The 59,828-nt window shown below is 33.0% G+C and overlaps 1 protein-coding gene across 3 annotated transcripts; it reads left to right on the plus strand.

Annotated features, from left to right (window-relative positions):
* The first annotated feature begins 228 nt into the window (after nt 1–228).
* On the plus strand, nt 229–58,399 carry LOC114327126 (protein spaetzle 4). Of its 3 annotated transcripts, none has more exons than XM_050647811.1 (4): nt 229–353; nt 50,292–50,590; nt 52,541–53,011; nt 54,742–58,399. In XM_050647811.1, the coding sequence occupies exons 2-4, from the start codon at nt 50,376–50,378 to the stop codon at nt 55,085–55,087; spliced, it is 1,032 nt and encodes a 343-aa protein (XP_050503768.1). In that variant the 5' UTR covers nt 229–353; nt 50,292–50,375; the 3' UTR covers nt 55,088–58,399. The 3 variants fall into 3 exon arrangements, with proteins under 3 accessions (XP_050503768.1, XP_028131433.2, XP_028131436.2); XM_028275632.2 differs by lacking the exon at nt 229–353 and adding an exon at nt 588–914; XM_028275635.2 differs by lacking the exon at nt 229–353 and adding an exon at nt 24,831–24,945.
* The last annotated feature ends 1,429 nt before the right edge of the window (nt 58,400–59,828 follow it).

Raw genomic sequence — 59,828 nt, forward strand, 5'->3', positions numbered from 1 at the left:
AAACGTCGTCTAAGTTAAAACGTGCTTAGATAACAATCGAAAATTATGGTGCAACGTAAGGGAGACTTAAGGCGGCCCTATCTATAAGCTGAGCTGGAGCTTAAGATTTGTTGGTGCAACCAGACATTAACTAACAGGATATATTGAATAGAAGAATTGATTTATAGTTGTAATATAACAATATAACAATATAATAAGAATTTAATAAATTCATCTTTAATTCAAAAGGAAATCGGACCAAAAGGATACCCATATTTGGATGACATAAATGAAGACCTACAAGATCTTGGAGAGATCCTGAAGGTTGCAGAATGGAACGATAGAGATAAAGGAAAAAGGTTGAGCGAAGAAAGGTAACGAAAACTAATATTTTTGATTATATTATGTAACTTAATTGACAGGGTGTATAGAATAGAAGAATTGATTTATTGTTGTAACAATATAATAAGATTTTAATAAATTCATCGTTAATTCAAAAGGAAATTGGACCAAATGAAACAGGTTCAATTATCCTCTCCTACGCGCTCTTAACTGTACCCTGTCCACTTCCCAGACAGAGACCGATCGCTTAATCGCTCGTGTGTGTGGTCCCTCGATCGTACAACCATTCACCAAGTCTTCCAACTAACTCTTCAGTCTTTGAAGACTTCCAGTGTACGCCGACATCGACAATTTTACAATTTAGTTCTTCATTGGCACTGGTGACTGACTGGCCTCCAACGAGTGTGTGAACCAGTGTGAACGCTGCTAGTAGGTCGCGCTTTCAACTTTTTTCTTCTTCGCTGTCGGTCTTCGATTTTTTGTGGTGTGCCTCCTTGGATCTTTACCGACTCGAAAATGAAGAGATTTAGGGGGAAATTGTGGATGGGACGTGCGTGAGATGCAAGATGATATTTTGTTGTTTTGTTCTGCTAGTAAGTATTTTTTATATATGGGTCAAAATTGACGAACCTTTATTTGTGTAAAACAATAATTACTATTTCGCTAAAATCCATTGATGAAGCTACGTTTATATTAAGTTTTTAATGTTCTTTTATTATAATGAAATAGTAGTACCTTTCTTAAGAAGTTTATAAAATATTGCCTTTTTTATAAACACAGTAATTAGTACAAGAGGGTTTAAAGAAAGTACTTTCCTCAAAGTACTTTTCTCTGTAATTGTTCTAGCGAGATCTTCTTGACTTCTTCTGATCCGTTTTTCGGTGGATCACTTCGCGTTTTCTGCGTTTTTCATTGTTCCGTTGTCTTTCTTCGCAGGTTGTTTTGTGATTTCGCCCGATTGGTGGTTCTCCAGTTAGGTACCTTGATTCTGTTGATATCTTCTCTGGCCTGATCTTCCCATCTGCTCTTTGGTCTACCTCCAAGTCTTGTATTTGTAGGTCTCCACTTTAATATTTTCTTTATTAATGTATCTTCTTCTCTTCTTAGTACATGCCTTAACCATTTCAATCTTAGAGCCTTTATGTGTATAACTATATCTTCTTCATTTATCTGGTTATTTATCTCATTAAATAATGGTCTAAACTTTCCGTCTTGGATTGTTTTGGACCAAGAATTATTCTAAGTTATAACTTCTTCTTCGTCTCTACTACTCAAACACTTTGTCTCTGCCCGTAGGTTATGACAGGTCTGATTGCTGATTTATATATTTTCGTTTTGGTGTTTTTGCTGATATGTCGGTCTTTTAGTAGTTTTTGGTATTTCCAAAATACTCTATTGCCTGCTTTTATTCTTCTAGTTATCTCTGCGCTCCTATGGTTTGAGCTGCCTATTTCAACGCCTAGATACTTAAATCTCTCTTTAAAGAATGTGCATTGTTTAATTTTTATGTTGTCTATGTTAGAATTTTTCCTTAAGATTAGCAATATACTTCGTATTTTCTTCATTTTCTTCTTCATTAGCATATACTTCAGAGTCCTCAGTGAATATTCTAAACTTTTTTATTTACCTCTCGTGGCTATTACCATGTTGTTGGCGTATCCTATAATTTGTTTAGAGCTTTGTATGATCATCTTGTTGATTCCAGTTTTTTTAATCACTCCATGCAGTGTTACGTTAAAAAGTGTTGTAGAGAGGCTTGTCGAACCTTGTCGAACTCCTACTTATATATTGATAGTTTCTGTATTTCCCTCATCTGTTATTGTTTCTGGTATAGAGTTGTCCTTGTCCACTGCCATTTTCGCTAATTTAATCAATTTTACTGGTATAATTGAAGATTATTAAGCTATTTTCGTCAATGTTTATCCCTTTCATACACCGGATACATGCTTATTTTAGAATTTTTAGGAAGGACGGATAGTCTACATTATTAGTCTACAATTCAAACTCTTTGCTTGATCACTTTTCATGCAGCTGCATATTTACCGTGTATTTTTGGTATACTTGTTGTATATTTCTCTTCTTCTGCTTTTTATGTAGCCATGACTCTATCTGTTGTTCAATGTGCCTCCAGTAAATTGTCGTTGAATCTTTTTCGTGGTGTCTCCAGTGCTCGTCTTCTTATTGCAGGGAACTGTTTCTTGTCGTCTTTACTCCTCTGTTCGTTGTCAATCTGCTTATGTAATCGTTCCATTCTATTCTTCTCTTTCTTACTCAGTCCTTGATGGTCACAACTTTGCATCTCCGTCGTGGGTATGTATCGTGAGTATGACATCTTGATTAAAAAACTAAATTTCTATGGAATTCGAGGTATTTCTTTGAATTGGTTCCAATTTTCCAATCCTACTTGAATAATAGGAAACAACTAGTTAGAGCAAATGATACTGACTCTAGTCTCAAAAACATTGTATGTGGAGTACCACAAGGTTCAGTATTGGGTCCTATTATGTTCCTTATCTTTATAAATGACATCACTAATTTAAAAATCGATGGGAAATTATTTCTTTTTGCTGATGATACCAGTATCACTTGGAGCAACTCAACTATTGAAACTATAACTTCTGATCTACTGTTGATAAAGACCTGGTCTGACTCTAATTTACTCTCTTTTAACGTAGATAAAACAGTAGCCTTATCCTATAAGAAAGCTATTCACCTTTGCCTCTTAATAACAACCAGATCAGTACCGTTGATTCTGTAAAATTTCTTGGTATTTTTTAGACAGCAACCTCAAATGGTCCCTTCATATCGATTCGTTAAGTAAGAAACTCGCCTCAGCTTGCTATGCAATAAGATCTGTCTCAAGGGAACTCAATTTAGCATCTTCTAAAATAACATATTTTTCGTTGTTCGAGTCTCATCTTCGACATGGTTTTCCATTTTGTGGTTCTAGTACAGCTGCCCAATTTGATGTTATTTTCAAATTGCAAAAAAGAGCAATAAGATATCTATTTGGCCTCAGAAGATCTACACATTGCAGAAGTTACTTCACGGAAGATCACGGAATTTTAACACTTCCATCTTTATATATTCTAGAAACGGTTTGTTTAATTCGTAAACACCTTCATGTCTTTCCAGCAAGGCCCAATCATCTTTACTCCACCAGAAATTCAATCTTTGATATTTATTTACCGATCCCATCCACTGAGTTAGTAAAGAAATCTATACTATATTCCGCAAAAAAAACTTTACAACCATCTCCCTTTACAACTTAAATCTGTAACATATTTCCCAAAGTTCCGTAAAATGACAAAAGCCTATCAATCTAAAAGACCATACTATTCAATAGAAGAATTTCTTAATGAATAACTAAGAAAATTGGGTTTCATACACAGTAGCTTAAACTTGTCAGTTCCTAATGTTGTATTTTATTTATTTATTTATTTATTTATTTATTTATTTGTTGTAAGTATATTCAAATTGGAATTTATATAAATTTTGCAATAAATTGTTTTTGCCTTTGCTTTTATATCTTATATACTGTATATTGACGATTTATCTAATTTTAGGAAATTGTAGTTGTTATTTGTTATTGATATTATTTTTCTTTTGACTGTATGTAAGCTTTGTCCATAAAGTTGTAAAAATTTTCAGTGACAATGAAGCATATTTCTATTCTATTCTATTCTATATCTGTACTTCTCGCTCTGATCCATAAAGCCTTACCATCAATTTTACTAAGAGTTTTTATTTCGCAGTTTCTAGCATTCTTTTTGTCCTCTCTATATCGGGTCGTGTTCTGCCGCATATATCATCATTGGTCTGACGATCGTTATGTAAATTTTGCCTTTCATTTTTTGATCGATATTTTTATTCTTCCATATTGTTTCATTCAACCTCTGTTTGCTCTATTCACTTAATATTCTATTTCCGTTTTGAGCTTTTCGTAGCCAGATCTATGTGTGGCATAGATATTTAAAATTCATCACTTGTTATATTATCTGATTCATCTTCAATTTATATCATGGTAGATTTGCTGTATAACCATGCATTTTGTCTTTTTTGGTGGGTGAAATTAAACAGACGTTGTAAATCATCTTCAATTTAAAAAATTATCTAGTATTTCATTGTCTGCATAGCAGATTATTTTAAGTTGTTTTCTTCTCATTTGGTACTTATCCATTTTTCGTTATTTTTTTTATTATTTCATCCATGTTCAGGTTAGATATAGGGCTCAGAGAATCTCCCTGCCTTATCCCACTGCCAAACCGTCTCTCAATTGGGCCCTTTAATTTGACCCTGTCAAATGACCTCTTCAGGTCCACGAAACATATTATATGCCCGTTTGTTGTATTCTAATGACTGCTCTTGCACTTGCTTGATTACAAATATAGCGTCGGTGTATGATATTTCCGATCAAAAACCTTGTTGTGCTTCTACATATTGGTATTATAATTTCATTCAGTTTATTTGTTATCACTTTGGTTGTTAGTTTTAGCTTTAGCGTTGCGTTTAATAGATTGATTCGTCTGTAGTTCTCCGGGTCTAATTTATCTTCCTTATTGAAGGTAGGTATTAGGATACTTAATGTCCATTATTGTGGTATTCTATTTTGTTCTATTATTTTGTGGATTAGTTTTGATAGTTGTTTGATCTTCCTCTAGTCCTCCGTACTTTAGGAATTCGTTCGGCATTCTGTCCTCTCTTGATGATCTTCTATTTTTTAATTTCCTCAATACAACCTTCACCACTCATTCATCAATATTTAGTTCTTATTTCTGAAGTTTGTCCGTTTTTCATTGTCACTAGGACTTTCTTTACTCCAGTTGGTGTTATTGAGATTTCTTCTATAAAAAAAATCGGACTGAAAAGTCTGATTATTACCTTCAGTGAGAAATTTTAGACGATCTGCAGTCAATAGATGTTGATAATAATCTTCTCAATCTGTTAGCGGTATTAGGCTGATAATATAAACTTTTTCCTTTCTATCCGTTCTTAGGGATTTCATTGTTCTACATGCTTCGCATGCTCTGCTAACACCTCGGCTCTGGTCTATTTGTTCACACTTATTACCCCATGTGTCATTTCTTGACTTTAGCACTTCTTTTTTGACTCCTTTACTGCATCTTGTTTAGTTCTTCCGACCTTCAGTGTCTTTTGTCATTAACCATAGTTATGTGCCCGTTTATTCTCTATATCTTTACTCTAATATCTTCATTCCGTTATTTATTTGCATTCCTTTGAATTTATTCTCCTAACACAACACTTCTACGAGTATAGCCCCTTCATCTATTATATCCATCATTCTATTATATTTCGACACTACATTAGTAGCCCAATAAATGACCGTTTTGGAGTGTAATTTTCAGGGGCAACTCCGAATTGCATGAAAATTTGGATTTAGGTTCTACTTACACTCCACTTCAAAGTTGAATTTGTGCCGTTGGGTGCTTTTACTTGGGGGGTGACAGTCACCCCTTCTCGGGGGCTGAAAAACGCGTGTTTAATATAAGCCCCGAAATGGATAAATTGACAGATTATAAGCAACTTTCGTTATATAAAGTTTTTTACGTAAGTCAATACTTTTTGAGTTATTCGCGATTGAAAATATTGATTTTTCAACAAAAAAACTATGTTTTCAGATCGTTTTTCGCCAATAACTCAAAAAGTAAATATTTTATCGAAAAAAATATTCTTAACAAAAGTGTAGCTTATAAAAAAAACGAAAAAAATTGTATATCAGTAAAGTTTATAAATTAAATAAAAGCAAAGTTGTAGCTCATGAAAAATACGTTCTTATTCGTCTAATTCCAAATCGAATAATTCAACGCGAAATGACCGAAAAATTAAGCACTTTCCGGGAAAAGCTTATTTACATTTTTAAAGTATCTTAAAAAAGCTTTATAATTGTTTTTTACAAAAATTTCTAGCATCAAAAATAACAAAAATAAACGAGTTACACTAAAAAAAAAGTTGCACCCCTTTTTTTGGTAAAAAAAATCGTGAAGACCTCCTTCTATTTAGCACCCTAAATAAAATTAATCGTTACCGCTTTACCATTTATTTAACTATATGTGTATTGTTTATATGATCTGTAATTTTGATTGGTTTAAAGTGCTTATTTTTGAAAAAATTTGGTTTTATAATAAAAAAAATTTCTAAAATTTTTTTAAAAATTTCCTTTTGTCAAAATAACTTAAAAAGTATGAGTGATAAGAAAAATCTTAAAGAGTAAAAAAATATAGGTTTTGCTATTATAAATATGCTAGTTTTATTTTGTTTTTCTGTGAGAAAAAAATTGGTTAAGATATGGCTGTTCAAAATTTGCATACACTCGTGGATAGTGACCCGTTCAAGCTTTTTCAAGTATAACCCTTTCAAAAATAAGCACTTTAAACCGGCGAGACTGACAGACCATATAAAAGATAAATAAGAAAGTAAATTGTTTGTAAAACGGTAGCGATTAATTTCATTTTGGGAGCTAAACACAAGGAGATTTTCATGACTTTCTTTACAAAAAAAAGAGGGCCAACTTTATTTTGAGTGTAACTCGCTTATTTTAATGTAAGAAACTTCTATGAACAATTAAAATAAAGCTTCTTTCTTTCAAAAAGTTTAAATGGTTTTTCCCGAAAAGTGCTTAATTTTTCGGTGATTTCATCTTGAAATATTCGATTTGGAATTAGAATAATAAGAACGTATTTTTCATGAGCTACAACTTTGTTTTTGCTCGATTGATAGACTTTACTGATACACCATTTTTTTTTTTGGTTTTTTATAAGCAACACTTTTGCTAAGGATATTTTTTCGATAAAATATTTACTTTTCGAGTTATTTGCGAAAAACCGTCTGAAAAAGTAGTTTTTTTGTCGAAAAATAAACATTTTCAATCGCAAATAACTCGAAAAGTATTGATTAACATAAAAAACTCTATAGAACAAAAAATGCTTAAAACCAGTCAATTTCTCCATTTCCGGTCTTATCTTGAACGTATGTTTTTTCACCCCCGAGAAGGGGTGACTGTCACCCCCCAAGTAAAAGCAACCAACGGCACAATTCCAACTTTGAAGTGGAGTGTAAGTTGAACCTAAATCCAAATTTTCATGCAATTAGGAGTTGCCCCTGAAAATTACACGGTATCGCCGTATTTCCCGTTCATTTACTGGGCTATAGTTCTAATTTTTTTTGAAAGATCGGAATGGATTAAAGATCGGAAAGCCCCGATATGAAATTTTACGTTACTCAGATAGACCAGGGCGCATCTATTACTACATTTGGATGTTGAGAGGTGACTTATATGTATGTTTTTGCAGAAATTGCTTGAAAATAACTCATATAATAATATTTGAGTTATCCTCCCACTGAAAAAAGTCCGGACCATTGTTTAAATAATCAAAATGTCAAAAAATGAAGGAAAGTTGCGATTTTTTTCTTCGTTTTTTGATTATAACTTTAAAAGTATTCATTTCCGAGAAAAGTTGCATTGACATAAAAGTTGCGTAATTAAATTTCCTACAATATAGGATTAGTTAAAAATTTTAAAATTGTCACCCTTGTTGCAAAATAGCAATAACCCGTCGTCCTAGGTGAACGACAAACGCGACAACGCGACGCGACGCGAAAATATCAAGTAATGGTTGTATTTGTGTATGGTCTACGTTTTCGGGTTAATCAGTGTACGACAAGACGCGACGAAGTGCGAACTTGATTTGTTCGCGACGAAACACGACACAGTGTGACGCCCCATTGCTTTTTTCAATTCAAATTATGCTACGCAATAGTTTATTAAATATATAAAACTAATAATAACTATATAGTACCAGTGTTTTTTTATTAACATACCTTAAAGTCAGTAACAACCTCTCCTCAAGAGAATTTGGTTTTTGAAAATTACTTATTGATAGTTATTGAGAGCTCAATATTATTAATACTGAGTTTAACAGCTGCAATGATATAATCGAAAATGAATAAGCCTCAATACTCTTTAAACCAACGTGGATTAGTTCATTAATTTCGGATATAAATGATTAAACTCTCCAAATTTACTCGTTCTAAATATATGACATTTGTTGTCTTTTTTTTCGTTTATGGAATTTTTGAGCTAAGTATTTAAAATATGAATTTTCTAGTAACACTGCCGTATACTTCCCCACACTTAAGAATAGGAATGAATAATTGACATCGTCACGTTTGTCCTGGTTTGAGTGATGGAAAGCGACGCGATGCGACGCTACATAAGCCACACGTCGCGTGAATTACTGGTCGCATCGCATCGCATCGCAACGCATCGCATCGCGTCGCGTCGTTTTCCGTCGCTCACCTAGGACAACGGGTAATTGCTAATACACCATAAAAAACAAGTATTCGCATTTTACGTTTTTCAACCATTTATGCTAACTTAGGACCTTCATATCTTATCCAGAAAAACTTTGTAATATAGTAAAACAATACTGTAAATTTCATTAAGATCGGTTTTATAGATTTTGCAAAATAACTTTTGCAAACCAGCTTTCGCAAAAGAAATTTCATTTTTTCAAAATGTTGCAGGACTGGAAATAAAGCAGACATCAAGTTGATTTTTTTTTACATATAGAAGAGTACAGTACCTTTCATTTGCAGTTTGCAAAATTGAAATCGGTTAACTACCACGGCGTCAGGATTTTTTTTAAATAAACATTAATTTTTGCTGCTACGCGCAGGACAGCGGATACTTTTGACTGCTTGGGCATTTTAATGACCTTTGATAATGATTAATAAATTTTAATTTTTGGTAGAATTTCGATATAAATAAATAAATTTGTTTATTGCAAAATAAAAACACATACTCTGTCCTTTGAAGTTACACTTTTTTTAGCAAAAACATTCTTTGTTCATATATCTTAACTTATAATAATAAAAACAGAAAATAAAAGTTTATTATTTTTAAACATATGCAATTTTTTAAACAATATTTCACAATTAATAATCAAATTAGTTTGATTTTTGTTGAATTAAATTTTTAAAATACAACAAAATAGAAGATTTGAAGAAATTTTGATGGAAATCTACTTGTGTGAATCGAACACCGCTGTCCTGCGCGTAGCACCAAAAATTAATGCATATTTAAGAAAATTTCTGACGCCTTGGTAGTTAACCGATTTTAAATTTGCAAATTTCAAATGAAAGGTATAGTATTCTTCTATATGCAAAAAAATTTCAACTTGTTATCTGCTTTATCTTCATTCCTGCAACATTTTCAAAAAATGAATTTTTTTGCGAAGGTTGGATTGCAAAATTTATTCTGCAAAATTTGTTGAACCGATCTTAATAAAATTTATGCTATTGTTTTACTATATTATAAAGTTTTTCTGGGTAACATAAGAAGGTCCTAAGTGTAGCATAAATGGTTGAAAAACGTAAAATGCAAATACTTGTTTTTTTATGGTTTTTTTCGCAATTATTGCTATTTTGCAACAAGGGTGACAATTTGTAAAATTTTCAACTAATCTTGTATTGTAGGAAATTTAATTACGCAACTTTTAGTTTAGTGCAACTTTTCTCGGAAGTGAATACTTTTAAAGTTATAATCAAAAAACGAAGAACAAAATCGATTTTTTCCTTCATTTTTTGACATTTTGATTATTTAATAGTATATTACTTTATGAGGCGGAGAAGCATGACTTTTCTTGACGCTGACGCGCCCGATATTACGCGCCGAACGAAGTGAGGCGCGTAATAGAGGGCAAGTCAAGAAAAGTCGCTTCTTTGCCGAATAAAGTATACTATTTTTTCTTCAAACGTAGCAATTTTCAACCATAAATAGTACAATTCATAATAAGTATGCATCACTGCGGCCTGAAAATTTCACAGAAAAATGATTTTTTATCAAGTACCAAAATGGAAAGTGTTACCGAAGCGTCATGGGAATACATTCGATCAGCGCAGTAACCCAAAAAGTAGCTAGTTATTTAAATTTAAACGATGCAAGTGCATACACGGGTCTTTCGTCTTTACGACGAACTTCAGCAACACTTTTAATTGATGGAGGCGGAAATCTAGAATGCCTCAAACGACATGGGGGCTGGAAATCAAGCACGGTTGCCGAAGGATATATAGAGGATTCAATAAGAAATAAGAACGATAATGCTCAAAAAATTTTAAACCCTCATGATTCGCCAACATCGGGAATGATTGCTGAAAGTTGTGCTCGACCATCAGTATCATCAACAATTACCAATGCGTATCAAGAGTCGGGAACATTTTTGCACGGTTTCAATTTTGAAAATGCCTCATTAACTAATTGTACTTTTAATATTACTATAAATAAAAATGATGTTTAATTGTTGTTAATGACATTTGTATTGTTGCTTTGTGACATGTTTCATATTGTTGCCATGACAACATTTTTCCCTCCGCCGTAAAGAAATGGGAAAAAAAACTGCTGCCGGCGGAGGCATCAAACTTTGACAGGATCAAGTTAGATAAGTAATGTCATCATTATTTGACGTTTGAAGAAAAACAATGTTCCGGACCTTTTTGAGAGGGAGGATAACTCAAATATTATTTGAATTATTTTCAAGCAATTTCTGCAAAAAAATATGAGTCACCTCTCAACGTCCATCACAAAACAGATGTGCCCTGAACTAAGAGTACAACTGAAATTTGTGTTGGTACCTAACGACAAGCGAAAAACCCTCTTAAATGTAGAATTAGTAATTAAATGTAGAAATTTCTTAAATGTATTCCGTATAATACGCGTATAATAAAATTTAAGAATTAGAGTTCCATTTCGTAGATTGATTAACGATGATAATTCTGTACCTGTTACTCATCAGAGTCGAAAATATTATTCCTTCGTATCAACAAGATAATGTACTTATGCCCGCATCGGACATCGCATGTGTGTTAATAAGCGCCATTAACAGAAATGTAAATCAATTAAATATTTTAATTTGCTTCCATTCGGCACAAACTATACCGTAACGTCAAAATATAGGCCAACGGTAATCGTTTAAATACGATTTAATACAGGGTACGGTTCTTCTTTATTCAAGTGATTTTGGTGAAATACATGTTTTACCTTATCCATTGACATGACGAATAGTCCATTGTTTATGTCTATCAAGTTAGCCCCCGAAAATTAAAAAACATTGTTTTGCTTATGTTTTTAAATTGTGCTAATGTTGTGCTAATTTGTGCAGATATTATTTTAATTTGTGCTGATACGAAAACTCAATTACACTATGATTAACATTCGGGGGCCAACTTGACTCTCAGCCCCCGGGTTTTTTTAAGAATATAAATTTATTTTAATGGTACGCAATTGTGCTCGATGTATCTTGAATTGTGCCGTTGGAATTTTTGAAAATGCTTCAACGTTACGCATTTTATTTAACATTTAAAGCTCGGGGGCCAACTTGACCCTCAGCCCCCGGGTTTTTTTAAGAATATAAATTTATTTTAATGGTACGCAATTGTGCTCGATGTATCTTGAATTGTGCCGTTGGAATTTTTGAAAATGCTTCAACGTTACGCATTTTATTTAACATTTAAATCTCGGGGGCCAACTTGACTCTCAGCCCCCGGTTTTTTTTTTAAATGTGAACTTATTTTTGTGTTACCCCATTGTGCTCGATGTATGTTAAATTGTGCCATTGGAATTTTTGAAAATGCTTCAACGTTACGCATTTTATTTAACATTTAAAGCTCGGGGGCCAACTTGACCCTCAGCCCCCGGGTTTTTTTAAGAATATAAATTTATTTTAATGGTACGCAATTTTGCTCGATGTATCTTGAATTGTGCCGTTGGAATTTTTGAAAATGCTTTAACGTTACGCATTTTATTTAACATTTAAAGCTCGGGGGACAACTTGACTCTCAGCCCCCGGGTTTTTTTAAATGTGAATTTATTTTTGTGTTACCCAATTGTGCTCGATGTATGTTAAATTGTGCCATTGGAATTTTTGAAAATGCTTCAACGTTACGCATTTTATTTAACATTTAAAACTCGGGGGCCAACTTGACCCTCAGCCTCTGGGTTTTTTTTTAAGAATATGAATTTATTTTCATGTTACGCAATTGTGCTCGATGTATCTTGAATTATGCCGTTGGAATTTTGAATTGTAGCTGTTACGGCAATTTTTATTGTAAAATAAATTGCGTAACGTTGAAGCATTTTCAAAACCTCCAACGGCACAATTCAACATACATCGAGCACAATTGTGTAACACAAAAGTGGATTCACATTCTTAAAAAAACCCGGGGGCTGAGAGTCAAGTTACCCCCGAGCTTTAAATGTTAAATAAAATACGTAACATTGAAGCATTTTCAAAAATTTCAATGGCACAATTTAACATACATCGAGCACAATTGTGTAACATGAAAATAAATTGATATTTAAAAAAAAAACCCGGGGGCTGAGAGTCAAGTTGGCCCCCGAGCTTTAAATGTTAAATAAAATGCGTAACGTTGAAGCATTTTCAAAACTTCCCACGGCACAATTCAACATACATCGAGCACAATTGTGTAACACAAAAGTGGATTCACATTCTTAAAAAAACCCGGGGGCTGAGAGTCAAGTTAGCCCCCGAGCTTTAAATGTTAAATAAAATACGTAACATTGAAGCGTTTTCAAAAATTCCAATGGCACAATTTAACATACATCGAGCACAATTGCGTAACATGAAAATAAATTCATATTAAAAAAAAACCGAGGGCTGAGTGAGAGTCAAGTTGGCCCCCGAGCTTTAAATGTTAAATAAAATGCTTAACGTTGAAGCATTTTCAAAAATTCCAACGGCACAATTTAAGATACGTCGAGCACAATTGCGTATCATGAAAATAAATTCATATTCTTAAAAAAACCCGGGGGCTGAGAGTCAAGTTGGCCCCCGAGCTTTAAATGTTAAATAAAATGCGTAACATTGAAGCATTTTCAAAAATTCCAACGGCACAATTTAAGATACATCGAGCACAATTGCGTAACATGAAAATAAATTCATATTCTTAAAAAAAAACCGGGGGCTGAGAGTCAAGTTGGCCCCCGAATTTTAATCATAGTGTAACTGAGTTTTCGTATCAGCACAAATTAAAATAATATCGGCACAAATTAGCACAACATTAGCACAATTTAAAAACATAAGCAAAACAATGTTTTTTAATTTTCGGGGGCTAACTTGATAGACATCCATTGTTTTCTTGGACAATATGGTTTATATCAAGTTTTTCTTTCTTCTTCTATTTTCTGCATGATCTGACGACAAAAAGTTTATTTAAGATCAGTATTATGTAATGAAATGAGGGATAATGAGAGAGATCTGAAATTTCAGAAAGCTATACAAATAATGCCAATACAGACACACATAAACTCTGCTTGGAAAAATATAAAATTAACTTTGACAAGCGTAGCAGATGAAATACTGGGACACAAAAAGAAAACAATAAAAAGTATTTGGATGACGATTGACAAGAATAGAGACAAGAAAACTAATAAAAAGGAAAAAGGAGTACCAGGAACAAAAAATTAGAGATATAGGAAAAAATCGGTAGAACTACCAAGTAAGACAATTATTTAAAGGAGTTTCGAAGGTCGAGGCAACAGGAACAGAAATCTTAAAAAAATCCTAAAATCCTGGAAGGAATACTTATCAACTGTTAAACGACAAATCTAGCAGAAGTTCATCAAAAATAAAAGTGCATACAGCTGAAATAGAAGATTAATATCTGACATACGAAAAAGTCTTCTTCTTCTTCTTCGTCTAGCCATTCACGTCCACATCTGAACATAAGCCTCTTCAAGTCCTCCTTTCCATTGTTTTTTGTTGTACGCTACTTGTAGCCAATTTTTCCCGGCAGTCCGTTTCAGATCATTTGTCCATCTCATAGGAGGTCTGCCTCTGGGTCTTTTGTGTTGGTGTGGTCTCCAGGTTAGAATGGTTCTGTGCCATTTGTTTAGATCGCTCCTAGCTACATGTCCAGCCTATTCCCATTTCAATTTTAATGATTTTTGTACCACATGGGTGACTTTGGTTTTCTGTCTTATCCATGTGTTTGTTTTCCTGTCCTTAAGTGATACGCCAAGCACTGCTCTTTCCATCGCATGTTGAGTGACTCTGAGTATGTTCATATTTTTTTTTGTGATTGTCCATGTTTGTGCCCCATATGTTAATATCGGAATAATGCATGCATCAAAATCTTTAGATCTAAAACGTAGTTGAATTTGCTGATTTCTGAGTATATAGTTTAGTTTGCCGAATGCTGCCCATGCTAACTTTCTTCGTCTTTTTATTTCTTCCGTTTGAATTTCCCTATTTAGTATTATTTTTTATCCTAAGTATATATATTCTTCAACTTTTTCTATAACTTTGTCGTTTTTATTATTGTCACGGTTTCTTCGGAGTGCATAACTTTTGTTATGTTTAAATTCATTTTCAGTCCTATTTTAGAAGATTCGGTGTGTAGTTCTGAAAGCATGGTTTGCAGTTCTTCTAGGTCAGTGGCTAGCAGGATTATGTCATCCGCAAATCGTCGATTACTGAGGTAGCGGCCATTAATGTTCATTCCCTTATATTTCCAATTTAGGTTCTGAAAAACGTCCTCTAAAACTAAGGTGAACAGTTTGGGTGATAGAGTGTCTCCCTGTTTGACTTCCCTCTTTAATGGTACAGGGTTAGTATATTCATTTTCATTTAGGTAGTATGTAGCTGAAGCTTGGTTCATAGTTTCTTTTATTTAGTTAATATATCTGCTGTCTATTCTACAATTTTGCATTGCGTTTGTTACGACCGTGTGTTCTATAGTGTCAAAAGCTTTTTCGTAGTCTACAAATGCTATAAAAACTGGAAACTTGTATTCGTTACATTTTTCTATTAATATTTTTGTGGTTAACAGGTGATCGGAAGTTCAATAGTCTTTCCTAAAACCTGCCTGTTCATATGGTTGGTATTCATCTAATTTCCTTGTTAGTCGGGTAGTTATGACTGTGGTGAGTATTTTAAACAGGTGTGATAGTAGACTGATGGGCCTATAGTTTTCCAACTTCCGATTATCACCTTTCTTGTGTAATAAGATTACTTTAGAGTTGTTCCAGCTCTTAGGGACTTTGCCCTGGTGTAAACAACTGTCTATAAGCTTAGATACAATTGCAATTAGTTCCTTACCTCCTTCTAATATCATATATGTGGTAATCCTATCTTCTCCTGCAGCTTTATTTCTCTTTATGTTTTCCAATGCGATATTATATCCGATACAACATATTAATATCCGTGCTGGTCTCATTTCATCGTCTTGTTGATGTGTTCTGTAGAGTTACGTGTAAAATTCTTCTATTCGTTTCAGTATGCTTTCTCTAGTTGTGATTTCATTTTCGTCTTTTCCCATTAATGATATTATCTGACGTCGTCCTAGTGTCGGTCTGAGGCATTTCATACTCTTATTTTTTTCAATATATTTTGTTATTAATTTTTCTTCTACGAAGAAGTAATCCAGGCAATTAAAAAACTTTAAAAAATAATAAGGCACCAAGCAGCGATGGTATACGCGCATGTAAGCGATGCTTAAATCACGGAGGGGAAGGCATTCATTCATCGAGGGAGATGAAACAATGCCAGATGAATGGAAAGAAGGGGTTATTATACTAATCCACAAAAAAGGAAACAAAAGAAAATGTGTTAAATCATCATCATTCTCTTTGCCTTATCCCTATGCGGGGTCGGCTTCCCTAATTGCATTTCTCCACACAATTCTATCTTGGGCCATATCAATGTTAATCCCCTTTACCAACATGTCCTGCCTTATCGTCTCCCCCCAGCTCTTCTTTGGTCTTCCTCTCCTACTCCTTCCAGGAATCTGCACTTCAGCTATTCTTCGTATTGGGTGGTTAACGTCTCGACGTTGAACATGACCAAACCATCTTAACCTATGCTCTCTCATTTTGGCATCAATTGGTGCCACACCTAGACTTCCCCTAATATACTCATTTCTAATTTTATCCTTCTTTGTCACTCCACTCATCCATCTAAGCATTCTCATTTCCGCCACATGCATTCGCTGTTCCTCTTTCTTTTTCACTGCCCAACATTCAGTTCCGTACATCATAGCTGGTCTTATGGCTGTTTTATAGAATTTTCCCTTCAGCTTCATTGGAATTTTTCTGTCACACAACACACCACTCGCTTCTTTCCACTTCATCCATCCAGCCCTAATTCTACTGCATGCATCTCCATCTATTTCTCCATTACTCTGTAATACCGATCCTAGGTACTTAAAACTATTGCTTTTTACAATCATTTCACCATCCAAAGATACCATTTTATTTGTAGTAGCTCCATCTTTAAATGAACATTCCAAATACTCTGTTTTTGTCCTACTAAGTTTTAAACCTTTTTCCTCCAGAGCTTGTCTCCACTGTTCCAGTTTTTGTTCTAAGTCTCTTTCACTATTTCCTACTAACACGACATCATCAGCATACATTAAGCACCATGGAATGTTCCCCTGTATTTTCGCTGTTATCTGGTCCAAAACTAATGAGAATAAATACGGACTAAGCACAGAACCTTGATGCAATCCTACTTTCACATGAAATTTATCAGTCTCTCCCACACCTGTCCTAACACTAGTCGTTACTCCCTCATACATATCCCTCACAATCTTTACATATTCACCAGGGACTCCTTTCTTATTGAGTGCCCACCACAGAATCTCTCGAGGAACTCTATCATATGCTTTCTCAAGATCAATGAATACCATATGAGCGTTTGTTTCTTTACTCCTGTATTTTTCCATCAACTGCCTTATAATGAAAATTGCATCTGTTGTTGATCTACCCTGCATAAAGCCAAATTGATTCTCGGATATTTCGGTTTCTTCACGTATCCGTCTATCAATTACTCTTTCCCATATTTTCATGGTGTGGCTAAGCAGTTTTATAGCCCTGTAGTTTGTACATTGTTGTATATCTCCCTTGTTTTTGTAAACAGGTACCAGTATACTGCTTCTCCATTCGTCTGGCATTTGTCCAACTTCCATAATTCTATTAAATAGACCTGCTAGCCACCTTGTTCCTGTCTCTCCCAATGCTATCCATACTTCCCCAGGAATATCATCTGGTCCTACCGCTTTTCCTTTCTTTATTTTTTGAAGCGCTTGAGCCACTTCCTCGTTGGTTATTTTGGTGACCATTGCTGCTACTGTATCCGTTGACTCTACAGGCTGTCTGTCAAATTCTTCATTTAATAAGCTGTCAAAGTACTTTCTCCATCTCTTTTTGACATCCCTTTCGTGAACTAGTATTTTATTATTTTCATCTCGGATACATCTAATCTGATTAAAATCTTTTGCTTTCTTTGCTCTCTGTTTGGCTATTTTATATATCTTCGTTTCGCCTTCCCTGGTATCAAGTTGATCGTATAGGTTTGAATACGCTTCTGCTTTAGCTTTTGCTACTGCTACTTTCGCTTCCTTTTTGGCGACCATATAGTTTTGAAGATCTATGTCCGATCTGGTTTCTTGCCACTTTTTATATAATTTTCTCTTCTCTTTTATGTTTCCTTGTACTTCATTTGACCACCACCAAGTCTCTTTATCTTCAAACTTCTTTCCTGACGTTTTCCCAAGTATTTCAATAGCCGTCTCTCTAATAATATTGGCCATTTTTCTCCAAATTGTGTTAGGGCTTCCTTTCATGTTCCAACATATTTTTTCTACTATTCTTTCCCTGAATAGACCTTCCTTCTCATCTTTTAGCATCCACCACTTGATTTTTTGTGGTCCTCTCCGATATTTTTGTTTAGTTTCGCTTTTTACTTCGATGTCCAGAACAAGCAGCTTATGTTGTTGGCTTACTGTCTCACTAACTATTACCTTGCAGTCCTTGCATTCACGTATGTCTTCTTTCCTTATCATGAAGTAGTCTATTTGGGATTGATGTTGTCCACTTTTGTAGGTAATAAGTTGAGTTTCTCTCTTTTTAAAGAATGTGTTAACAATCGCCATATCCAATGCTGTTGCTAATTCTAGCATGTCATCTCCAGCTTCATTTCTAGTTCCAAAGCCTAATCCCCCATGTATTGTTTCATATCCTGTCTTGGCTTGGCCCACATGTGCATTGAAATCACCTCCTATTATAACTTTCTCCTCCGCTGGAATATCACTCAGTATGTCTCCCAATTGATCATAGAAAGCTCTTCTTTCATTCTCACCCAGACCTGTTTGAGGAGCATACACACACACAACATTCAATACCTCTTTATCAATTACAAATTTCACTGACATCATTCTATCACTCGTTCTTACAACATCTACTACGTTATCTTTCATTTCACTATCAGCAATTATACCAACTCCATTTCTAGTGTTACTACTCCCTACATACCACAATTTATATCCATCACCTAGTTCTTTCGCCCTTTGTCCTTTCCACCTAGTTTCTTGAATACAAGCAATTTGAACTCTTCTTCGTTTGAGCGCATCCACTAACTCCAGACTCTTACCTGTAAGACTACCAAGATTCTTACCGTGTTAAATACCGGGGATTAATGCTCCTTAATACCACCTACAAAGTCCTTGTAAACATCCTGCGAGAAAGGATCAAAATATACACGGAAAAAATCGTTGGGGATTATCAATGCGGATCGCTGCTATTGATCCGATACCAGGGGCGGTTTCTCCATTGGTTCATTTGTGCAGTGAACACCCAATCAAATTTCATTAAAATACATATTTTTAAAAATATTATAAATATCATTAAAATATTTTTTCTTAAATCTCATAAATATCATAGTATCATTAAAATATTTTATCACATAATTTGTATTTATTAATCACATAATTTGTTTGCACAACACCGCTACGCTAGATGCTCGTGGTAAGTGCAGAATTCAAATTGAACCCAGCCACTATACAGTAACCCTATAGAAGACCGAGAGCTCTTAAATCCGTGAACCAGGGATTCTCCTATCTTAAAACTTTGACCATTTGTGCACTGCACACAGAGACCGGGGCGAAGCGTTTCGATTCACAGTTTGGCATTTTCTGTTGTGGGATTTTATTAAATACAATATTGGTAGGTAGTTTTTTTTAGCAAGGTGGAGCCTTATTCAGTAAAGTTTATAAAAGAAAATGCAAATAGTTTTGAAAATCGACTTCTTATAAAAAGAATGGACTAACTTGGCCGGAGATAAACTTGGTACAAGAATGTGCAATAAGAAACAAAAAGTTTAAAAATTGTTTTAAAGTTGAACAATATGGAAAAACTTAGTGATTATGTGGGTGTGATAAACTACATTCTTTATTTTGTTTTCCATGTTTAGTATTTTCAAAGAATAAAACTATAATTTCATTCTCGGTCTTTGGATGCGGTTAAAATAAACGGATTTTTAAACAGTTTTGACAAAGCCATTTCATTATTCGTAACTTCTGCCTCCACCTTCACCACCGAAGAAGCGCCATCATTCAGTAGGTATCATATTCTGCACAAAACAAAAAAAGTGTGTGACATCCTGACAAATCAGGTCAAAGATAAGTTTCATTTTGCAGAACATCTTTTGGCGAGGCCCCAAAAATTTTTCACCTGCGGCGCGTATTCACCGTTCGTATAATTACATTCTTTAATTGAACACCCTCCTTAAATTACCACGAGCCGCCATTGTCCGATACCCAATAACTGTTATAAACAACTAACAAGACATACAAAAATACAACTATATAAAACAATCATACGACCCGTAGTGATATGTGATAGCAAAACAAAGCAAACAAAGAGCAACTAGCTTTTTGGGAAAGAAAAGAAGATATTTGGGCCCTCGCTCGATGGACTAGCAGGCAATTTACACTCAAAAAAATTTAGTTCGTAACATAGATTAACAGTGATTATTGAATAGTATTTCGTTGTAACAATTTAATTTGCTGTTTCAACGAACTTTTAGACATTGACGAATGTATTTGGTTATTGTCACAATGATTGAATAATAATTGTGAAAATAACTAGAGTACATTAATCAATAACACTCAATTTATTCAGCCAATAACTTAGTTTCGTATATTTAATAAATAATGTTAATTGTGACAGCAACCCACTTTCTTGATTTCGTACATGACAAGCAATTACCTTGGTTTATCGTGACAACGTACAGATTTCATTAAACAATGTACAAATGTTGTTAATAAGTATAGAGTAATATATGATTATTGTATGGATGTACACTGATTGTTGTGACAACAAATGCATTAATCAATCTACTACTGCGTTTAACACCCACAATCAATGCGTACATTGTGACAATAATCGTAGTTGTTGAGACAATAAATGTTTTCTTTACCATTTGAAATGTAACGGCTTTTCCATATCGTGATAGCCCTAGCTTCTCTGTGTTTAAAAAGTTTGATTCTTTGTTAAACAATGCTGTTACCTCTACCGAAGTGCCGAATAATAATTTCATTTCGTTTCCAAGTGTAGTCCTTAGTAGAAGGAAGTTTTCGTGTGTCTCTTATCGCGAAATATTTTGAAAATTTAAACGCAGAATAAAATATTACAGTATTATCGAGGGTCTGAAGTCCTTGAGAACTTCTATAATGATTATTTTAATAAGTGACAGGGGTGAAAAGGAGAAAGAGAAAGAGAAAGAACGTTAATATAGACTATCTTGTACAAAACAATGAGAATACACAAAACTGTAAAAGAAAAGTTAGAAGAAACTATTCCCCGTAGAAAAAATATTTCCAATCGAAAGAGTTGTCTGCATAGTTTTTATGAATGAATGAACATAATCTTCGCTAATGTAAATAGAAACCAGATGCGTAAATAACATTCCTGTCTTGTCCAATCGTTGTACTAGACACTAGACACAATAGGAATAGAAACGCAATTTCAACACAGCTCTGGCTATTAATAATTTGATTCGTCATCGCCACTGTTCACTTTCATTTCTAATACACCCAATATTAAAGTTGTTAATCATTTTCACGACAATGACCAGACAGAAACTTCCTCAAACCGTAGAAGTTATATTATACCAAACGGCATAGCCGCTCCGGTATTCCATTCCAAGGACCATTAAACGAGATGACTTCCGCCATTTTCTTAATCATTTGATACGTTTATGTTAATAATTATGAATTATAACGTTTCTTTTTTGAGAGGGAAATCAAAATTGAGTGTCTTGATGCTGCTCAGGTGAAAGCAATAGTGTGTTTCTTGAATAAATAAAAACATAAAAGTAACCCAGTAACCCACATCGCGTGGTTAATTCTGCCTGAGTACCGCGGTACCGCCGATGGACAGATATATCGGCGAGTCGGCGATTTGTTGGTGTTGGTTCGGTGCAGTAACGGACTGGTTTTCCACACCTTGGATACCATAAAATGAAGAAATTGAAGATAAAAATACAACAACTGTTATTATAAGGAAAAAATCATTACCAGAACACTCCTTCAAGTACATAGTTGTTAGCCATCTTTATTGGTACATTGTTTGTATAATAATCATTTATTTATCGTATAGCTACATAACACAGTTGAGTTTTTGTGTATACGTAAAGAGGAAAATACTTAATTTTTACAAACAAAAATTTCTTTTACTTCTTCTTCCTTTCTATAAGCAATTCTGCTTGTTCATTGGCGGATTGATACCTCTATGGAAGGTTGTCACTCCATCTATTACGCGGTCGGCCGATACTTCTTTTACCGATTGATGATTTATCTCTTGCTATTTTGACCACACGTGTCTCCCCCATTCTGGTTATGTTGTTATTCCATTATTTTTTCTATTTAGTGTCCATTCGTTTATACACTGTACGTTACATTGTCTTAATGTCTTCACTCCTCTTTCGATCTCTCAACGCAATTCCTGCCATTCTTCTCAGCACACTCATCTCTGCTCATAGACGTAACCAGGATATCCTAAGGGGGGGCGGGTTACAACTACTGGAAGGTCTCCGAGGGGTATGGTGTTAAGCGTATAGAGCTCAAAGTACATCCCAATGGGGGGGTATAACCCCAAACCCCCCCTGGTTACGCCTATGTCTCTGCTCATTCCAGTATAGACCGGGCAGTATCGTCGCCCCCGCTAGCGCAATTATTCCGATTCGATTTTTTTGCACAAACTTACTCAAAAAGAGGTCCTTATAACGTATCCACAGGGTGCCGGGCGGTGCCGTGGTCGAAAATTTTTTTAAATAATTTTTTTAAACAAATTCACAAAAATAATTTTTTTATTTCCAACAATTTCTTTTAGATAATTTGGGTCATTCTAAGCAAAAAAGGTCTCCTGTCATTTTTCTCTAAAATTCACTGTTGTCGAGTTATACGCGATTAAAAATTTGAAAAATGCGAAAATGGCCATTTTCAAGGCTTCATAACTCGATCAAAAATGATTATTATGAAATTCAAAAAGTGACAAAATCAAGATTCAAATACCTTCTTCAACGTCTTGAAGAGATTTTTGGCATTATTTCATTACAAAGCTGTTACTTTTAGTTATTAACAATTAGCGCTGTAGTCTAACTGTATCGTCGCCCCCGGTAGCGGAACAATTTCGATCAGATTTTTTTGCACAAACTTACTCAAAAATGGGTCCTCATAACATATCCACAGGGTGCCTTGCGGTGCCGTGGTCGAAAAATTTTTTAAACAATTGTTTTTAAACAAATTCACAAAAATAATTTTTTCATTTCCAACAATTTTATTAGATAACTTGGGTCATTCTGAGCAAAAAAGGTCTCTTGAAATTTTTCTCTAAAATTGATTGTTGTCGAGTTATATGCGAGTAAAAATTTGAAAAATGCGAAAATGGCCATTTCAAGTCTTCATAACTCGATTAAAAATTATTATTATGAAATTCAAAAAGTGACAAAATCAAGATTGAAATACCTTCTTCAGCGTCCTGAAGAGATTTTTGTCATTATTTTATTACAAAGCTGTTATTTTTAGTTATTAACAATTAGCGGTATAGTCCAACTGTATCGTCGCCCCCGTTAGCGGAACTATTTCGATTAGATTTTTTTGCACAAACTTACTCAAAAATAGGTCCTTATAACATATCTACAGAGTGCCGGCCGGTGGCCGAAAAATTGTTTAAACAATTTTTAGACCACGGCACCGGCCGGCACTCTGTGAATATGTTATAAGGACCTATTTTTGAGTAAGTTTGTGCAAAAAAAAATCTAATCGAAATAGTTCCGCTTACGGGGGTGACGATACAGTTGGACTATAGCGCTAATTGTTAATAACTAAAAGTAACAGCTTTGTAATAAAATAATGCCAAAAATCTCTTCAAGACGTTGAAGAAGATATTTGAATCTTGATTTTGTCGCTTTTTGAATTTCATAATAATAATTTTTAATCGAGTTATGAAGACTTAAAAAACGCCATTTTCGCATTTTTCAAAATTTTAAATCGCGTATAACTCGACAATAATCAATTTTAGAGAAAAATTACAAGAGACCTTTTTTGCTCAGAATGATCTAAGTTATCTAAAAAAAATTGTCGGAAATGAAAAAATTATTTTTGTGAATTTGTTTAAAAAAATTGTTTAAAACATTTTTCGACCACGGCACCGCCCGGTACCCTGTGGATATGTTATAAAGACTTCTTTTTGAGTAAGTTTGTGCAAAAAAATCTAATCGAAATAGTTCAGCTAACGGGGGCGACGATACAGTTGGACTACACCGCTAATTGTTAATAACTAAAAATAACAGCTTTGTAATAAAATAATGACGAAAATCTCTTCAGGACGCTGAAGAAGGCATTTGAATCTTGATTTTGTCACTTTTTGAATTTCATAATAATCATTTTTAATCGAGTTATGAAGCCTTGAAAATGGCCATTTTCGCATTTTTCAAATTTTTAATCGCGTATAACTCGACAACAGTCAATTTTAGAGAAAAATGACAAGAGACCTTTTTTGCTCAGAATGACCCAAATTATCTAAAAAAAATTGTTGGAAATAAAAAAATTATTTTTGTGAATTTGTTTAAAAAAAATTGTTTAAAAAATTTTTCGACCACGGCACCGCCCGGCACCATGTGGAATGTGGATATGTTATAAGGACCTCTTTTTGAGTAAGTTTGTGCAAAAAAATCGAATCGGAATAATTGCGCTAGCGGGGGCGACGATACTGCCCGGTCTAGTACCAGGTTAATCTCTTTGCGATGCCCTCCAGTACTTAATAGTTGCTTTTGCTGATGTTATTGTTGCTCCCGTCAATCAAGCCATTTATTGAAAATAACTTTAGGTATACATTCGTTGATCTTGTAGATTATTTATTTGGGTCATAAATGCGCTGGTAAAATACACCGTTTTCACAGCAATAAATAAACATCCCAAATATTCGCAACTTTTTTTAACTGTATTTTTGTATGTTACACGATACTGTTATGGCCCACCAATAAGTAACACCCACAAATTCATACTCGTGATTATAAAAACCACATAAACTTTATGACATTTTATTAATTTGCAATAAAAACGACAATAAACGATAAAATAAGTGGAACATAGTGTTGTTGCCTTTTTGTTCGTAATAAACTCGAAAAGTGAAAAGTGAAATTGATTCTAGCCATTATCTTCAAAAGAAAATTTAAGTACTCGCTAAGTGTGTGACGTTGTAGAATGTTCATTAATGTTTTACAGAGTCGGACTAGAAGCTACTGAACGGTATTTTGTTTACTGTACAATTTCCTGTTTTTCTGAAGCTATTTCCTTGTGGCATTTTTATAATAAACTATTTTTAATGGGAAATAAGCCACAATTTTACAAAAAAAATGATTTTATTAACGTTTCGAAGCCCAAATAGGGTTTCGTTGTCAAAATACAAAATACTACTAAAATAAACAAAAATGTTGTTGCTAAGTAAAAAAATTCTTCTAATAATTTATTTAATCTGACTCATTTATATTGGCAATTCAGACGTATATTATACATTTTAAGGTAGAAGACTCTAAAATGATATCGCCAATATTTATGGGTTGCGTTCCTGGGACGACTTTACTAAAAGATAGTTCATTCGATTACATGAAATCAATCCCAACTCAAGAATATCCGTCACAAAAAAAATCATAGCATGTGATCTGTCTTTAAAAAGACAACCAAATGCAACGATGACAGTAAAATTCTCGCGTTAGAGATTCCATAGTAAATCACGAGGGAAAACCAGGAAAAAACCTCGTGATACTATCCCGACATCGTAAGTATTTGGTCTTACATTTAATTTACTTTCAAAAAACTAATAAAAAATTCTGACTTTAAAATGTTTAAATTATAAATAATATTAATAATACGTAGATATACAATAAGTAATACTAAAATATAAAATTTGTACTAACTCGATATGTTATTGACTTACTAATCGTGGTATTTTCTTTCTATTGACTTCCTCTTTCAGTATGGGTAACCACATCCTACTGCATTCTACCGAGAAATTTGCGACACAATTGGTTTCATTTAGCATAATTAGAGCCGCTTCTTTGATTTTTCTCTTTTTACTATCTGATTCTTTCAGGACTATACTTGAATCTCTCCACTTAACTTTATGTTCGTTATCCTATGCGTGTTGACATATTTGAGATCTATCAAATTCTCTATTTTTAATATAAGACTGATGTTCACTTCTTCTAACGTTTAATGGTCTTGATGTTTCACCTAAATAAAATTGTTCGCATTCACAAGGTATTTTATAAATGCAATTCTTTGTTCTTTCTTGTTCATTGTTAGGTTTAGTTTTAGATAGAATAGATCTCAATGTGTTTGTTGTTTTGAATGTTGTTGCAATGTTGAATGTATTTCCTATTGTTTTAAGTTTCTCGGATAATCCTCTTATATATGGTATTGATATTTTCCTCGTATTATTTCTTGTGAATGTTGTAGGACCCGTTCTAAGTTGTTCTGTTCCATTCGATCCAATCTTGGTAATTCCTTATTTATAAACGATAAAGGATAATCATTTTTTAATAAAACAGATGTTACCAATTGTTTTTCTTCTAAAAATGAATTTTCGTTAGAACAAGTAATTTTGGCTCTATCGTATAAGGGTTTAATGATTCCCTTTTTAACGTTGATGTTGTGATTTGATTTGTAATTGAGATATCTGTTGGTGTGTGTTGGTTTTCTGTACACTTGAGTCTCATATCCAGTATCCTTCTTTGAGACTAAAACATCGAGGAAAGGCAAAGTGTTATTGTATTCCTTTTCCATTGTAAATTTTATTGTCTCTTCTTGATCGTTTATAATATTCAGGAATGTATCCAACAATTCTGATCTATGAGGCCATATTGAAAACACATCATCTACATATCTCCACATACTTCTACCTTAAAATGTATAATATACGTCTGAATTGCCAATATAAATGAGTCAGATTAAATAAATTATTAGAAGAATTTTTTTACTTAGCAACATTTTTGTTTATTTTAGTAGTATTTTGTATTTTGACAACGAAACCCGATTTGGGCTTCGAAACGTTAATAAAATCATTTTTTTGGTAAAATTGTGGCTTATTTCCCATTAAAAATAGTTTAATTTCCTGTTTGTAAAGAGCTCGTCATTCATTCACTTGGCGATAGAATAATAGTATTAGGGCAGTCAATGAGGGTATCTCATCCTCTTTCATCCTCACATTTCAATAGCTTCAAGCCGATTCATAGATGCAACAGTTAGTGTCCACGCTTCCATTTCGTAGAGCAGAACTGTGAATATGTAGCATTTCAACAGGCGGTATTTTGTTTTTAATGATATGTCTCGACTGTTGAAAATTGGTCTCATTCTAACGTATGCTGCTTTCGCTTTTATTATTCGCTGTTTAATTTCTGTCTAGTGGTCCCATTACCTATTTAAATTCGTGCCCAGATATGTATATTGCTCAACTCTTTCGATATTCTGTTGGTTGATTGTAAGTTGAGCGTTTAGTATTGGTTTTTTACTAATTGTCATAAATTTGGTCTTCTTTATGTTTAGAGCTAGTCCGTATCTGTTGCTGACTTCTATTATACGATTTGTTAATATCTGTAAATCATTCAGATTATCGGCAAAAACTATGTTGTCATCTGCATATCTAATGTTATTCAACCATTCACCATTTATTAATACTCCCTTCGCACAACCGTCTAAAGCTTCCTTAAATACCCATTCAGAGTAAATATTGAATAGTAGTGGAGATAAAATACAGCCCTGTCGTACTCCTCGTTCTATTGCAATTTCATCAGTCAACTGGTCTTCTATTTTGATTTTGGCCGTTTGATTGTAATAAATGTTTCTGATAATTCTCATATCTTTGTTGTCAATTCCAATTTCTTGCATTAGAGTTATTAATTTGTCATGTTTTACTCGGTCAAATGCTTTCTGGTAATCTATAAAGCATACGTACCTATATATCACAATTTACATCCCTGCATCTCTGAAATAGCACTTGTACAGCAACAAGGGCTTCCCGTGTTCCCAGAGCATCACAAAATCCGAATTGTCTTCTTGTTAGTTGTTCCTCGCACTTTGTATATTATATTCTTTTGTGATTTCATCCTACTTCATCGATATACTTGATATTTTCACGGTAAGTAGGGAATAGCTCAACAAACAAAGTCTACCCTATATACCATGGCGCTTTTATCTTGGGAGCGGTTCCCACCCCATTAAGGGGGTGGAAAATTTTTTGCTCAAAATAACCACGAAAGTGGCTAGAGAACTAAGTTCTAAGCAAAAACTAGTCTATAATTTTTTTTTGAAAACTCAATACTTTTTGAGTTATTCATGGTTGAAAATTGGCCATTTTCATTGAAAAATGACATCTTTTCAGACGGCTTTTTGCAAATACCTTAAAAACTATGCATCTAACTAAAAAAACTATAAAAAAGATGTTTGTAGCTTACAAAAAAAAAACAAAGAGTGCCGTTCCTTCATAAATCTTCTAGTTATAATACAAAAAGAGATATGGTAGATGAAAAGAATTTGAAGTGATTTTGGCACGTTTAGGGGATAAGAATCTAGCTATCAACACCAAAGAAATACGGATACTTACACAGATGTTCTAATTAAAACTTATTAGAAAAGGTCCTGGCTAAATTTTTTGGGGCGCCTTACCATGAGTTTCTTCTCTGACAATTACAGAACACTAAGTGTTCTGTATTTTATTGCTGGACATGCTGGAATCATATTTTAAGATTTCATAGATTAGTAATATAGCTATGCAAAGTCCTCATAAAGTGTGCTATTTGGTTTATAAACAAATTAGCGCTCCGAAATCTTTTTTTCAATTATTGCTCTGTAACTCAGAAGATTTTAACGTTAAACCAAAAACACTCACATAAAAATTCACTGTAATTTAATTCTGCACATAGATATTTTTTTCCGATTTCCTTCGGCGGAAATTTTCCTCGAAAAAATCGGGTTTTCCAAACAAAATCTTTAATTTTCAACTAAAATTTTAAGGAAGTAATTATTTATTAATAATTAAATAACTTGGTGACATAAATCTTTTTTGTTATGAGTGTCTTGAAGATATGAAAATTTGTATGTACAAAGAGGACCGGAATAAAAAGGTAATGGTTCAAAGATTGAAATCCTGTTGTTTATAACTCTGTCGCAAATACCGGTCAAATTTGATCGCTTATACCTGGAACCACTACTCGCAATTCAATTTTTTTCCTTCGAAAAGGGCACAGAAGCCTTGCCCTTTTCAACAGCGTTAACTTAATTTAATTTAATCTAATATTTTCTAAGGGGTTCTATTTGTTTATAAGCCAAAAAATTGTTTCTTTATAACATTCCTGAGACCGCTCAAATAGTCCAATTTCAATTCTGTAAAGTACGTTGAATAGGTATAGTGCTTTTTTATACGAAAATAATAATTATTCTGGTGTATCATAATCTTTCTGGTTATTATTTCGACCGAAATTTTTTAATTAACATTTTAATTATTGCTAAACTATTAGTTATATTGTCGCCTGTCTCCTGGTATATAATCTACTATAAAAAAGCTTTCATGTCATCAATTTATTTAATTATTGATAAATAATTACTTCCCTAAAATTTTAATTGAGAATTGCAGATTTTTTTGGGAAAACTCGGATTTTCCGAGTAAAGTTTTTGTTGAAGGAAATCGGAAAAAAAATTACTTTGTGCAGAACTAAATTCCGGTGAATTTTTATTTGAGTGTTTTTGGTTTAAAGGAAAAATCTTAGGAGTAACAGAGCACTAATTAAAAAAAAAGAAGATTTAGGAGTGCTAATTTGTTTATAAATAAAATAACACACCCTCTGCGGCCTTGTCATACCCCATATTACTAATATATGCAATCTTAAGATTTGATTTTAGCAATGAAATAGCTGGTAAATAACTTTTCCCAAAAATGGCATTTTTTCGATAATTTTCCCAGACAATCAACAAATGTTGCGGTGGTTTCGTAGCCAATAAATCCAATAAACCGGAGCGCCAACCCAAATTTTGAGCAGTGTCAAAATGATAACGTTAATATCCCCAGTTGTAACTAATATCGAAATGAATAAGAATCGTTATAAATTGCGACCATCATGGCGGCGTCGAAATTAAATTGCGACCTCGAAATAAATTATAATCAGGCCCCTGGACAGAACGTGGGACCTACATGTCAATTCTTGAAGAGCTTAGTATAAAATCCAGATCATACCTAAATTAGTTCAGCCATACAGCCAGAAGAACAAATACTGAGGAACCATTGGTAGTAGAAGGAAAGCTGGAAAGCCGAATAACAAGAGGAAAAGACTCTGGTGAAAAAAATCTATACATGAAGCAGTTCATCTGCACAGGATCGCAGTAATATATAAAGCAAACTAATGCCCAGACATGGTATGGTGGCTCCTGGCTTCTGAGCCACCTTAGATAATTAGGGGTTGGTTACCCCTACCATAAGGGTTGATGAAATAACTCTTTTCACAGTAGATGCATTTATTTTATAAGTTAGAGTACTAACGGTAAATAGCTGGTGGTACGTTAGTTCTCAGTAGCTGTGATGTTTTCCCTTTGGGATCTCAAATATTAATTAAATTACTGTTTGCGATGGAATTAGAACTAAACCTCGATATTCTCTTGTTATTGTTTTGATATATAATGAAAGTAAGATTATTTTGATTAAAAGCGCTGAGTCTACTAATATATAAAAATAATGAATACTATTGTTATTTTAAACCGACCTTGGTCAAACCTAAACTGTTACACCGATATTTGCTAATGTAGGTCGAATGTATTCACTATAAACAAACGTAGTTTGTTTTGCTAAAGACATTTTTAATTATTAAAAGGATTTGTTTTGATAAGAAGATTACTAAGAGATGCCGTGTATCCCAACACAATGAGTTAGAGAATGAGGAGGAGAAGGAGGGCATGTTCAGTGCTGAGATTGTATGTTCTGGCAAGTGTAATTGTGTTAATAGGTGATGATCACCATTACGATTTATTGTGTCATCGTTAAATCGCTGTTTTTATATTGTCTTTGCTATTATTAATAACTATTATTTTTTCATTTCTCTGCAGATTACTTAGACTCTTTGAAAACTTTTTTCAACTTGCAGATTATTTAGTCCTGTCGCCAGGGGGGGTACAACGGCCTTCTTAATTCAGATGGACTTACCCAAGTTTTTTTATGTATTTTGGCCCGTAGAACACGAATTTTTTGGGTAACAGTTGATCCGGATGTCGATAAGATTGTTATAAACAAAGAAGTTGAGGAATTACATAACAGCGATTTCTCGCAAAACAAAACAATTTTTTGTATTTTTTGGGTCATTCTAACCAAAAAATGTTCCTACAAGTTTTTTCGTAGGATGCATAGTTTTCGAGATAAACGCGGTTGAACTTTCAAAAAATCGAAAAATTGCAATTTTTGAACCCGAATAACCTTTGAATAAAAAATTAAATAGCAATTCTGCTTACCGCCTTTAAAAGTTTAAGTCAAATTTTATCTGTTTTGAATATTTGCATTGCTAAAAATTTATTTTTTGATTGTTAAAAAAAGCTATAAACACATAGTGTTTCCCGTGCCTAATACATGCGTTTTAATGCATGCTACGTAGAAATAGCTCCGCTTGCACTTTTACCTCCACTACCTGCTCATTCGATTTTAAATGAGAAATCATTGAAAACATCACTCAAGCACAAGGTGTTTATAGCTTTGTTTTAACAATAAAATAATAAATTTTTAGCAATACAAATAATTAAATCCGATAAAATTTGACTTGAACTTTCAAATGCGGTAAGCAGAATTGCTATTTTATTTTTTAATCAAAAGTTATTCGGGTTCAAAAATTGCAATTTTTCCATTTTTTTAAAGTTCAACCGCGTTTATCTCGAAAACTATGCATCCTACGAAAACATTTGTAGGAACATTTTTTGGTTAGAATGGCCCAAAAAATACAAAAAAATGTTTTCTTTTGCAAGAAATCTCTGCTATGTGATTCCTCAACTTCTTGGTTTATAACAATCTTATCGACATCCGGATCAACTGTTACCCAAAAATTCGTGTTCTACAGGTCAAAATACATAAAAAAAACTTGGGTAAGTCCATCTGAATACAGGTGGCCCAGGTTGTACCCCCCCTGGCGACAGGACTAATTACACAACCTTCCATTTAACTTTACGGTTTTTTATGTCTGAAGCATAAACTAATATAATATTGAATTTAATCTTTCCTACAGTCAAGACCGTTTTCAGGATTCTACAGCCCTCTCCACGCTTGCATAATTTCCTTTGTAGGTACTATTTGCTGTAAATAAATAGTAAATTTTGTTATCTTAAGAGCATACAGTAGCGCGTCATCAATATAACTTCGGGAGATAGTATCAAGTATCATACCTTTTTTCGTAAGGTCTGCGAAATTTTGGCAACAGTGGTAATCTTTGACATTATCTAAGATCAATATTTTGACAATTACATAGGCGCGCTAAATGGAAGTAATAGAAAACAATTTTGTTATTAGTAAATAAATATTTATAAAAATAAACCAAAATGGGTGAAACTTTTATGTTAACATAGGTACTTGCACGAAATAATAATAATAATAAATAATCATTTCGTTGTGAAGCGAAACAAGAGCCGTATTATTGTATTTAGTTCATAGAGCGCCAAAGGCATAACTTTATACAGGGTGTTTCATTGGGAAAGTAACATACGTTAACTGTAGAAAGAGGACACTTAGGAGATCTCAAAAATACCATACGTAATGGATCTTACTCCATTAATAACAAAGATACTGGGTGTTTTATCTATTTTGCCATTTCTATAATTGGTTCATAACTTTTTAACCACAATGTATATTTATTTTATATTTGGCACGCAAATATCATTTAAGGTGTACAATAAATTAATTTATTCACAATTGTAAAAAATCCAGAACCGGATTAAAAAATATTGGAAAAATATTCCACCCCAAAACAACACCCTGTACATTAAATTTTTTTAAAATTGATTTTTCAGTTGAAAAGAGGATGAAAACTAAATTCAGTGGTATAATTTGAATTTTCGGCAAAATGATTTTTCTGGTGAAATTTTGAATTTGAATTCGGAAATTAAGTGAATTGAGAGAGCTCTAAGTAGAAAAAAATTGAAATACAGCTTACAACTTGTCAACCTCACTGTATATTGATTTTATATTTAACACGCGAATATTATTTTAGGTGTCCAATTAATTAATTTATTTACAATTATAAAAAATCCAGGTCTGGTTTAAAAAATGTTGTGTAAATATTCCGACCCAAAAAACACCTTGTATATTAATTTTCTTTAAAATGGATTTCGCATTTCAAAAGAGGATGAAATACAAAATTAGTGGTATACTTTGAATTTTCGACAAAACGATTTTTCTGGTAAAATTTTGAATTTGAATTCTGAAATTATGTCAATTGCGAGAGCTCTTGTAGAAAAAATTAAAATGCGACTTAATTTTAATTAATACCATTATTTAATCTAAATTGGTAAAATGTTAATATTTTAGTGTTTTTTTTTTTATTATGTGTGAAAACTAGTTTTGGCGAATATTCATCTTTAAATAATGAATAAATAATAAAGGGTCAATAAAAATACATCACTTTAATCAACAAAATAGCTAAAAATTATAACAAAACAGCGAAAATTTGCAGCGTAATCACTATTCAAAACTAAAGTACTTATTCAAAATTACCACCATCAAAAAATTTTTTTTTATACGTAGGTACGGTAAATTTTTGTTGTTAGGTACCTAGCGTCATGTGTACTGTGTGTGCTGAGTAAGTGTTTTGTTACATTGCAAAGTCGACGTCATTGTATTTGCAAAGAGCCGCTAATTGTATCCGAACTTCTGCGGTCCCTCCGGTGAGTACCGATCCCACAAGGACAGAAACTATTTTCATTTATTAATTTATAATAAACGAAAAATTTCTGACCCTGGTGAGATTCGAACTCACGACCATTCGGACCTTTCGATCCAAAGGTAGGCGCTCTTACCACTGAGCCACAGAGGGGGTCATCAAAAATTATTGTTATGTGTGCAAATGTTAATATTTTACCAATTTAGATTAAATATTGGCATTAATTAAAATTAAGTCATATTTTAATTATTTTACTTTGAGCTTCGCAATTCATATAATTTCTGAATTCAAATTCAAATTTTTACCAAAAAAATCATCTTGCCGAAAATCCAAAGTATACCACTAATTTTGTTATTCATGCTCTTTTCAAATGCAAAATCCATTTTAAAAAAATTTAATATACAAGGTGTTTTTTTGGGTTGGAACATTTATACAATATTTTTTAATCCGGACCTGGATTTTTTATAATTGTAATTAAATTAATTGACTGGACACCTAAAAGAATATTCGCGGGTTAAATATAAAATCAATATACAGTGTGGTTGACAAGTTGTAAGTTGTATTTCAATTTTTTTCTACTTAGAGCTCTCGCAATTCACAGAATTTCCAGAATTCAAATTCCAAATTTCCCCAGAAAAATCATTTTGCCGAAAATTCAAAGTATACCACTGAATTTAGTTTTTTATCCTCTTTTTAACTGAAAAATTCATTTTAAAAAAATTTAATGTACAGGGTGTTGTTTTGGGGTCGGAATATTTTTCCAATATTTTTTAAGCCGGACCTGGATTTTTTACAATTGTAAATAATTAATTTATTGTACGCCTTAAATGATATTTGAATGCCAAATATAAAATAAATATACAGTGTGGTCAAAAAGTTATGAACCAATTAAGAAAATGGCAAAATAGATAAAACACCCAGTATCTTTGTTATTAATGGAGTAAGACCCATTAAGTATGGTATTTTTGAGACCGCCTAAGTATCCTATTTCTACAGTTAACGCATGTTACTTTACCAATGAAACACCCTGTATACTCACATTAGAATTCGAAATATTTTTACGTAATGGTAGGGGAGCAAAGTATGCTAAATGTGCAGTCACTCCAGCGCTTTGGGGACCTATTGGGTTGTAAAGAGTATGTCCTAAAACCAAAAAAAGTTAAGTAAAGTTTTCCATTTCAGTGGGCGCTTGACATTTTTTAATTTAATTTTCCATTTCCAACAATCGTTTTTTCCGATTACAACGCCATCTATCCATAATTCGAAAAAATGTTTCGAATAAAAGTTACTTATGGGCCATTCCACGAACATACGCCTGTTTTGGATTACTTCGACAACGAATATTTTACTGTGCAACATAAGAAGTACGAAAGTAAATGGCGCTAATAATTATTCCAATAAACAACAATGTAATTTGCAATTTACTTTCGTTCTTCTTATTTTGCACAGTAAAATATTCGTTGTCGAAGTAATCCAAAACAGGCGTATGTTCGTGGAATAGGGTATATTTTTACGTGAGAAATCGAAAACTGCAATAAAAAATGGGGGCTCCTATTTAAGATTTTAAAGTAACCCCCCACCACACCTCCGTGGGGTGTCGTGTTGGGTGCCATTCGATAGATTTTTCAAAAATATTGAATAAGTGTATTTTACAGTTTTTCGATCTGATGTTCATTTCGCGAAATATTGCGGGATTCGTATTTAAAATATTAAATTTACTTCTTGGGAAGTCGTGTTTGGTATCATTCGATAGATTTTAAAAAAATATTGAGCACATATTTTTTAGTTTTTCGATCTGTCATTCATTTTGCGAAATATTCGCTTTTTTCTTGTGAAACTTTGGGACTCACCCATTTCCTTACGTCCGGCTCAAATCGTCAAATTTTTGAAATATACACTCGTTTGCATGTACCTAACTTACCTTATCTTAATCTGACAATTTCGAGTTTTTTTAAGGATAGATTTTTTTTTTCGGGCCCCCCTTAACGAACTCCCCTGTGTTTAGAGCCAATATATAGTAGAGGTACATCTACAGGATACCAGGTTTCTCCCCATATGATAATCTGACGCGCTCGAGTAACTGCAGAAATCCCCGCTTGGACTCCCCTACCATAAAATATACTTACCTAAAAGTTTAATCTAAAATCTGATGCAGGTTTGTCAAAATGACAGTGACAATTTCTCTATGTTGCCTAATTAGTTATTAGTTATAATATGTTCGATTTCTTGTTTTCTAGGCATGGGATAAAAAAGTTTATTTAAAGAAAGTGTATTTTTTTGTTCGTCTTAATGGCGGTACAGGCTCGTTTTTTTAATATTGTATTTAATTACAGAGTAATTTCCACATTCTAATATTTTTCTCAAATTGGGCTCTGTAACGCCATTCTTTATTATATTACGAATATGTGTGCCAAATATCTCGACAAAATATTCAAAATTACAGCCGCAATCTTGGACCGCGTTTGTTGCTACCTGTTGATCGCTCCTGTAACCTCTTAATGTTTCTTTTTCAAAAAATATAAAATAAATATGTAACTTATGAGTAATTTTTTTCTTTTCTATAAAATTTTGTTTTGAGTATTCACTTCTCTTTTGCTTTTGCTTTTCGGTAAATTTTTATTATTTTTTTATATTGATACTGTTTTTAGTTTGGTAAAACTGAAATTTCCATAAAGAATCTAACTAATTATGTTTTTATCCAATTTCTTGGTAAATCCTGGTACGATTTCGATTTTTATTGATTCTTGTTAAATAATTTCTTGGTAATCATTTCGCTTTCACTTCCTGTATGTCACTGATTTTATTGTCACTTCATTTACCAGATTTGTGAAGTTAAACGACAGTTTTGCATCTAATTATTTCTTTGGACAAGTTATTACAGAAGCTTTCTATTTTATCAACAAGTCATTGGCTCTGTGTCACTTCTCACTGATTTTATGCCAAAATGGATACTACTGCCTACATCCATTTCTCGATGCGCCATCAATAATCGATGCGGCAATCTTAGAATCTTTAATACTGAGAAAAAAAGTTATATTGAGCGAAACTTGGAGAATAGAGTTGAATCAACCGACAGAACAAGAATAACGAAAAGCTGTAACTCGGAAAAAGCGGGAAAACCATCGAAAATTATGGAACGACAACTTAGGCCGGCTACTCACTACCAGATATGCCTGAACAGTTAGACCTATCAGGTGTACTTGATAGTGTGTGGCAGGAATAGCCCCTCAGAAGACCTGAAAGCGACCTGACACCTAATGAAAATTCGATCAGTTCTATCTGACGGACGAGTAGACTTGATGCGTGTGTGGCGGGTTCATCAGGTGTACCTGAACAGGTCCCGGTTTTTAACAATCCTTTGTTCTGGACAGTTTTTGTTTGTAGTTTAAAGCTTTGGATTGTTTGACTCACCTTCACATGACCCACTTTATCATGTAAATCACCTGTTACGAGATTTATGTGATGTATTTGTCGCTACTTATGTCACCATCATTTTGTTCTAATTGCCCATTTATTCCCCATATGACTAGGTTTTAATAACAACTATAAATTCAGATTTACGAACCTGTCATGACATAATAAACGACATACATTCCACGGTTTATAGGTATATTTGTTTTATATACACTTTTAATATGTGTAAAAAGTACGAACAAGTAGGGCTGTCAGGATTGTTTTCCAACGATAAATCAAAGTTATTACTTAAAAAAGAGATAAAAGCTTTTATGACTATTTAACACCTAATATACATGTTTTACTTATTTTTATAACCTATTGAAGAGGATCACATTCTGAAATTCTTACTTTTTAAGGTTTCTAAATAGAAATGCAGATAGGAACGTGGAATATTAGAGGGTCGTAGTGAGGAACAAAAGCTAAATAGACCAGGGCGCATCTGTAAAAATATTAGTACATTTGGACGTTGAGAGGTGACTCAAATTTTTTTGCAGAAATTGCTTGAAAATAATTCAAATAATAATATTTGAGTTATCCTTCCTCTCAAAAAGGTCCGGAACATTGTTTAAATAATCAAAATGTCAAAAAATGAAGGAAAAATTCGTTTTTTGATTATAACTTTAAAAGTATTCATTTCCGAGAAAAGTTGTACTGACATAAAAGTTGCATAATTAAATTTCCTACAATATAGAATTAGTTAAAAATTTAAATAATAGTCACCCTTGTTGCAAAATAGCAATAATTGCAAAAAAAACATACAAAAACCAGTATTCGCATTTTACGTTTTTCAACCATTTAAGCTACACTTAGGACCTTCATATTTCACTCAGAAAAACTTTATGATACAGTAAAACAATACTGTAAATTTCATTAAGATCAGTTCAATAGATTTTGCAAAATAAATTTTGCAATCCAGCTTTAGCAAAAAAATTCATTTTTTCAAAATGTTACAGGACTGAAAATAAAACAGATAGCAAGTTGAAATTTTTTTGCGTATAGAAGTGTACCTTTCATTAACAATTTTCAAAATTAAAATAGATTAAGTACCACGGCGTCAGGAATTTTTTTAAATAAACATTAATTATTGGTGCTACGCGCAGGACAGCGGATAGTTTGCTCTGATTGGGCATTCCAATGACCGTTGATAATGATTGCTACATTTTAATTTTTATTACATTTCGATATAAATAAATAAATTTGTTAATTTCAAAATAAAAACACATACTCTATCCTTTGAAATAACACTTTTTTAGCAAAAACTTTCTTTGTTCATATATTTTAACTTAGAGAATAAATGTTTATTATTTTTAAACATATGCAAGTGTTTAAACAACATTTCACAAACAATAATAAAATTAGTTTGATTTTTGTGGAATTCAAATATTAAAATACCTACAACAAAATATAGAGTAAGAAAATATTAGATAAATATTGGAAGAAATTTGTGGAATTAAAATATTAAAATACAACAAAATATAGAGTAAGAAAATAATATATTAGATAAAGATTGGAAGAAATTTTGGTGAAAATCAACTTGTGTGAATCTAACACCGCTGTCTTGCGCGTAGCACCAAAAATTAATGTTTGTTTAAAAAATTTCCTAACGCCGTTAGTTAATCGATTTTAATTTTGCAAATTGCAGATAAAAGGTTAAGTACACTTCTATAAGCAAAAAAAAACTCAACTTACTATCTGCTTTATTTTCAGTCCTGCAACATTAAAAAAAAATTTTTTTTTGCGAAAGCTGGATTGCAAAATTTATTTTGCAAAATCTATTAAACCGATCTTAATGAAATTTACAGTGTTGTTTTACTATATCATAAGGTTTTTCTGGGTAAAATATGAAGGTCCTAAATGTAGCATAAATGGTTGAAAAACGTAAAATGCGAATACTACTTGTTTTTGTATGGTTTTTTCGCAATTATTGCTATTTTGCAACAAGGGTGACTATTTTTTAAATTTCTAACCAATTCTATATTCTAGGAAATTTAATTACGCAACTTTTATGTTAGTACAACTTTATATTTCGTGATATTTATAGTCCAGGCTGTATCGTCGCCCCCGTTAGGTAAATTATTCCAGTTCGATTCTTTTGCATAAACTTACTCAAAAAGAGGTCCTTATAACGAATCTACAGGGTGTCAGGTGGTACCGTAATCGAAAAATTTTTAAACAAATTCACAAAAAAATTCACTCTGGACATTTTTTTTACATCATTTGGGTCATTCGGAGCAAAAGAGGTCTTTTGTGATTTTTCTGTAAAATTTATTGTTCTTGAGTTATACGCGATTTAAAATTTGAAAAATGCGAAAATGACCATTTTCAAGGCTTAATAACTCAGTTAAAAATTATTATTATGAAAGTCAGAAAGTCACCAAATCAAATTTTAACGACCCCCCTACAAGGTACTGAAGAAATATTTGTCATTATTGTATTACTAAGCTATTATTTTTAATTATTAACAATGAGCGCTAGGAGCGTATTGAGGCGGCTGTCAATGTGAGTGCGACCGAGATGCACCATTGGATGGTCGGATTGGAGGATCTTACTCTCACTCACATTGACGGCCGCCTGAATACGCTTTTAGCGCTCATTGTTGATAATTAAAAATAACAGCTTAGTAATAAAATAATGACAAAAATTTCTTCAGAATCTTGTAGGGGGGCTTTTAACTTTGATTAGGTGACTTTCTGACTTTCACAATAATAGTTTTTAATCGAGTTATTAAACCTTAAAAATGGGCATTTCGCATTTTTCAAATTTTAAATCGCGTATAACTCGAAAACTATCAATTTTAGAGAAAAATCACGAGAGACCTTTTTTGCTCCGAATGACCAAAATAATCTAAAAAAATTTGTCCGGAGTGAAATACTTAGTTATTTATAAAACAGTTCGTGAAGTATGCTTTTTGCACACGCAAGCGATGTTTAGAGCACGAGCGGGCCGAATGGCAATGGCGATGTATAGCACATCGCCTAAGTGCGCAAAAACTACTTCACTCACAGTTTCATACAATATTTTATCTACCAAAAACAAATAAAAAAACTGCAACTCTTCGTCACTGGAATACATTCCTATTTTACAATATTTTTTAGAACTTTGACATTTAAAAATTCAAACTTCTGTCAAACCACAAAACTGTCAAAACTTTTTTTGTAGTTTGCTCACATGTCATCACTATGACAAGGCGAAAGTTAAGCTTACCTAACAGGGGCGACGTTACAGCCTGGACTAATAAGTAATTGAAACGGTCAAAACAAAGAGGCGCACACTCATCAAAAATTCACGTGAGATTATACTCGTATAAATTGTATAATCTACTTTTACTCACAAGGGTTAGGAAGAGTAAACTTCAACTAATAACCAGTGGCGTGCTGGAACTTTTCAAAAATACAAAAATATAAATTATTTTTAATCAAACATTAAACTTTAAATTCAATGAAATTGTTTAAAATTTGCTGTTTTATTATTTAAGAATAAGCAATCTTACAAATAATAAATATTATCACATGTATGTTGTTTGCAGTAAGGCAGAAACCATAATTTCCTGAATAAATATATTAGTCCATGTGGTGAGACCGCTCCCGTCCGAAAAAATTTCTGATTCGGTTTCTTTGTGGATTCCTATTCAAAAATGTCTCCTTTAAACAAATCTGAAGGGTGCCGGGCGGAATTTTTGGGCAGAAATTGTTTAAACAATTTTTTTAAACAAATACAAAAGATCACGTTTTTTTTATTTAGGACATTTATTTTTAGGTTTTCTGGGTCATTCTAAAAAAGAAAGATGTTTTTCATTTTTTCCTAAAAATTGATAGTTTTCGAGTTATAGGCGATTTAAAATCTGAAAAATGCGAAAATACGCATTAAAAACTCATATTTAAATTAGTATTTTTGAGGTTGCCAGATATTTAAATTGAAGATTAAACCTTGATCTTCAAGATTCTGAAGAGTGATCGCGTCTAACCTTAATTTATACCGTTGGTTTTTAATTGTTAAATATGCGTGTTTATCCGATTTTTTTGCCGGTGCGGCGAGCTGTATCTCAAAAATCTCCTATTTACCTCCGAAAAATATTTTTTCTATATTCTTTGGGATATTCTAAATAAAATAAGTTTCTTGGCATTTTTCTCAAAAGTTAATAGTTTTAAAGTTATAAGCGATTTAAAATTCGAAAATTGCCAAAACAACGCATTTTTGGATTTTAAATCGCTTATAACTTTAAAAACTGTTAACTTTTGAGAAAAATGTCAAGAAACATAGTTTATTTAGAATGTCCCAAAGAATCTAGAAAAAATATTTTTCGGAGGAAAATAGGAGATTTTTGAAATACAGCTCGCCGCACCGGCAAAAAATCGGATAAACACGCATATTTAACAATTAAAAAACAACGGTTTAAATTAAGGTTAGACGCAATCACTCTTCAGAATTTTGAAGCTGAATGTTAAAACTTCAATTTAAGTATATGGGAACCTCAAAAATACTAATTTAAATATGAGTTTTTAGGCCTCGAAAATGCGTATTTTCGCATTTTTCATATTTTAAATCGCCTATAACTCGAAAACTATCAATTTTTGAGAAAATTTACAAGATTCTTATTTAGAATGACCTACAAAACTTAAAAATATATGCTTGGGAGCAAAAAAACGTGATCTCTTGTATTTGTTTAAAAAAATTGTTTAAACAATTTCTGCCAAAAATTTCGCCCGACACCCTTCACATTTGTTTAAGGGTGACATTTTTGAATAGGAATCCACAAAGAAACCGAATCAGAAATTTTTCCAGACGGGAGCGGTCTCACCACATGGACTACGCAATATATACATTTAATGTGATTAAAAGATGAAAATAAAATAAAATTTTGAGAATTTTTCAATTATGTATTAAGTTGAATTTTAGTAAATCAATAATAATTATACAAGAGAGTACAAATACAAGTACAGTACAAATACTTTAATTTAACAATATTTAAATGTTAATACAACGCATTAATCTAAACATTATTTTGCAATACCGTAAAAAAAGTTTCTTTTGAATGAGATATTTGAAATTAAAAATCACACTAAATTTTCTCTTTTTTTTACCCCTGTAACTTATTAAAATAAACATTATAGTACCTTGCAGGGACTTTCGGCCCTCTGTAATAATGCAATCTTTCAATCTGCGTTTAATTTTTCAAAAATACTTATTAATTTTCTCAGGATTCGAAAAAAAAATAAATGCATTTAAAACACATTGCTGCGAAAATTTTGCGCCTACGCCCTTAAAGAAGATTTTTGAGCAAATTCGTCGATTATTTCATTATTTTTAAGCTCATACAAAGTGTCTTTTTCTATAGCCATTAGCACAAATGTTTCTAAGTGATCTTGTGTTAAATTACTTCTTAACCTATTTTTTATGTATTTCAACGTTGAAAAGCTTCTTTCACAAGATACTTGTGTCACTGAGAGAGTTAATAAATGCTTATTTATCTGTAGCAATCATGTATGTACATATAGTCTTATTAATTTACTTAAACTGTATTTTACAATCAAAATAGATTTAAATTTTTGTGAAATGTTTTGTTAACATCATTCGATTCGAAATTTAAAAAAAATTGTTGTTACATCAGATCTAGAAATTTTTGTGAAAAAAAACTTATTTGGCCGGCCTCAAGAGGCCGCAGCCTCTCGGTGATTGCACCGTTTCATTTATATGGCCAGCACGCCACTGCTAATAACAGTTGATTTAAATTTTTCAAATCAACTTTTACTGCTCGTTTCAGTTGGAGTTGACTCGAACTAGGAAAAGTCAACTCTAACTGAGAATCAACTTGAACTGTAACGTATATAAATATTATACTATATGTATAACATTTTTTGGTGAAATTGTAAGAAATGTTTCTGACAAAATATTCAGTTGGTACTTAGTTTATTTTTATTTGGCTCTAACACAGCCCACTTGGAGATATTCAGAGAAAGAAGGTCGTTTGTAAGGATGATCTTGGTGTTGATTGTTGTCACAAGGAGTATTTACATATAATTTAGAGTCATCACCAAATATTACTTTTACTAAAACGGAATCTGGTCCAAAACTGATCACTGCAGCACACCACTAAACGACTCTAACACAAACACAACATTTTCGGTTAATCGGAAATCTTTAATACAGCTTCATGGGTTCTCTCTTCCTCATGCTCAAATTGGACCAATAAACGCTCGTGAAGAACCCGATCTGAAGCTGCCGAAATGTTCAAATATAGACTCACTGATTCTTGTCCAACTCCAAAGATTGTTTATTGTGTTATTTCTTACCATTTTCTTCTCAAAACTCCTTATAATATCCATAACCTTTCTACCCAAACACAGGCGTTCGATACATTATATCATTACTATTAATATGTTTTTAAAACATGAAATTCTCTACCCTTATGTTGTCTATTATTGAAATATAATTGGTATTTTTTAAGTCTCTTACCATAATAAGATAATAAATCGTATATTAATTACTTATTTAATTTTAATAGCGTTTTTAATTGTTAATTGTTATTCTTTTATAATTAAATGTTTATTACTAAACGTTTATTAGGTACTACTACTTTTGACCTATATTGGAGAATTTATAATATAACTTAAATAACTTTATTTAGCAAGGGAATATAATTTCTAGAGAGTGGTCCATTTTACGTATCTGGGGATTAAGTATTATAGAAGAGAAATGTCAAGAAGAATGGGAACTGAATGCCAAATTGACAAAACAGAAATAACAAGCTGAAAATGCGAGCATTATCATAACGAAAACTTTGTTTATATACGTATTTAAATTCATAATATATAGAAAATTGCTATTACGAAAAGCTGTTTAGAATTAAAAATTATGTTTTAATGTGCAAGTATATCATTCTAATTTAAATGTTGTGAACTATAAAGATACTTTACTCGAAATTCATATTTTTTTACATACCTCGTACAAAATTAATAAAATTTGATTCATGATGGTTGCATCATAAATCTTAGACCAAGAAGAGATTTTTATGAAAAATAACTTTTCTTCGTCAAATTAAAAATACAAGAGTTATAAATGAAAATGATGTTGGTATCCATAATTTGAGAAAATTCGTCAAATATTTTTTTCCATTAGAAGGATGTAATTTCATATATCAGAACATACTTTTTTATTCCAAACCACATTTTAAATAACAATTTTCCAATATTGTAAAATAAATAATACATAGATGATAAAGATACTTTTTACTGATGAACTTTACTTGGAGCTACAGACCGAGCGAGTCTCGTAAATTCCACGGCTTTGCGCCACGCTTCACGCAACCGTATTTGCGTACTTGTGTTTCGAGTTGTGTGGTCGTGGGCTGGTTGAGTTGAGTTATAATTTACCAAATTTAAATATAATAGACTAAGGGCCGGTTGTTCGAACGCTAATCAAAACTGATCATTATCAAATATTTAATTACAATTATATTAGATTAAGCGTACTTCTGACAGATGTCGCATTTTGAGGTTATGTTGACTGATTTATTTTATTATTTTGGTTTTAATTTAAAATAGAACATAATTAAACTCTTTCTGATGTTAATTTCTTGTTTTTACTTACAAATCAATAATAATAATAAGCAATTTTTAATAATTTAAGAGCTGCGGCTATATTTTAATTACTTTTACCTACAATCAATAACTGATTAGTGTTTTACATGTATTTTTCATGTCGCGATTTGATTCCCATCAAGAAAATTGATTACAATAAATGATTGATTATAATCAACTTCTTGATTAGCGTTCGAACAACCGGCCCTAAGGGCCTGTTGTTCGAACGCCAATCAACAATGATCACTATCAAATATTTAATTACTGTCACCAACTGTCAATGTCAACTTTGATTGGGTTGCTGAAAACATAATTGATTATATTTATGAGATTAGTTAATCAATTAATATAACAATTATTAACATAATTGATTAACTAATTTCATAATTGTAGTCCATAATTATGTTTTCAGCAACTCAAACAAATTTGACATTGACAGTTGGTGACAGTAATTAAATATTTGATAATGATCATTTTTGATTAGCGTTCGAACAACCGGCCCTAAGAGCCGCTATAGGTGAAATTTCTTAATCATTACACGACGATTTCTTAATCATTGCACGACGGGACCCTATAACTTAAATAGTAGAACCTAAAAGAAAACGTTTGAGCACTGTGCCGTCACTTTTCAGTGGCACATGCGTCTACAGTGGCGCATCAAACTTTCCACTTATGGACGGGATACATAAATTAAAAAATACCCTCCCTCATTACCAGAATTTAATTTTTTTCATTTTTTAAGTTCTATGTGATTAAGACATAAGATTCATTGTAGTTTTAACTCAGCACCCCCTTCTCCCTGCCCCCACCACCAAAAACTTTATTTTGTGATTTTTTTTTTTTGGTGGGATGCAATCAATTTTAAAATTTCAAAAAATTCACACCCATAGTTAAGGCTTTTATAAAACACGTCTATTTTTTATAGACCTGTAGGCTGAGTGTACATAACCTCAAAAAATAAAAAAAAATTTTTTTTTTTTTTTTTTGGAAAAAAGTATATAACTTTTTTTGGGAATAGCTGCAGATCTAATTTTTTCTTAATCTTTTGTATTTTATCAAACACTATATTTCTAATTTTTTTCAGATTTTTCTGTAACGCTGGTCACCTTCAAAAATCCAAAAAACTGCTTTTTAAGGGGGTTTTGGGGGTTTGAACGTGTTTTTCTGATTTTTAAATTTTCTAAAGGACTCAGTTATTTCAAGTTACATATAACCTATAAAAACAAAATTAATTTGATATATTATGAAGTCTCTAAAATAGGAAAAATCCCCCAAAACCCCCCAAAAAACAGTTTTTCGGATTTTTGAAGGTGGGGAGCCTTACAAAAAAATCTGAAAAAAATTAAAAATATAATGTTTGATAAAACACACAAGATTAAGAAAAAATTAGACCTGCAGCTCTTCCTTAAAAAAAGTTATACGCTTTTTTGAAAAAAAAATTTCTTTTAATTTTTTGAGGTTATGTACACTCTACCTATGGGTCTATAAAAAATAGGCATGTTTTATAAAATCCTCAGTGGTGCGTGTGAATTTTTTGAAATTTTAAAATTGATTACATCCCATAAAAAAAATAAAAACGAAAAATGAAGTTTTTGATGGTGGGGGCAGGGGGAAGGGGGTGGTGGGTTAAAATCACGCTGAATCCTATGTGTTAATCACATAGAACTTAAAAATAAAAAAAAATTAATTCTGTTAGTAAGGGAGGGTAACTTTTAATTTATTTATCCCGTCCATAAGTGGAAAGTTTGATGCGCCACTGTCGACGCATGTGCCACTGAAAAGTGACGGCATAGTGTTCAAACGTTTTCTTTTAGGTTCTACTATTTAAGTTATAAGGTCCCATCGTGCCTAAAATGATTAAGAAATTTCACCTATAGCGGCTCTTAGTCTATAATCGTTTCTACTGATTCATTATTAATATAGTATAATATGTATTATTATTGCTTTCAAAATATACTCAAATTGTATTTTTATACATTTATTACACATATTATTCTATATAATAATTAAATTCACTATAAAATGTCATTTATATTTTATTAATAGCTAAATATTTTAAAATTTAGTTTGACATTCACGAAGTGTCAAACTCAAATGTAAATAATAACATTTGCTTTGCTTAACAAATTCAGATTAAAAAAGTAGCCTACTTCCTAATCAAAGATTTCAGCTGACGTTTAGTGCGTGGTAGGAAATAACCGGATTGTGACGTCACATTTTAGATTTTGAGGTCGATTATCTCGAAGACGGTTAGAGATATCGAAATGCCGTTTTCAGATTTGTATTCAGAAGACAAAATTACATAAGAATCCATCGATACATCTGCTCTAAGTATTGCAGGAGCGGCAACGCAATAACACACAGACTTTTGCAAATTTATAAACGAAAAATGTTCGTTGAAAAGATGGGAAGCCTAAAACCACTGATAAAATTCAAATATGTATCGAGAAAATCAAAATTAAGGAATAAAACGGTAATAAGGCCCACAGTGACGTATGCTAGAAAAGTATAGACAACGAAAAAAGCAAATACGGAGAAATTGGAAAGATCGGAAAGATTCATCAGAGCTATACATGGAGGCAAAAATACGGTGGAAGGTGTGGTGCGACGAACAAACAGGGAGCTAGAGGAACTTATAACTAACCAAGTAGTTCATTCTTTCACGGTTTTTGCTCTAAATTTTAAAGAACCGCTGGATTGACATGAAATTTGGCATACATATAGCTTACATGTCAAAGAAAAAAAGTGATATTGTGCCGATCTGTGCTTTTGCCTTGGGGGTGACTTTCACCCCCACAAAAAATATATGTCCAAACTAAGTCCGGAAATGGGTAAACTGACTAATTTTAAGTAACTTTTGTTCTATAGAGCTTTTTCGCCAAGTCAACACTTTTCGAGTTATTTGCAAGTGAATATGTTCATTTTTCAACAAAATAACCACATTTTTAGACGGTTTTTCGCAAATAACTCAAAATGTAAGTACTTTGTCGAAAAAACCGTTTCTAGCAAAAATATAGCCTATAAAAAAGTAAAAAAATGGTGTACGCGCTAGGTCTCTGGATCTCGTAGAACCAGAGTTATAGCCAATGAAAAATAGATTCATATTCACCAAATTTCAAATAGAATATTTCGACGTGAAATATCCAAAAAATTAAGCACTTTTTGGGGAAAACCTATTATAACTTTTTTAAAGTATTTAAAAAAAGCTTTATTTCTGTTTTTACAAAAAGTTTCTAGCATTAAAGTTAAGCAAGTTACGCTCAAAATAAAGTTGGTCCCTTTTGTTTTTGCAAAAAAGAAATCGGGAAGACCACCCCCTAATTAGCAACTTAAATTAAATTAATCGTTACCGCTCCACAAATTATTTAACTTATGTTGTGTTTATATGATCTGTAAGTTTGGCCGATTCAAAGTGCTTATTTTTGAAAAAATATGGTTTCAAATTAAAATTTTTAAAAATTTAAATTTTGAAAAATATGCTTTTTTCAAAATAACTTAAAAATTGTTAGAGATACCAAAAATCTCGATAAACAAAAAAAGTCAGATTTAATTTTCTGAATATCATGTATTTTTTTGTTTTTCTGTCAGACAAAAATTGATTAAGATTTGGTGTTTCTAAATTTGCATACATTCGTGATCAGTGACTCGTTCAACCCCTTTTAACTACAGCCCTTTCAATAATAAGAACTTTGAACCGATGAAACTTACAGATCATATAAACAATATATACACGAGTTAAGAAACTTGTGAAGTCGTAACGATTAAGTTCATTTAAGATTCTAATTAGGGGGTGACTTTCTCGATTTTTTTACCAAAACCAAAAGGGAGTAACTTTATTTTGAGCGTAACTTGTTTAATTTTGATGCTAGAAATTTTTTTATAAAACAAAAATGAAGCTTTTTTTAAACACTTTAAATAAGTTGTAATGAGTTTTCCCCGAAATGTGCTTCATTTTTGGTTATTTCACGTTAAAGTATTCCATTTGGAATTTGACGAATATGGACCTATTTTTCATTAGCTATAACTCTGCTTCTACTATGTGTAGAGACGTGATATATACATACGGTGACCATATGTACTTATTTAAGTAGGACAGTACTTATTTTTAAATATTGTCCTAATGTACTTTAAAACTTTTCTAAGAACACGCGAATGTACTTATTTTTTCTAAAAAATGAATATTTTTATCTTTTACTGCTTTTAAACAAATTTATTTGTATACTGTTCCAGGTATTGATCACCTCTTTGTAAGATCAACTCTTTGACGAACTGGGAATTTTGAAAGACGTGGCTACAAGTGAAAAAATTGCTGAGTGGAACAGAGAAGAAACAATAGTCAGGATTGATGGCTTAAAGTTTTTAAGTGTGTAAATCAATTCAAACTGAAAAACTTACAAATATTATGCGAATTTATTTTTTGCCTTCCGGGTACTAGTGCGGCTATCGAGCGTTTATTTTCTGTAATAAATAATTATTATTGGACGTCGGAAAAGTCACAAATGTCCATATCCACTCTCAAAGCAGCGATGCTGGTGTACGCAAGTTCTGATAAGACTTGTATGAAATGTTTCGTTTACTTCAGTCGAAGCACCTTCTTAAATTAATTTTAAATTCAGGAAAATATGAATGATGCAAAAAACCGGAAGAAGTTGAGGCTATTCCAGGTCCATCATCTAAAAACTCTTAATTACAGGCTTGTAACTTTTTCAGAGTTAAAGTAATGTGTTATGTTTAGTTTAATTGATATAATTTTTTATGTTTAGCTACATAGTTTATTTATTTTTAATGCAAAAAAGTTATATTTGTCCAATAACAAGATACATTTTGCGTTTTTAATACATTTTTGTTTTTTGTACTTTTTTTTCTTTCAAAAGATATGGTCACCGTATATATACACCATTTTTTTAAATATTTTACAGGCTATATTTTTAATAAGAATGTTTTTTCGACAAAATACATACTATTTGAGTTATTTGCGAGAAACCGTCTAAAAGCGTGGTTATCTTGTTGAAAAAATGAATATATTGACTGCCAAATAACTAGAAAAGTATTGACTTAGTGAAAAAACTCTATAGAACAAAAGTTACTCAAAATTAGCCAGTTTATCCATTTCCTGACTTTCTTTGGACGAATATTTTTTCACCCCCAAATGGGGGTGAAAACCACCCCCAGGGCAAAAGCACATATCGGCACAATATCTTTCTTTGACTTGTTAGCTATGTGTATGCCAAATTTCATGTCAATCCAAGCGGTTCTTTAAAATTTAGAGGTTTTGCAATATTTTACCGTTAAAGAACGGACTAAAGCATCAATCGCTTCATAAAATCACAGAGAGTGAGATGAAAGGGACACGTGATAAGAGTGGAAAGGAAGGGGATCAATCACGAAAAGAAGGAAAGGAAAACCCAGAAAAAGATGGTTTGACAGCGTAAGAAAGATCTGATAAATGAGGGAATTATTGATTGGGAAGAAAGAGCAAGAAACAGGGATAAATGGAGGAGAAGAGTAAGTCAATTTAGTAGGCAAGGAGCATGATTAAACAAGAAGACACCCCACTTGATATAAGTTTTGTAATATATAAGTTTTATATTAATAATTATATTTTTAGCCCTAGGTGTTCAAGCTTTGTAAATAAATAAATAACTCTATTATTTTTTTGTTACAGCTGTATGCCCATGCTATTTTAGGATATGGGTACGATTCAGGTGGAGATCAGTCAAGCTGCGGCCGTCCTTATAGGTCTGGAAAAATGTTCCAACCGCCTTGTGACCTAGTGAAGCAAGGATACTGTACGTCAGCGGGGAAAACTTATCCATGGCAAGCTGTTAGACGTTTCGTTAAAGACAACCAAGGGCTTATGAGGCGTATGTACGGAGACCAGAGACATGGGCATGTGCTGAGGGCTGAGTTTCCAGATGAGCCGGAGATCCTTAATCCTCTTGAGAATAGTATTAGATATTCTAGGTAAGTTAAACTGATCATCATCATCATTCCTCAACCTCTTGCATCTACTGTTAAATGTAGGTCTCTTCAATATTCTTCCATTGTTCTCTATCTTGTGTCTTCTGTATCCAATTTGCCATTGTTTTCCTCAAGTCATCCATCCATCTTTTTGGTGGTCTACCTCGGTATCTTTTATCTTTTCTAAGTCTCCATTCTATGAGTCTCTTGGTCCACCTATTATCATTTAAACGTGCTACATGTCCAGCCCATCTACATTTTGGTTTGTGCAATTTTTTCTGTGTCACTTTAGTCATCTCTTTCACTATCCTATTTGGTACCATATATCTTCTTGTTGTTCCCAATATTGCTCTTTCTATTTTTCTTGGGGTTATTTTCAATTTATTTGCAGAATGTTTAGTCAAAGTTATGATTTTGGAAGCATACGTTATTACTGGCAATATGGATTGGTTGTAAACTTTTTTCTTCAAGCAAATCGATAGCGTTCCTGATTAGTGTCAGTTAAACTGATAAGAATGAAATAAGCATTTCCCAGTTGTTCAATATCAGCACCGTCTTTAATGCTACTTAATTTACTTTTTCGTCTCCATATTTTTAAATTTTTCGTCCAGTACTGAGCTACGTCCAACGCTTCTTACTTATTAAGCCATAAATCATTGAGGTTGCAGATACTGGGGCAGTTGTGGCAAGTTAGTATGTGTTCCATGTTTTGTATGGCACCTCTATGGTTTTTACTGGTGCCATGCCGATTATGAGGTTCAGAGTTCTCCATATTGGCACTTGGAGTTCGCACCATCTCTGGAGCATCTCTTCTACGAGTGAGTAGTTGTCAGGTGGACTCTTTGGGTCACCTCGAGGAATCTGTTATAGGATTTTAATGGTTTCGAATAAGTGAAATGAATTTCGACTCGATTCAAGTTCTCTGTTTAACCCAGGTATGACAATACCAAAAGGCACCGCTAGGAAAATATTCCAATTTGCGGTTCAGAAAACCTGTATGAAACGAGTCTGTGTACTCTAATACAGAGTATGGCATTAGTAAAATATTTATTATTATTATTATAGACTTATTTTACTAATGCCATACCCTGTATTAGAGTACAGAAACTCGTTTCATAACCGCAAATTGAAATATTTTCCTAGCGGTGCCTTTTGGTATTGTCATACCTGGGTTAAACAGAGAACTTGAATCGAGTCGAAATTCATTTCACTTATTCCACGTTAGAGGGCGTTCTAACCATACCGCGATATAAATAGTTTTAATTTATATCGAGAAAGTACGGTCGTGTTGGTGTAAATTTTTCTTCCTCAGAGCCTCCTTGATAACAGATAGACCTAGAAATAGTACCTACTATCGGGGTATGGAGGGAGACAGATTTGAATCAAAACGAAACCGTAGACTTTTTTATTGGTTTCGAATAACTTTCGACTCCGAAAAGATAATGGCATTCATCAATTATCTTATTGGCCCGTTTCATGAATTCGTGTTCTTTTCTGCGGCAGTTGTGGCCAGCAAACCCAGCAGTTTTATAGAGCTCCCAGCAGTTTCTGTTAGTGTTGGCTTCATACAGCCTTTAGAAGTTATGTCAGCGTGTTTCGTTCAGGAAAAAATCAGTTTGTTGCATGAATTGATTTGGATCAAATCGGATTGGGGTAATCTACCCTAGAGGAGCAGATTGCAAGGGCAGTAGTTCTCAAAATGACCAGTATGGCCTCCACCTGCTACAGGAGAGTTTTCTAAGAATAAGGGTTCTATAGATGCTACTCTACTCTAGATGTTCTCTAAATGTTCTAGATGTTCTATGAAAATATGTACCTAGGTGTTTTCTCACGTTGTTGATATACTTTATTAAATTGCTTAACCTAAAAATATCTCAATATACGTACACTAGTTTATTTATTTATTTATTTATCTGTCACATTTTGGTATTCATTTATTGTTTATATTTTTAGATACCATTTTGAAAATGTCGAAAACGAAGATAACGAAGTAGAAAGTGAAGCTAGATTCCTCCGCGAAGATCTCTCCAACGACGACGTCCTCAACACCAAGTTCATTTATTCCGAAGAACCGATAATCTCCATCAAGTTAGCTGGTTTAAAAACGGCTCCGCACTTTCGACAAGCTACGGAGAGGACTACAAAGAGTACACCCATTAAAAAGTCTGAAGACATCACAACCACCGAGAACTACTCAGAAAGTGCCGATTTTACTACGACTACGGAATCGATTCTGGAATCTACGACGTATCTGATGAACGAAACTAGAGAGGATAGCACCATTACTACCACTACAACAGAAGGAGATTCTGTAGATAAGAAAGCTGACGAGAAAGAAAAAATGGCAGAAACTATGCTTTTTCAGGATGTTGATAACGACCAAACGAAGAAAAAGTTGCATGTGAACTATAACATGAAAGGAGTGTGAGTTTAATTATTATTGTTGTTATATTTTTTTCTATTTTTACGATAACTATTTTTTATCGATAGTGAAAACCAAAACCAAAAAAATATAATTTTTCGTAAAATACGAAAATCCGTGTAGTTTTTCTTCTTCTTTTATCATCACAACCCTGGATAGGTCTTTGCCAGTCTGGCTATATCGTTCCATTCAGATCTCTCTTGAGCCCTACTCCTCCTTTGTCCTACATTCGTAGTTTTCAGGGTTTTTGCTTTTATTATTTTATGGAATTTTCTGCTTTCGTTTCTTTTGTTATGATCTTGGATTTATTGTACTTCTTTTTTCAAAGCCTCTTTTTTCTTTCCTCTACTGGAGTTCTGCATTGATCATCATACCATTTCGTATTTCTTTGTCTCTTGGCTTTTCTGGCAGTTTCCTCGGCAGATTCCGTTATTATTGTTTCTCATTGTCTCCATTCGTCCTCTGCAGTTTCTTCCTCTCTAGTTCCGTTAAGTTTTATATAGAGAGCATTTTACTATTCTTGTTTATTTGTTGGATTTTTGATTTCTTCAACATTCCATTTTTTGATTCGACTTTTTTTTCATTTTGCCACTGTCGCGATTTTCTGTCGCAATTTTGCCCCACAAGATAATGATCTGAGTCATAGTTTGCCTCTCATATACGTTCTGACATTACTAATATGTCTTTTACCCATCTTTTTATATGATAATGTAGTCAATTTGATTGGCTTCTTTGGTTCCTGGTATTTTTCACGTTCCTTTTCACTTTCTCTTTTGTGACAACTACATAATTATTTGCTGCTTCGAATTGTGCAACTTTAAGTTCATTTAGACAGACGAAGCAAGTTTAGACAGGTTTCAATATGCAAACCATGTTTTTAAAATACATTTACAAAATATCATCTTTTTCCAGCTTAGCATTAAAATCGCCTAATGTTATAACATCGTATCTTTGGATTTTATCACATAATTCCTGTAATTCTCTATAGATTCTTTCAACCTCTTCTTCACCAGTGGTCATATACGGTTTTCCGTCGGCTCATATACATTAACCATTGTCACGTTATACAATTTTAATTCTTTTGCTGCAAATTCTGCCTGGTATTAGTATAAATGCGTTAATAGATTTTCGCAATATTTTGGTTACTATAAACCCTACTCCTCTTTCACCTTGTCCTTGTCTGATTTCGTGTCCGGAGTAGTATAGTGAGAATTTATTGTTGCAAATTTCTCCCTGGCTCTTCCATCTGATTTCCTGCAGTGTCATTATTTCAACTTCGTATTTTCCAATTTCTCCTGTCAAATCAATCGTAGATCCTGTCTTTAAGGGAGTTTATACATTATAGGCTCCAAATTTTAAATCCATAATCATGTTCATTTTTTTGCTAAATTTGTCGTTATGACATCCGTCCACTTGTTTCTTTAGCCATTGTATTTGCAACTATTACCTATTCATCGGAGGACCAAAACTCACTTCTTCATCAGTCCTGACGCCACCTTCCACTGGGGGTTGGTTACTTAGTCTTCAGTGGGGTTGCTTAGTTGCCGTTAAGTACCAACTTGGAGGTGAAGATAGAAATTGATTAGGAGAGGCTAAGTAATGCCAATAGGATATGGTATCACGTATTGCTCTTCACTAGTGTAAAGGGAAATTCATCATGTTATTAATGTGGCAGAGAAAGTATTAAAATAGCCATATTAGATAGAACCGTAATCCATACTTTTACTTTTAGGAATGCCTGTCCCGTCCGAGAAGAAGTCGTCGCCCCGTTCTGGGCTAACAACACCCGAGGAGAAGTCCTGGCTCTTCTCAATATGTACCCATTCGAACAGTATGTACACTGGGAAAAGTGCACATTCGAACATCGCCAAATGTACTGCAGAGACGGCTGCAGGTGCGAACAGCAGTACAGGCTTCACAGGCTACTGGCGTACGATCCCAGCAACGAGTGCAGAGGAATCTTCTCCGATTGGTTTAAGTTTCCATCGTGTTGCGTTTGTAAATGTTACGATATGCCTGTTGAGTTTAGGGTTACTTCGAGGAGTCCTAGATATCAAACAAACGCTGATGAAAATTAACTTTCAGGGGAATAATTAATGAAACCAATGGATGTGGATTGGTGTATAATATACCATTGTATCTTATGTTAAATTACTAAATTTTTTGCTTAAAGAGGCTTAAAACATTCATTCTAGTCTGGTTTAAGTCAGGGTGGGAATTAATTTATTAATCATGTAAATAGAGGACTCATATCCAAGTTTCTTGGAATACTCATTTTGAAACATTTGATATGTTGCAGCCTAGGTTTTTGTTGTTATAAACGATATATTTCATATAGATTGAGTTCATTCAGTCATATAGACAAAAATTATATCCAAAAATAAAGGACAATGTATGTATCTATGAGTTGAAGATCTTTTGGTTTTATCCAACAAATTTTAAAAAATCAAATAATTTGCAAGATAGCCTTATAACCTAAAAACCTATTTCTACGTACTAATTTTAAATGCTTCCTAGCATTATAAGGATATATTGAAGATAAGTGTCCTCCAGCACAGTTGAAACCTTTTTACACTGTCACTGAACTCACGATTGATATCTGAACTATATAACTGAATCCCTGAAGATGAAGTGTTCTTCTTCTTTTCTGGGCATCGTAATCCTGGATGTGTCGTTGCCTGTCTCGCTATGTTCCATTCAGACCTCTTTTATGCCGTTTTCAGGTCATCTTTTACGTCAACCAACCATCTCGTTAAAAGTGTTCCTTTTTTCGTGTTCATATCGGCATTCATTGTAATATTTTCTTTGGTGATTTTGTATCTTCTTACCTCTGAACATGTTCCAGCCATGACAGTCTGGCTATTAACAAATCTTACATCATGCCCTTCATTCAATTCATTAATCTCTTTGTTTCTCCTGATGATGTGTCATCTTCCTCTTGAATCGGACTGAGTTACGCTACATATTTTTTGGCATTACCCAGGTCTCACAACAATTGGTTAGTACGGGTCTAATAATTCTTTTGTCTAATAATTTAGATGTCATCAATCCTTTATTCGGACCTTCACATATCTGTGGCCAGATATGTGAAGGTACATCTGTCTACTGAAGGTCCACTGTCCACAGGTCCACTATAGTCCCCTCTCCTTGGTTTGCTACTTGAAAGACATCCGTAGTTTCAGATATTACTGTACACTTGTACTTTGTATAACGAAATCTATTGTTAAATAAAGAGACCTCTTACCTGTGACATTTGAATTTGGAAATTTCTTGTGTTTAACATTAAAAAGATCTTATTTTTTTAAAATAATGTATTATTGTTATGAGAAATTCCAAAAGTGACCATCAATGTGTAAAAAATTATACATATTTTATATGATTATTATTTTCTGTATATTTAATTTATAGTAGATATGTATTTATTTATTGTTAATATTATATTATGTATATTATTATATAATAACGCTAAATTGTTCAGAGTAAAGAAATTAGTTAAGTACTAGAAAAATAATATTTAGATAGAATAATTCAATATTGATAGATTTATTCAAATCTGTCAAATGCTATGTTCTTCTTTTGCTACTTTTCTAATCAGTTCTCGGATACTATGATATGTGTGGTGGTAGTATAGAGCAGATATGACGAATCTTATGTTGTGCTTACTTTCATCTTCGACCATATTAATATCAATCCCCTTTACCGACATATCCTGTCTAACAGCTCCCCAGGTCTTTTTGGTATTTCTATCCATAACCATCTTAACCTATGCTCTCTCATGTTTATCCTTTGCTGTCACTTCACACTTCAATCTGAGCATTTTCATTTCCGCCATATGCATTCGTTGTTCCTCTTTCTTTATATCTGCCCAATATTCAGTTGTGGCAGCCGGACTCACCATCCCTATAGGTTGAACCGCGTCGTTATCTCCACATCGAGCTTTCGACCTCTCTGATGTCTTCTTCAGGGTTTTCTGGGTCTCAGCCTGTTGAGCTTCCAGATCTCATCAACGCACTGTTCACTGATCACTGCACTACTGATAGGTCTCTAATATTCTATTTATTTCAGTGTAGATTTTCTTTCACTACTTTGGCAACATGAGGCCAAGCATTGTCGTGCAGAAGAATGACACTACGTGAGAGCTTCCCTGGACGTTTTCCTCTCATTTCTTAATGGAGCTTGTTCAAAAGCCATTATACAGGTTTGCCTTGATAGGCAGTCTAGGTTCTGTAAACTCTATGAGCCAGGTCTTTCATAGTTAAAAAAAAATGTTCTTTTCACCACCCGCTGATTACATTTGGACGGTTTACAAACGCCATTTTAAATCACAGTAGTTACGCAATCAAATACAAATGATATTAGACTGCGACCTGACCAAAAGCCGGAGTTTATCTGAACAAGGATATAATAAGCATTTGCCCTACCATGCAGTTATAAGTAAGACAAAGTGTCACTGCACGAACTGATCTACCAAACTAATATAGTTTTTATATTAAGCTCAGATGCTCATTAGTATTTGTTCAGTTGACCAGTAATCAATTACTAATTATTATAAAGTCCGCAAACTCCCCACCACTGCTATATACTCTTATTTACGCATGCGTTGTTGAGTTTATAGTTGAGTCCAGATATATATCAACCATCTACAGTCAATATCGCATTAAAAACGCAATGTCACATTAATAACAAAACAATTATTGAGTTATTTTTAAGATAAGATTAAAAATAACTTACATTTTGATTAACAAATTGACATTGTGAAAAATAATTTAAAATCCCGTTTCCTCTATTTTTTTTCGTTTTCGTTTTTGCAAATATATTATGGTAAAATGTTTTTAAGAGTACTACACTACGTTTATTCTCAAGATAAGCTCGAGGTTACACTGATTCGTGAATGTGTCGTGTCGAAGCAGCTTATCATTGGTTAAAAATTAATTTCTAACCAATGCGACGACATGACACACCTACCGATCACGTGACATGTGATCACGAACTGTGATCTCGAGCTTATCTTAGGAATAAACGTAGTATAGTACGCATTTGACAGGTATATAATACGTGTTTAGTCTATTTGGATATTCCTAATTGCAGAAATTTCAATGACAAATTAATCATGAGAAAATTTTTTAACGGCCTAGAATTTCTAGAGATGATATACCTACTTAGATCTGGAGTCGACTTTACTCATGTACCTATTTAATGTACACTTACACGTTTTAAGGCTAGTGTTATTGTTAATATTATTGTAAAAAGTATAACATATTATTATCCACAAAGTTTTAGCATACTGTTAATGTTACGTTATTGTTTGTTGTATTTATTTCAATATTTATGATATTACAATGTAAATACTCATTTTGTTAATATTATCTAATAAACACGATGTTACTGGAGTGTTGGTTTTAAACTTAGTTTTTTCACTTCTATAAGAATATTAAAAAACTGTTTTAAAATAGACGTAACCTGTTGAATTCTTTCTTCCTCTTCTTTGACCCTTTTGCTTCCAAAGTAAACCTCCAATAACTTTTCCATTCCTATCCCTGGTTTACTGTTTTCAGCCACGTTTTTCCTGCTACTTTTTTTAGGTCATTGTGCAATGGCATTAGAGGTCCTCCTTTTCTTCTTTTGGATGCCAAGGTCTCCATTTTATGATTTTTCCATTCCATATTTTGTCTTTTATTGTTGTAATATGGGCTCTTTCTGTTACATCAATTACTTTCGTTATCTCTTTGAGTTGTCAAATGTCACAAATGACACATTACGGACTGAGACTCTGTGAAAAAAACTCCGAAGACATCCAAGAAACACGTGAAATATCTGGAAGTGACGTTGCACCCGAATGAAAAGTGTGGGGAGCACCGGGAAGTGGTGCATTAGAGGTGCCAAATCCGAAAGGAGAAGGATTTTACACGGTGTTGTGCAGTCGATCGTCCTCTACACGGCAGCAGTTTAGATTGGGGTGTTATAGATATAGAAGGCTGCGATGCCACGAATAGACAGAACAAGTCTGCTTTAGTGGCATGCTCCTAGAGGACTATATCTGCAGCAGCTTCGTGGGTCATCAGTGGATGTATTCCATTCCCAAGTAGCAATTTTTCGACGCATTGGTTGTCAGTACAAACAAATGCACTGTCTACAACGTTGCCCGAGAGCATTTTCAGTTGTTTCGGCCAACGTCCCCTACCCCGACTGACATTACGATGTTACAACCTGTAGTTAGACGCGCAACTAATTTATTACCATTGTGACAACTACATATCACAGTTCAGTTTTTTCAACAATCGCAACGACTTAAAAATGTTATAATGCTAAACTAATTATTATATATTTTATTTTGATAGAAATTTTCGATTTATTTAACAACCTGTTTATTTGTTTTTTTAATAGCTGGTTTCCATTCCATTGTTTTATCAGTAGATTTGAGATTTGATAACCATCTTTGTATCTGCTTTGGTAGACAGGGTTGCCAGGTCAGTTTTAACTCTTTCAGTAGTTTTGTTTTCACAAAATCAGTAGATTCTTTTTAGGCCATGTAAATATACAGTAATACAGTGATATGCACATCCGTCCTAAATATCCCAAGAGCAATTCCACAAAATTGGAAACCTAATTATTCCAAACCACCAACTGGTAATTATCATTTTTTAGCTAAAATCTACTAAATCAAAAACTAAAATATACTTAAGTATTTTTGGGATATATTTGGGATTTTTTATAATAAAAACAACAGCTAACTTAAGGGGATAGGCGCAAAATGTCGTCTGTTAAAATGTTCAATGTATTTTAAATGTTTTCGTTTTTTGCGAATCCTTAGAAAACTAA

This window comes from Diabrotica virgifera, chromosome 3, assembly GCF_917563875.1.
Source record: "Diabrotica virgifera virgifera chromosome 3, PGI_DIABVI_V3a".
NCBI classification, from domain to species: domain Eukaryota; kingdom Metazoa; phylum Arthropoda; class Insecta; order Coleoptera; family Chrysomelidae; genus Diabrotica; species Diabrotica virgifera.

Excerpts from the sequence above, each read along its gene's own strand:
- LOC114327126 (XM_028275632.2), top strand. The coding sequence starts at position 888 with ATGATATTTTGTTGTTTTGTTCTGCTA. Across the intron at positions 915-50,291 it reads TTTGTTGTTTTGTTCTGCTA|CTGTATGCCCATGCTATTTT; the intron begins GTAAGTATTTTT and ends TTTTTGTTACAG. Across the intron at positions 53,012-54,741 it reads AACTATAACATGAAAGGAGT|GAATGCCTGTCCCGTCCGAG; the intron begins GTGAGTTTAATT and ends TTTTACTTTTAG.